The sequence below is a fragment of the Centroberyx affinis genome, unplaced genomic scaffold, assembly GCF_046629955.1.
Source record: "Centroberyx affinis isolate AG114_WGS23_722 - 3 ecotype Tasmania unplaced genomic scaffold, CSIRO-AGI_Caff_v1 ptg001479l_1, whole genome shotgun sequence".
NCBI classification, from domain to species: Eukaryota; Metazoa; Chordata; class Actinopteri; order Beryciformes; family Berycidae; genus Centroberyx; species Centroberyx affinis.
In genome coordinates this window covers 285,189-356,154 of record NW_027279947.1, presented here as the reverse complement: position 1 = coordinate 356,154, position 70,966 = coordinate 285,189, and the positions used below count along the sequence as shown (strand labels likewise).

At 41.1% G+C, this 70,966-nt stretch overlaps 6 protein-coding genes and 1 pseudogene across 7 annotated transcripts in view; 3 read left to right on the top strand and 4 right to left on the bottom strand.

Moving 5' to 3' along the window:
• Positions 1-28,770: 28,770 nt before the first annotated feature.
• and2 (actinodin2) lies at positions 28,771-31,275 on the bottom strand. The gene is made up of 3 exons (XM_071526921.1): positions 31,147-31,275; positions 29,441-30,343; positions 28,771-29,190 (listed from the first exon to the last, which is right to left on the bottom strand). Exons 1-3 carry the CDS (start codon positions 31,273-31,275, stop codon positions 28,771-28,773), a joined length of 1,452 nt encoding a protein of 483 aa, XP_071383022.1.
• Positions 31,276-37,808: 6,533 nt separating this feature from the next.
• Positions 37,809-42,002, bottom strand: LOC139650315 (COP9 signalosome complex subunit 9). The gene is made up of 3 exons (XM_071526938.1): positions 41,803-42,002; positions 40,877-40,949; positions 37,809-38,458 (listed from the first exon to the last, which is right to left on the bottom strand). Exons 1-3 carry the CDS (start codon positions 41,896-41,898, stop codon positions 38,421-38,423), a joined length of 207 nt encoding a protein of 68 aa, XP_071383039.1. The 5' UTR covers positions 41,899-42,002; the 3' UTR covers positions 37,809-38,420.
• A 1,136-nt stretch (positions 42,003-43,138) lies between these two features.
• Positions 43,139-45,584, bottom strand: apoda.1 (apolipoprotein Da, duplicate 1). Its single transcript, XM_071526936.1, has 4 exons — positions 45,452-45,584; positions 44,423-44,544; positions 44,227-44,312; positions 43,139-43,877 (listed from the first exon to the last, which is right to left on the bottom strand). Exons 1-4 carry the CDS (start codon positions 45,566-45,568, stop codon positions 43,642-43,644), a joined length of 561 nt encoding a protein of 186 aa, XP_071383037.1. The 5' UTR covers positions 45,569-45,584; the 3' UTR covers positions 43,139-43,641.
• A 7,427-nt stretch (positions 45,585-53,011) lies between these two features.
• LOC139650316 (apolipoprotein D-like) lies at positions 53,012-54,436 on the top strand. Its single transcript, XM_071526939.1, has 4 exons — positions 53,012-53,134; positions 53,336-53,454; positions 53,891-53,979; positions 54,195-54,436. Exons 1-4 carry the CDS (start codon positions 53,015-53,017, stop codon positions 54,434-54,436), a joined length of 570 nt encoding a protein of 189 aa, XP_071383040.1. The 5' UTR covers positions 53,012-53,014.
• A 2,022-nt stretch (positions 54,437-56,458) lies between these two features.
• Positions 56,459-63,295, bottom strand: LOC139650302 (apolipoprotein D-like; annotated as a pseudogene).
• Positions 63,296-65,875: 2,580 nt separating this feature from the next.
• On the top strand, positions 65,876-69,942 carry samd7 (sterile alpha motif domain containing 7). The gene is made up of 8 exons (XM_071526942.1): positions 65,876-65,978; positions 66,402-66,525; positions 66,885-67,009; positions 67,110-67,188; positions 67,402-68,078; positions 68,218-68,333; positions 68,448-68,558; positions 69,706-69,942. The coding sequence occupies exons 1-8, from the start codon at positions 65,876-65,878 to the stop codon at positions 69,940-69,942; spliced, it is 1,572 nt and encodes a 523-aa protein (XP_071383043.1).
• An 817-nt stretch (positions 69,943-70,759) lies between these two features.
• The window catches only part of sec62 (SEC62 homolog, preprotein translocation factor), an 11,722-nt gene continuing 11,515 nt past the window's right edge, over positions 70,760-70,966 (top strand). For both annotated transcript variants that reach the window (XM_071526931.1, XM_071526930.1), the window contains exon 1: positions 70,760-70,797. In XM_071526931.1, the coding sequence (XP_071383032.1) occupies positions 70,762-70,797 (36 nt within the window). In that variant the 5' untranslated portion in view covers positions 70,760-70,761. The remainder of the gene's footprint in view (positions 70,798-70,966) is intronic.

Sequence of the window (70,966 nt, the reverse complement as noted above, 5' to 3'; positions counted from 1 at the left end):
CACATAAATACACTCATGTGCCAACTCACAAGTATAGCCTACATTAATAAATACTGATTAATACAGTTAACCTGAAAACTACCATTTCATGAGCCATTTTATCGTGAAATGAAACTCTAGTCTACTTGCTGTATATCCCCATTCAGTAAGTTATCTCATTATCTTCACCTATACTATATACTCTCACCCCCAAGAGCCTAATCTTAACTGAGGTCCAATCAGAGAGAGAGAGAGAGAGAGAGAGAGAGAGAGAGAGAGAGAGAGAGAGAGAGAGAGAGAGATGTTATTACAGATCCTGAGACGGAGCCCTGTCTGCAGGAGGCGAGAGGAACTCTGACAGGGCAGCAGGGATTCAGATGTGTGAATCTGACAAATCTCACCATATATGAGAGCAGTGTTCCCACGCCTGAAAATAGCATGTCACACCGAAATCCCAGGGAGTTTCGCTCACACATTCTCCTCCTCTGATTTGCTGTAATAATTGAATCCGCTTCATGTGCAATGTCATTTTGGTCAAGCAGCTTCCAGGTATTGGTTCTGGGCTTTCACGGTACCTTTCTAAATTGTACAGCTTCATTACTTTGAAATAGAAAAGCGCGGCCACAGAAAGTAGAGGCTTCAGTCGGCCACTTCAAATATATTTGCCTGCAGGCATAAGGCTGACAAATCATCTGAAATGAGCCCTGTAGCGATCCCTCTCTAAACATCACCAGTCCTTCATGTGCTCTCACCCTCCCCCTGCAGCCTCCTCTGTTTGTTCCCGTAATGCTACAGTATACTCTGTGGGGATCAGGAAGTGTCACCATAGCGATCCACAGTGTGGAACGTGGCGCGTCCAGTCGAAGCTGAGATGAAGGAGGTTCTTCGCAGGTTTGCTGCTTCCTGGAATTCCCTGTCTGTGATGTGGTTTTAGCCAGGCAGCATGCGCTTTAATAATGAGGCTTTTTAACCCAGACCCCACAAATTATAGGCACATTATTGTCTCAGGAGAAGCTCTTATGAGGCTGTAATAGCTGATAACTGTAATAACACCTATCTTTTTTCCCATCTATCTTTTTTTTACTGTGGAGATGGGGGGGAGGGCGGCAGTGCAGCAGCATGGTGGGGAATCTGAAGGTGATAGTTTGACACACTTCAACTCAGTGGGAACTGCACACACATGCACGCGGGCACACACACACACACACACACACACACACACACACTAACACACATACACCTACACTCTCCAGTCGATCTGACACACTCCTCTCACAATTTTCCCCCCATCCTACCCCATCTCTACTTCCATCTTTCGATTCTACCCACACATAATCCATTGTAACTCTCCTGCACTGTTCCTCCACAACAACAATAGAAAAAGCTCCTGTTGCAGACCACAGAATTGGAACAAGGGGTATTTTTTTTGACAGCATTGCGAGTCCCATAATACTGTATGACGACGCCATCATTGGTTTTTGAAGTTGATGAACTCAATCATGAACTGAGCAGCAGACTAAAAGCCCACCAGTCAGTCCAATTAAATCCCATTCACTAGTCTCTACCTTTGAATGCAGAACATCCTCACCACCCCTCCGCCAACCCCTCCACACTAAGTGACTGATAGATGTGAAGTGCGGTGAATGGCCTCTCTAAGGCAAGCGTACAGAGTTGAGGCCATTAGGTGGTTAATTAAGCAAGCTGGGGCACATTTTAAGTGGGTTTAATAGGAGGAAATGAGCGCTCCCTCACCTCAACCCATGCTGAACTGAGATATAGTGTCAAATGAAAGCACCCTGCCTCCGCTCATTAAACAGCGGCTGAAGTGTTTGAATGAAAGGCCTTGTGGTTAGAAAGAGCAAGGTAGTCGGGGACTTGGGAAAGTGAGCAAAAGAAAAGAGTTAGGAGTGAACGGCTTATGTATATTCATACTCAGTTTCGTAGTTGAGTCCCTTCTGTTACTGCTCTGACAGTAGCTCCACTTGTTCCTTACCTCTGTTTCTTTGAGTGACTGTTCAGGTGTAGTCAGCAGGTTATTAATCAGCTTCATGTTGGTCCCTCAGTGTTAAAGATAAAAAAAACAAAACCCCTCTTTCAGGATTTAAAGAACCTTTTTAAAAGCCTAAGGGTGCTGTATCATAAAGTCGAAAGCAACAGCAGTGAAACAGTTCAATGAAGCAGCTATGGACCAAAAATGAAGAGTAAACTCCTTCTAAAGGGTGTTTGGAGCCTGATGTGAAGTTGCTTATGGACACAAGACATTAGCTCATCTAATGTCTTCCGGTTTTCTACAAACTCTGTAAGATGAGTCAGAAAATATCAGCAGGTGACAGCATCAAATGGTCGCTGAACAACCGCTGCACTGAAAGAACAAATGCACAAGCTGTTGCATGTGACAGAAAAATAACTTCAGGCGCTCTATGGCCTGATAGATGGAGGCCATTCATAAGCTTTCAATTGCTCTTTCTTCGCATACAGCAGCTCAGACTATTACCGCAGTTGCTCAGCGTTATTTCCCAATTACTCTCAATTACTGGGGGTTTTTTTCATGAAAAAGATCACAGGAAAAAGTGTATTACGTTATTGCTCCAGCTCAGTGGGACGGTATTCAAATAGAAAAAAAACAGAGGCTTCAAAGGGGATTCTTTTACAATATTCATGAGCCTCTAAGATCCCCAAAGCCTTTTAAAAGGCGTGCGGCATAACTACTGGCAAATTCTGGTGGAAATGTCCCAGGCCAGAAAACGCACACGCTGAATCCAAAGCAGCCCGGTAGGCAAAAGAGGAGGACTGATGGGTGCTTATGCATGCTTATGCTCCAGAAATTAATGCTAAATAACATCTTCATGCATCAGTGAAGCTGTAAACGCTACCCAACTCATCGCTGGTATTTTTCTTACGTGCAACTACTTTGTTTGTCTCAGAAATATTAAAAAGTTCTCACTGACAGATTCTTTCTCATGATAGCGAGACGAATACTTGACAGTTATGTTTTTCTTCGGGGCTTCTACAGCGTTTTACTATGTAGCAGAGGTTCCAAGTGTAAGTATTTCATGGATCCTCTTTGGTCCTTTCACATCGACTGTCAGGGGCTTCAGAGTCTGAATTCTCCAGAGATAAAGAAGCGAGGAACTGGAGAAAGTAATCATTTTAGCACTTCCTCTCCCTGATCTCCTCACTGACTCACGCTCCTGTCTGGGAAAAAGATGAAAACTCTTCATCCGATATGACAAATACATATGGGATGTGAAGGATGCATTCAGGCCACACTCACTCTCCTCTGCCTCAGTATGTTGCATTGCAGCATTTTATCTTTAGCAAGTTGACAGTTTACAACTGAAAGCGTCTAACCTCAACCGTCGTGATCACAGGAAATAAGGCTGGGTTTGATTTGTCGCCGTCTTCATAGCCTGTCTGCAGTGAGACATCGACACATGTCACCTTCCATCTTATCAGGCTGGAGAGACAGAAATTTCTGGAACTAAGTTTCAACTTTTAGTGCCTCCCTGGCGAAAATGTCTGCATAGGAGAATGAAATATGGGTCTATAATAAGCCAGTTTGGTTTTTTGCCTCATTCTGTTGAATGGCAGCCAAAAGCATTAAAATGGAATAAATGTGAACTGAAATCTAATTACATTTTTATACAGTCTAAATTTTCAAAACTACCCTGCAATGCAGGTATTGGTAATTTCTCTCTTTATTCTTTGGCCCACACATCTGAGAACACATACATAAAATGAGAGCATTTCTCATAAAATGCTGCTTAAAAGCTTGAATCTCACTTAAAAATAAATCAATGAAGGAGGTCAGACCAACTTTTAATATTGGGAATATTTCTCAGCAAGGATAATGACAGTAGATCTTCTAATTGCTAGGAATGACATGGACTATACTAGATTACATACTATCAGATTGCATAATTGGTGGATCAAGACCCAGTGGCTCCATTGAGATTAAAATATCTTTCTCAAGATAGACCTGGCCAAGAAAGCAGCATCATTACAATTTACAAAACTCACAGAAAAACAACATAAAGTAATGTACTTAATCAAAAATATCAAATTAAAATCACATGAAACTGAGTGGAGAGTCAAATCCCATTATGACATAATGAACTTTAATCAGAACTTAATCAGTCACTCTCAGAGAAATACAGAAAATCAGCTATGAAACATCAACTATAAACTTTAAACTTTTCTCATAATTTGGAGAGTAAACTTAAGATGTGTTGTGTAATAAGGCTTTGTGGGGAACAGTGTCCTTTTTTTTAATAACGCTTTCTCTCCCTCACCATTTTTTTTCCCCCTCTGCTCCCTTGCAGCCATAAATTACTCAGCTAATGCCCCAACAGCAGCAGCTATTGCTGAATCATTCAAAGACCTCAATTAGCAATTAAGGCTTAATGAATAGAGGTCCTTGCTGGGCCATTCTGCTCCCAGTCCAGTGGAACCCAATGGAATCTAATCTCTCCTGCAGGACTTGTACAGTAAATACTGCCTAACGGTGCAGAGGAGATAGAGAATAGCCTGTTACTGCCCACATATAATGAGCAGCTGCCCTTGCAATTTTAGCCCTGTTTACCATGTACCTGGAATTTCTTTGAAACATGCTCAGTTTTGCTCCATATATTAACAAGGAAGGATGACAGTCAAGCATTATTCTTATTTTTTCCTCCATTCCTACACCCCATTACCTTCCGCATAATACCTGTCTCGAGTTTGAATTGAAGAAGGAGAGGGGAAAATAGCAACAAAAGGAGAAAGAAAGAGATATAGAAGCAGAGAGGGAGAGAGCAGGAGGGAAATGAGACAGGGAGAGATGGAAGGAGGGAATGAGAGAACTTCAAAAAAGAGGGGAAAAAGGCCTTTGCAATGCCAATCATCTTCAAGGAGCTTAGAACTGGGCCTAGGACCGGAATATCAAAGACAGAAAATGCAGGCATACACCATGCGGTAGGTAGGTAGTGCTAGCTTATAAATTATTACTGTGACTCTATCCTTTTATATTACTGTTCTATCACCCTTTTATCATTTACATATTTTTCATACCTTTAATGAACTGACTTTTTGAACTGTAAGGCTGTACGCTATGCCTCACTGTATGAAAGCCTACAGCACTATGGGTACAGAGCCCCTGTAAAAAAAATACATTCCAATTTCCAGCAGCCTTATCTCTCTCCTTTCCCCTATGCGAATTTATGGGGGCTCTCTGAAGCATGGCGACTGAGGGCAGATGCTCACAGGCCTAAAATGAGTTGTACCATAATCTGATTTGAGCAACCTATAGCCCCGACCAGCGATGACAGCAGAGAGATAAAAATACAATGTGACCTATACCGAGAGAGAATGAAGCTGTATCTCTATAAGACGTTTTATCTTGAATCTTACAATAATGGCCGGGCTGATTATCCCCCCCCGAAATCAAGGTGTTTTGCTGGGGTGCACTTTTATTAAACTGTAGAGGTCTGATCTATGAGGTCAGCGTGTATCATGAGGACATCACCACTTCAAACTCCTCACATTTTGCGGCACTTGCCTTCGTAAACACTTTAGGAAGTGATACACAAGAGCAACTTTTGAGGTGACTTTTACGGGCAACGGCACCCGAGACATTGCCTCAGCATTGCTGCTTTGATCACATATGAACATCTCGTTGTCAGGAAACATTTGAATCGATTTTTTTGACCCTGTTTATGTCATTTCCTTCTACATCTACATCTACATTGCTGCAAAAATCTATTTTGTCACCACCCTTGACTATTGCCTTCTGCGAGTGTGTTCGTGAACGCTGTGCTTCGAAGTCGATTTATAAGTTGTGTTTACCTTTCAAAATATGGAGAACTCCCTATTCTCATGCTGTGGAAAACACTTGATACGAAGGATTACTCCTCACTCTACATCACTAAGAATTTTTGAAGGAAACAGGGGGAAAAAACACTCCACCTGCTCTTGTGGCAGGGGAGTCCACAGCTCCGCTCCAGGGCATAGAACATATGCCATGCTTTCACATATCTCTTGGCACGGACATATTTCTCCATTTCCTTAATTCCCCTCTTGTGTGACTGCCAAATATAGCTTCCGTTCCACTAGGCTAAAGTAACTGGGTCACTAGAGCTATGAGTAATTAGCTGATAACAAAATATGTTTCTGCTTTATGGCACCAGAGGGCTGCAGATTGAGGCGCAGTGTCACTTTGGGTGGCGATTTGGGGCAGGAATTATGGGTGAAAGTTCATGAAATTGGGCAAAAGGCCATAAAGGTGTGGAGGAGTGTTCATGCAATCTACCGGTTTGATCAAACAAATTATGCACGAGGTTGGACTGGAAATGTATGACATGGAGCTTCTACCCTGTAAATAATAAAAAATAACATGACAAGGAAGTGATTAAAAGTTCATTTCAGGGACAATTTGCAATTTAAATGGCATATGGGAGAGAGTCTACTATTAAATACGACAAGCTGGCATGCTTAATATTCTGCACTTATAGTGAATGGGAAACTGACTGTCAACAAAGTGACAGTATTTCGGGGGGAATTTACACTACTTCAAACCTTGTAACACTAAATAATGCTCATTTGGATATAACCTTCAAACAAACATTCACTGAGTTAAGACTACAAAGGCTCCAAAAAAAAAAGAAAAACTGTCTTGATGAATTCACAGATCCATTGGCTCTGTAGTTTCTGCCTTTGAGAGAGTTGCTCATATTCAGTATTTGGTGAACTAAGACTAGACAAATAACACATTCACACACATTAAGACATTTCCAAAATGCTATATATCCATTTTGGTTTAAAATAAAAGATGACATGTAGATTTTTTTGATTTTTTTACTAAAATATACGTGATCCAGTCTGTAAAAGTGTTATCATTTTGATTCAGATCTAGAGTGAATTTTCATCTTTTTTTTTATCCTTTTTAATGGGGAGACGGAGCTGGAAATAGCCCTGAGTAAAATGTGTGTGTTGGGGAGGGCAGGGGTTAGTGAGTAAAAACACTACAGACTTCCAGGCAAGAATCAGCTCACTCCAGCTGCCAGAGTAATAAAGTGTTGGCTGCTGTCCATGGTGCTGAAATCAACTGCTATCTCTTTGAATGGAGAATAAAAGGAGCTGGCCCTGGTGCTGAGGTACTGATGCTGCCAGGCTAATGGCATGTCTCACAACAGCATCGAGCATCAGGTGCATGCATATACAGTGACCGCTGTTTATCCAAACTACAGTTTTCCCCCATAGCTGGAATGAAGGATCCTGCATTTAGAGGGACTGTGCTGGAAAAAATGTGTTGAATGTGACTAATGCAAGAGTGGAACATAGTGTACAGAACCTAGATCCAAGAATATGAGATCTAATAGGGAGCAATGGGTATTGCCACATGCATAATGTAACACAGCACTGTTCTATGTGCAATGGATATCTTACGCGTGTGTGTTCGTCAATTGGGACACACAGACATAGGCGCTTTCATGCATACATACCATCATCTATCCTCTCTTTGTTTGTCTGACTCTCTCCCTCACTCCTTTTCTCTCCAGTTATCTCTCACATGCAGGGATATAAAAAAGAGACAGAGAGAAGCAGCTACTCTCCCCTCCACACCTGTTCTCTGACCTATAGTGTGGAAGCTGGAATAGCTCTAAAATGTTTTTGGGTTTTTTTTCATCTCAGAAAGATGGACTCTGCGGTGCATGTCTTTCACACGGCCCACGTCACGCACCTGCTAAGGGTCAGGGATCGCTCTGGCCTGCAGACCAGAGCAGTGAGATTCCTGGCTGCTCTAGAAACGCCTGGCTAAACTTTATTCCTCCTCTCTGGCTCATAGTGATTCAGTGCATGCGTATATAGGCGGGCTACTCCAGAGCCAGCCTCCCACACCATCCCTGGCGAGAGATAAGTATTGTTTGCGTAGCAGCACATTTCATGCTCGACTTCCCCCACCTGTTCCCTGACCTGCAAAAGTCTGAAGGCTGGAATGGCTCACAAATGCTTTCACCCATATCTTTCTAGTATGATTGAAAAGGGGGGGGGGGGTTTGTCTAGAGCCGGGGGAAGCTGTTGAGCTCAAATCTAAAGAGTATCTTTTAATCAGAAAAGAACTGAAATGGATTTGTGAGCTGATCGTTTGAAAGAATAACATCACATCTTTGTCTGTTATTGTGAGTTTTTGTGTGTTGTTGGATTGTAGCCCGCAGGTTTCGAGGTGCTGGCTGCATGTCAAGGTCAAACTATTAATCAAATCTATCATTAACAGACCTTTGGCTCAGCCCAATTTGCATAATGAATTACTGCAGACTTTGCCTGGGCTTTAAAGACCCCCTCCAGTGACACCTTCACCCAGTTCCCAAGCTCCTCTGTAAAAAAAAAAAAAAAAGAAAAAAAGAAAAAAGTGATGTCTGATGATTATCTCCACCAGTCATCAATCCCAAACACAATGAGATTCATGCGTGCAGCAGGAGAAACAGGGTGGGGATGCACAGCTGTGTCTGGTTCAACTGGCAGGAATCTGGTGTTACTCCTCTTTTGTTTTGAACACCAATGATTTGCATTGAGAGACTTGGCTGAAATTGTCCAGATAGTGGCAGTCACTGGAAGGGAACTTTGAAGGACAAAACATGTACAAAGCTTGTTTATCACTTTTCATTAGTCCCCTAATTTAAAAAATATTGAATAATCGATTTAAGATGAAAGTGTTGTCATTGTGGAATGCTATATGATACAGTATGTTTCTCCTGAGTTGTAAAGATAGGCCTATAGTGAAAAATGTAAAAAATCTAAAACTATTTGATTGAATATTCAATAACAAATCCAGCTCTGTCCAAGGTATTTGAATCGGTAAAAACAGAAAAAAAAAGTTCCAATATGGTCGTTAACGCTGAATGAAGAAGCACAAGGAAAAATGACGAGACAAACTCCAGCAAAGTTCAATTCTCACCTATTAGAAAAGCAAAATCCTCAAAGATGAAAATCAAAACTGTTATTTTTGCGCCCTCAGAGACACACAGCCTCCAACACCAGAGAAACACTGCAAGATCATAGAAAAGCACCAAAACCAAAACCACACCAAAATAAGCCATGATAAAGAAAAAGGCAGAAAATAAGCAAGAGGGGGAAATAACAAGTGAGCTCGCAAAAGAAGCTGCTTCGGGGGAGAGAGAGGAAAAAAAAATATCAAGAGCGTCCGCAAGCACGTAGGGCTATTTCTCAGTGGATGTCGCCGGAGCACCAACACTCAGCATCCAAGATTCAAATCATTGCATGCAGAAAATGAGAAAACATTTCCCATGTCGGAACACCAAGACAAGGAAGGAAGAAAAAGAGGATAAAAATAGGCTTAGGAAAATGGCATTGGAAAAGGTACTCACCGAGCGGGAGTAAAAGGTTTCAATTAAAAAGAAATTGGGCGTATAGCGGTGGTGGATTGGTGGTGTGCAGGCTTGTATACCGAGGCTCTGCGTCCCTTTTGCGCTCTCTATCGCTGCCGGTGGTTGTGTCATGTGACTCGGGATTGGCCCGAGTTTTTGAATCCGTCCAAGCTTTCTCTAGCACATGCGAAGGTGTTCAGTACTATAATGGATGGGAGCTTTTCTGGTAGCGGTATTGATTTTCTCCCGCAGAGCTCCAATGGTTCTCAAAGTGGGGTCCGGGGATTGTCCGGGGGTCATTGACGGGGATCCCAGGGGGTCCACAGCAAAGTGGGGAATTTTACTATTATTGCCAGTTAACTGAGTTAGAGAATGTATAGTCTGATTATGACTATTTTGATCATAAGTTTCACTCTTCACATTGCAGTTTTCCCCACCTACAGTATAGACTCATATACCTATGTACCAAGCCATATCTAACATCAATCTCATCTCCTCCACCTGGTCCAGTTGATGAATGAGCTCTGTGTTAAGAAACAATGGCAAATAAGCTGTCAATTAGCTTAGAAATCCCTAATGTAGTGTAATGGCTACACAGATGTCTAGATATATACATTAGAACATTAGTGCTGGTTTTAAATACACTGGCTGTTTCCCTGTTGCTTATTGTTTCAAGCCACAACACCACAAGGACAACATCAATGGGAATTTCTTGCTGCAATAATGGCCAACAGCATTTTTCATTACGTTGTTCCTTGTATTACATTATTTACATGGATTTGGTCTCCTTTGCCAATCATCATGGTTGCTGAAGGCAATATTGTCTGTTAAATGGTTCAAAAAGTTGTCCATGTATCATCACTTTAACAATTACAACCTTGTGCTGTCTCATTAAAAACTACTTAAACGATTAAACAACTGGGTTGCTATTGAGCTTATGAGAGTATTGATCTCAAATCAGGATGTCAACATTCTCCGCAGCTCTGAGTTTAAGATTCTGTTATTGATGAGCAATGAGTTTAGCCTACAGCCCAACAGTGATAAGTAATATTGACCAAGCATCTCCAAAACATTAGGGCAACTCCAGGCCATAAAAAGGTATACAGTATTTTGGTCTGGAAAGCCTGCAGAAACCTCCAAAAACCAGCCGCAGCCTGGCTTGTCATCGTGTTTCATTTGATCTCGCACTGTAAGGATGAGAGCTCCGGGGTTCCTGACCAGTCTAGTGGAAGACTTCAGAGACGGAAACACGAGTGGTCGTGCTGTCAGGGAGGAACAACAGTCTTTGTTGTTGCTGCAGCGTCTGTCGGGCATATGAGCAAAGGGTCTGTATGGATCAATGGCTTCTCAAGGGGCTGATAGACAGAGACAGACAGACGCAAGGTTAGTGCACTTCCTACCAAGGCCTCTTTGTTCTCTTTCAGAAGAATGAATTGCTTGATATATTTTGGCAAACATCATGGGAGAAGCATTTATCAGATGTGTTTTTCAGGGTTCTGGTGGGTTTGTGAGGTGAGATTTGAGATGATATTTAAAATCACGTGATCTTCTTAAAAAAAAAAAAAAAAATGGTGTTTATTGGTGTTGCAGCCAGATAACAATTTGCTGCTTGAATCACCAGCAGTTTCAAAACTGAGCCAGAAAAAAAATGATGCTGAGGCTGATTTCAGCATTGTATGGCGTGGTGTCTTCGGCGCTGCTGTGGAATGAGAAGTCGACGGCTATTCGTACAATAAGACATCAGACTAGGCAGGGATGCCAGGTAAGAGATAAACAGAAAAAAATCTAGTCAGTCTTCTCTGCTCGCTGTCACACACAGATACACACAGTCACTCACGCGCACACACACACACACAAGAGCAGCTGCCATTCCAGAACAATATGACCAAGGATTGCTTTATCCATTCATCTCCATCCACTTTCCTTCACCCAATACACATGGTAATTCTTTGGCCGGGATCCTAAGCACCGTGCGGACGGTCCAACAGTGTCTGGATGCGTGTTCGTCTTAGCCGACACTCTGGCTGACACCCCCATGTCTGCAGACTGGGAGGGGACCGCAGGGAGAGGGGTGTGTGTGTGTGTGTGTGGGTTGGGGGCCGAGTCACTTCCTCCTAACACCCGATAGGCCGGTTTTATTCTGAGCCTCGGGCCGAGTCATGAGTCTGCACACTGGCAGAGCAAGAGCTGTAATTATAGCAGGGAACAGGACATGTAATGCAACGTTAATGGCAAAGGGACTGATGCCTCGCCCACAATGTCCCCTTTTCAAACACGACTAGTGCATTAGCAGCGGGGACACACTATCCCCACACTGATTGGAGCTATTATATACAATTTAGGATATGTAGAAAGGGAAGTGAAAGCGGGTGGCTGAGTGGTATATGTGTAGACCAACTAAGCTTTGTCCTGGTATAATGCTGCCAGTATTATGCAAGGTCCTTTGGAAAAAAAAAGACTACATTTTAATGGTATCTAAATTATAGCTCTGAGGAAATTTTGAGTGCTTGTCCTCTCCTGCCTTCTTTCTCTCGCTCTTTTTTTGGTTCTGTTTTTCTCGTACTCCATTTTTCAGGCTTTTTTTGCATACGCTGCCATTTCTCACAGAAATAACTACGCAAAGAAAAGTAATTTGGGTGTCTGGGAGATTCATGAAAACACCATTTGTGCTGCTTACTCAAAAATAATGATTAGACAAAAGGTCATTTACGGTTGCTGTGTGTGTTTGTGTGTGTATGCATATTTTTTTTTTTGCCTGTGTGGATGTGTGTAAGAGAGTGAGAGAGCGCGTGTGCGCCTTTGCATGAGCGGCCATGTGTTTGTCTATGCGTGCGCACCTGCCAGTGTGCATGTGATTGATGAAGCGTAACCTTTTAATGCGTTTACACACTGACATTTCCCAGGATCTGTTGTGTTCCTCTGTGAAACTAAAACCCTTGACATTCTTTAGGCTCACATTTCCCTGCCCTGCCTGTGCTGCTGGGCCTGTCATCTCTCATATCACACAAAGCCAACATCAACAACATAATTACATCAGCCGCACCACCTCATCCGCTCTCTGTCAAATACAAATTCAGGTTAATGTATTGCTTCAAAATAAAGAGTATTCCACCCACTGTCACTGTGTGATGTAATAGTAAAGTTGGGTGGCATCTCGTTATCTTGCTTTGTTCATGTGGGCGGAAAAGTTTATATCCTGGTCTTCCTCTCTGCTTTGGATGACTCTATAAAGTACTTTACATGGTCCTGTATTCGCACCACCCAAAGGCTTTTAATGTCAGGACTTTGTAAACAAACCTGATGTTTAATGTTGGTAAATCTCTCTTGAAAAGTCAAACTTCCACTGTGGTTACACCTCACTGACCACATCTCACTGAAATAAAAAAAATAAAAAAAATAAGCAGCACTGACCCTTTAAAACCAGACCTCCAGTCTAGGATAGTAATTCTGCTCAGATATGAGCCGTGACACCTAACGACCACGTGGGGTTTTGTCCATCTGTTCATTTGGCTTCTCAATATGGCTGCCCATATGTTGTGAGTCTCACTATCATACTGTTAACCTGGCAAACTCAGCGGTTTACCTCATGGTATTCTTATCCTGTGTGAGCATAAGGCCAAAAGTGAAGCTTAAACTGTTAATGGAATGAATGCTATTCAAACATTGAAATACGCAGCAAATCCTTCTTCTCTACACTAATATATCATTTTGTAGATTTTTAGCATTTGTTTTTTTTAATTCCTTTATAATAAATGCAAGCCTAAAAAAACCCATCTTCACACATTGTCATCTATTTTTGCAAACTCAGACCGATAAATTACGCTTTAAAAATATCAAGCTACCTGTCACCACAAACCTTTGTGCTAATTGTTCAACCTTGACACCTGCAACCTATTTTATAATATGGAAAATGTTATTTTTAAACATTTTGTAATTTATGAGATTATGTGGCACAAAATGACAAATATTGATATTGCTGTACCATTGGCCCAATGGTCAAACGGTTGCATTTAATGAAAACTTATGCTTGTGAAACATCAACAATCAAACTTGTGCGCCCTGGTATTGTTGTATCTCCCTATTATGGCCAACCTTATCAGTATCTAGATAAACTAATCCTTAAATCACCCTCACATTATAAAGATAGACTTTTCAAAATGACCTCTGCCTCCAAAGGAATGAGACACAAAAAGTAGCCAAGTAAGCCTTCTTGCGCAGCATACAAAGCAAAACCTCAGTGTTTAACTTCACAGCTGTCTATTCGTGGACGAGCGTGTGTCCCCTGTGTGTTCAATTTGGTAAACATGCTTACTTTCATTTGGATCCCAACGCTGTTGTCAATGTAAATCAGGGAAGGAGTAGTCAGGCAATCGATACAGACGTGAGAAAGGATTCACTGCTCGCGCCCGGGGACTCATCAATGACAGTAGTGTATTACCCCAGAGAGTGAGCGGGGGTGGCATGCGCGCGTGTGTGTGTGTGTGTGTGTGTGTGTGTGTGTGTGTGTGTGTGTGTGTGCGTGTGTTGGGGGAGGGGGGAAGTGCTGCTATGCAATTCAAATGTCATACTATTAGCTCGCCTGGTATGCATAGTCCATGATGTATGATAGCACCCTTGGAAATAACTGTCAGTCATCCGTTTTAGAGTGACTCCCTATTGTACGAAGCAGGGTCTCACTGCACTATGAGCACTCATTCCCTCAAAATGCCCATTCACTAAGAATAGACTCAAATTACTGCATCTGCTGTAAAAAGGAAAGCCATGAACCACAGGCTCTGAGTGGTTAGTTGTGACTCTCATTGCAGTGAAAATCCAATCGGTGTTTCAGGTCTGATTCACCTTTAACCCCGTCAGGAGCCGGTCTCTTTGTATCTCACTTACATTTTAGCGGGAACTCTCACACCGCCAAGTAAAGAGTAATGGTTTGAGAGTGTTACTCCTCTCTCCTCTCACTCCTGTCCCAAGTGTTTAAAGTTCAATTAGGGACACGCTGTGCTCCAACTTGGAGCCATTAGACATGATGCTAGTCTCTCCGCTCTGAAGAGTACTTCCAGCCTCCTGATTAATTCAACTGATGGAGAAGTTCGATGCTCTCTCTCTCTCTCATTTGCCTCCTCTCTTAGCTTAAGCGCAAGGGGAGATTAGTGAGCGTCCTTTGGGGATTTAAAATGTTCTGAAGTTGTCAAAACCTTTCAGCACGTCCTTGTTCCACTGTTGTAATAACCATGATGTAAGAGTTTCGACTGCACTGTATTTGGAGAATTCCTTCACAGATGACTTATGGGTGCTTAAATATCTTGCAGTGACGCTTTATCTTCGAATATAACCGCAATATTTACATTACAGTACCACAGTGCAGGTATACCAGCATCATCACCTCACATTTCTCCTGTCCACGCTCTCCAATCCCTCCGCTTTTAATTTATCTCTCTCTGCTCATGTCAGGTCATTTAGGTTCATTACCCATCTGCAGCTGATGATGAGTTATGAGCACCTGGCTGAGGTTTAGTGCGGTGTGCTTTCTCTTTGTGTGTGACGTGTGGGTCCCGGCCCTCCGGTCCAACGCTTGAATTATTGAGCAGGTTCTGTTGGACTGACCTGATGGTGACCCGGAGCGAAAGGTGGATGGAGTGCGACTGAATCATTCTCCCTATGGGCTTTATGTAGGAGGGTGTGATATGTGATTTGAGGATACAACCGTATTAGTGAGAATGCATTAATAAATCAGCAGCTACATCTAGTACCAGAGGAGGGATGGTTGAGGACAGGAGTTGAGACAGTGATCTGCAGGCAGGTGTAGTTATTGCATACATTCTGCACTCAAGAGGCACACATTTCTGTGGCTGCTTCATTTCCCATTCTGATTGTTGCTGCAACTGATTATCAAATACTGAAAGAGCAAAGCAAGTTGTCTTGTACTGCAAGCATCAGCTGGGTAATTTCGCACCATCATGCGCCCTGCGACAGCCTTGTCAATTTTCAGAAAGATTGTTTATGTTTACGCGAATGGCATTGTCAAGCAACACAACAAGCAAAGAAGTAAAAAAAATAAGAAAGTCGACTGATGCAAAGGCGTCTGCCTGAGGTGGAAACGCAAACAGAAATGTAAGGCTTCAGGCTCCAAATTAGCTATAAAGACTAGTTTATGCATGTGAAGGTAGTTGGACTATAAAGTCCTTGTGCTAATGGGACGGCCGCTCTGCTGAGAAGTTGTTACTGTCAAAGATGAAAAAGTAGCTGGAACCTCCCCTCTGTCTCTGTGGTGCCATAAATCTGAAACCTTCACTCACTGCACCTTTCCAAAGAGATAGTTTACACAAAATACTCAAAATCTGTTCTTTCTATATGATTATAGATTGCTAAATCCCCTGACATTGTGCTTCTCTCCTTTTTTAATAGGGTTAGGGTTAATTACGATCACAATTTTACGCACTAATATCAATAATGTATGCAAATAGGTTTTATGTGTCTCCAAATTTTGGAAAAAAAACAGAATATAGAGTACTACTTCCCTGATATAAGCCTATATGGTTTTCTGAGAAGGTTCAGACACAAAATCTGCCTTCCTTTGCATCTTTTTCTTCTTTCCTTGTTCCTGCCTCTCTCCCACATGTTGCCCATAAAATGACGAGTGCCGGTCTTTTATAAGTTTCAAAAGGCAGCAGGGCTCCATCTTAAGTTGAATCTTGAATTATCATCTTCCTGGCAGCTGCCTTCAATCTAAGCCTGAGAGCAGAGAGTGCCGTCTCAATTCAGGGCAGGTCTATTCTTGCTCTGTGTACTTTGTCACCGTTCCCCCCGAGACCTGACTCTCAGTGTGTGTTTTTTTTTTTTTTTTTTTTCTTGTCCGACCTCAAACCTCATGAAAAATGGAGAACTTTGTCTTCCTGCAAACAGATACACAGGGAAGTTCAGACCTCACGTCACGTGCCTTTTTAGGTGTATTCTCCCAGGTATGTACACACACAATATGCTCATAGTTTCTGCACTCGTACACAGATACAAATACATGAACACATACACAGACACACATGTGCACCCTTCCCCACACACACCCCTATACACACACCTAATAGCCAGCAGTTCCATAGGCTACAGCTGTAAGGCATGTTCGAAACAGCCTGTTAAATAGAAAGTGAATTCCTCCAAGCTTGTTTTAAACCTTAACATCTGCCAAGCATCTGCTACAGTACGTCTGCTTCTGAGCTCTGGACTGGTCAACTGTGATCTATTATAAAGGACAGACTAATCTTAAAGCACATAAACATAAAGAAAACAATCACAAAGTATCCCAAACAGAAAGCCTACCACAGTGATAATGATCAGCGTGGCAATTTTCCAATAGATTTTTCACATTGCTGTATTACACCCGAACTGACGGCGTACTCCATTGATTTTTTAAAGTTAATAATAAGCAACTCAGAAAGAGATGAAAAGCACCAAAAATAAAAGACACATAGAGTACACTCAGAAACCTCTCAGGGTGTTTCTCTATTGTCTCTCGTCTCCGAGAGGGAAGAGAGTGATGGAGAGGGAGGAACAGAGGGTTTTCATGTCAGGCAGTGTGTTGCTGTTGCCGGTCCTGCTGTGGGAGCAGCCGGTCCCAGTGGAACCACTTACTCACGGCCCTGACTCAGCCCGGCACTCTACTGAGGAACAGTAACGGACTCACCATCAGGTGGAACACCGACTAGTTTCGTCTACACCTTCTTACATCAGAAATTCACAAATAGACTTATCCTCTGGTGCACTTTCATATTCAAATCCATTCTTGGCTTGCTTCCTTAATTCTTACCTATGTGCTGATGTTTCTCCCAGTCTTTTTGAAGGTTCAGATCACAGGATTTGTTCCAACTGTTTGCTCTGAATGTCCGCACTTGGTAAAAGCTTGTTAAAAAAGGAATTCATGTATTCTGCTCCATGGAAGTCATTGGGATGAATTAAAGGTCTAGTGCAGTTTGGAAAAGTTTGATGTTTATTTCTAACACAATGAGCATCATGTTTTTCAGTTTTGCAGCTTTGATGGTACAAGTCTTGTAGGACTGAGTGAGAGCCGAACCATCTGTCTTTGAGGAACAAATATCCAGTGTTGAAATTTCAGCACCCATCAAACAAACTATGGGACTATGGGACACCTCATTAACGATGCAACCTTTCAACCAATGAGAGCATTCATTAGAACCTGGGTGTAGCTGATGTAATTTACACCAGGAAGTAGACTGGAATTTTAATGGTGTTGTCACACTTGGATTCATTTCAGCCTCTCAAGTGGATTCAGTCCAATGACGCAGCAATTTTTTGTGCATATGTGAACACGCCAAATGACCTTCTAAAAGGAAACCGAACCCAGACCACCGTGGTCTGAGTGGTTGGTTCGTTTGTGGTCTGATTGATTCCCATTGAAAAGAGAGCTGAGTCCTCTTGTAAGTCCACTTACATTGGGAACACAAAGAGGACTGAGTTCATATATATATATTGTAGTATAATGCACATATTTTACATATTTTACATATTTCTTACTTTCGTATTTCTATTTTTCTTATAATTTCTTATAATTTCTCTACGCTTGTATATATTCACTTCTGCAATGTGAGCAGCTGCAATGTAACCCAATTTCCCCTCGGGTATCAGTAAACTATTTCTGATTCTGATTCTGATTCTGATTCTGATTCTGATATGCAGCTGGTTCACTTTTTGGTTCACTTAAAAAGGGGGGAATTTGGTTCCTTTAAAAATAAGTATATGAGAAACCACCTTAAATCTGTGTGATTCTGTTGAGAACCAGAGGAGAGTTTGTCAAAGGGAATTTGTCAAATCAAATTTCCACAATGCTGACAGTTATATTAATTTGGGTAACTTTAAATTAACAGCAACTTTACATTATACCATAAAACTGAGAAAATGCAATTCTCATTGCACTGGACCTTTAAAACTGCTGAATCTGATCTCTATGGGAGAATTTAAAATGCTTATGAAGGGCTTCAAGATAGACTTTACTCGAAATTGTCTTTGTTCTGTTTATTTATGATCCTTATAATATTTTGATGCATCTACCACTACCACTTGATTATCTATACTATGTATTTACATAATTTTTAGGTTGTTTGTCTATAACTTTTATGTGTGTTTTTGATGCTGCTTTCTTGGCCATGTCTGTCTTCGAAGCCAGATTCCTGATCTCAGTGAGAGTCATCTGATAAAAAATAAAAAATACAATATATTTTAAATGTTGCGTGTGTGAAAAGGAAGCAAATCTCACATTTGTACACAGCATGAATTATTGAGGAATGTATTGCGATGATATTGTGAAACATTTCATTGACGAAGCACAAGGCGAGATGCGTGATGTGTGTGAACCTCATGGGCATTGAATAAGTCATCCAGTTTTGTATCCAGCAGGAAAAAAAAAAAAAAACAGAAACATTTGGAGTCTATTCTTCGGAGGTTTCTGCTAAAGAAAGAAGACAGCAAAACAAGGTGGCTCTGCAGGTTCTCCTTGTCTTACGAGGGAGATGGTGCGTTGCTCTCACAGACAAAGGATATGTCATCTTCCCTCTGCTCTCCTTTCTCTTCCACTCCGCTGCAGCCAACTATTGACCTTGAGTAATTGTGTTTTGAACTTCAAAAGCCTGGAGAGAAGGACATGGAGCTACTCTCTGTCCATATCCTGCAGTTGAAACACGTTTTTCCCCCTCCTGTCTCTCTTCTATGACTTTTTCATTACCTGCCAAGGATAAGCTGTTTTACAATAGCAATACCCAAGGCAAATGCCATTTCATTTTGTTTTTTTGTCCCTTCATATAGATCCAGCTAGGCCTCAGATTGTAGAGATACTGTATGTTCTTTCAAGTTGAATCAAGCAAAGCACTCAAAGCCCCCGAAGATGTTTCCACTACTCAAGACTCCATTCAGCATAAATGTGTGTAGTGTGTTTGACAGCAATCTGAGTCTATTTGGGTCAGAGCGATGTATGCAGAGGCTGACCTATGAAGTCTGCTTCCATCCAGCATCAAGGACGAGAGTCAAAGATGCAGCGAGTACGAGAAATTCAGACTGAGTGAAATATTCTTGGCTGCAGATGCTTCAAAGGAAATGCTTTCAGTAGTATATACATATAGTGTGTGTGTGTGTGTGTGTGTGTGTGCGTGTGTGTGTGTGTGTGTGTGTGTGTGTGTGTGTGTGTACTTCCACCCACAGCAGTCTGGTCAGTATCATTGAACTCCATGGGGCTCCAAGTCTGCCAGGATCGTCACATGCTTTTTTTTTTTGGTAACTGCAGGCCCATGAAATACCATATTTTCTCTGCCAGTCTAGAAACAAGCTGTAAAAAGTAGAAAAAAAGTAGAAAACTCCCCACTTCTTCCCCCTAAAGAAAGCTGTAACGTTGTCATAAAAATTTTAGATTATTGCCTCCGATACATTTCCATTTTGTTTTGGATTGAAAATCAATAACGCTAAGATCATATGACTCCCTTCCTTTGCAATTTAGAGAGTAGCGTCAAAACGCTTCTGGAGAAACCCAGTCCCATTCTTTTGTAAAAGTAGGAAATTTTTAAATTATAAATAAACCCTGAGGCAGAGAAGCACTTTGACAGCATCACTGCCTTTGAACTAAAAAAAAAAAATTGTATCCAAAGCAAGAAAAAAAAAACACACTTGAAAGAAGTTTTCCTTATTATCAGTAAAAGCTTTAAAGCATGTTATCTAATAATTCTATTTATTTGACTTTATTTAAATTCTTAATGGACTGGCTTAATGTCTGTGTGTGTGTGTGTGTGTGTGTGGGGGGGGGGGGGGGTGAAGGAGGAGGGTTGAGGGAATCTTGCCTAAAGGGCCGCCTAGAAAATTTTAACTGAAGCCCTCTAGAGGCCAGAAACATTTCTGACTATGTTCCTTTAGTTTAGCTCAACTAGTTCCTTGGGTAACACTTTATAATAACCATCATTAATAAATGGTAAATTGATAGTTAATTAAACTTTAGTGAATAGTTATTTTACTGTTAACAAACAATGAAATGATCATTAATAATGTTTACTAATTATTAGTAATGCTATAATTTATGTTATTTTATCATTCGTTTGTGTAATATAAAATCATTTGTTTATAAATGATATATTGTATCATAGCTTTTTACCCTTTTTACCGTCTCTTATCAACTATGATACAATATATCATTTATAAACAAATGATTTTATATTACACAAACTAATGATAAAATAACATAAATTATAGCATTACTAATAATTAGTAAACATTATTAATGATCATTTCATTGTTTGTTAACAGTAAAATAACTATTAACTAAAGTTTAATTAACTATCAATTTACCATTTATTAATGATGGTTATTATAAAGTGTTACCGTTCCTTGTTGTGTTTAAAGCAATATTCCACTTAGTTCTAACAAGGGAGTTATTCTGCACTTGACCGCCATGAAAACCAGAATATAAACTACTCACCAAGATCGGATGTAGCTGGACGAGTTTGTAGCCTTCAGATATTTATTTCCCATTTATTTGATTGAGGCCGCGAAAATAGCCTGAAAAGTGACATTTAATAAGTTTGTGAACAGATTCAACAACAGATCCCGCTTTTTAAGACAACAAAGCAGTCCTGGGTCCGTCCTCATTTTGCATTTATATTCTTGGTTTACCTACACTAAAATTAGCATTTAGAAATACAAGTAGATCCGGTCTCCCAAACAGGAACAATCTCTCCTAAATGGTATCCCTCCGCTATGTTCTTGTCTATCAATAAAAATGCTATTTGGAGAAATTATGTTCTAAAACGTTGGACCCACAGTCAATTGAAAAAAACAGTCAACACAGATCTGTTGTTGAATCTGTTCACCAACGTGTTAAATGTCAGTTTTCAGTCTATTTTCATTGCCTCATTCAAACGAATGGGAAGTAAAAATCCGAACGCTACAAACTCGTCCAGCTGCATCCGATCTTGGTGAGAAGTTTATATTCTGGTTTTCAGGGTGGCCAAGTGCCGAATAACCCTCATGTTAAAACTAAGTGGAATATTGCTTTAACTTTGTAACTTGGTGACATTATATGCATGCAGTCACAGCAATTATGTGAATTTACAACATGTGACTGTGATCTCCAGTACATCTACTTCCCCAATACAGCCTCTGCTAGCAAGCGAGACTTCTGCTGTTGACTCAACAAGCGGCACATCCAGTGCAACAGTAACACACTGTGAAAACTGTGTTTATTGTCTGCGGTGACTCATCTCAATTAATATTTATTTATCCCGATAAATGTTATCTATCGGGATCCAGGCAGTGTGTAATGTAGCCACGTCTTGCGGTTTTATACAGTGTGAGAACATTTGAAAAATTAACTTTGCAACAGCAGTACTCTAGACTGTAGCTTTTCATTTACGCTCTAAACTTTTGATGAACAGACTGCAGGCTCCCTCCGTGCGCCGAATGCAAAATGTGCATCGCGCTGCACCTCTCAGACATTCGCTCAGACAGTGTGGTGGTGCGGGGCGGTGTAATGAATGTATAAAGGAGCTAATTTCAGTTAGCTTATTCACCGGTTCTGTTTTTCCTCATTGCCATTCATAGGCTGCCTGTTTGATTGGGGGTAATGATATTCCCCTGGTCTCCGGAGGTGCGGGGTGCTGAGGCCTCGCCGAGCCGCAGTCAGCACAAACCTCTCCTGTGCTGACTCAAGCAGCGGAGCAAACTCCCCCGACGCCTGGGTCTCCCTCGCAGCCTCCGAGGCCAAGACTCGGCGAGGAGTTGTGTGTTTCTAGCGAGTCAGCTAAAAAGCGCTGTCCACAAGACCCGGAGGAATGCCAGCTGAATAACAATAACGCAGTTCAGTTTGTGATCATTCCGTCCTCCGGCACCTCGGGGCCGCCTCTGACTCTTTCACCCTCACTCTCTCAGTTTGTTTGTCTGTGTGTCTGTCGATTTCCCTCCTCATTTTCTCTTTCGCTCCCTCTGTAAGTCTCCATCTGTCCGTATGCTTGTCTATTTCTGTTTGTCATCCCTCTCTCTCTCTCTCTCTCTCTCTCTCTCTCTCTCTCTCTCTCTCTCTCTCAGCCCCACTGTATCTTCGTACAAACACGCAACACAAACCACAGCTCTCCCTCCCGTCTCCCTTGCTGTCTTCCTCTTTCCTTCTTGGTGTGTGAGTCAACATGGACAAATGGCAGGCGTCTCCAGGTTTACCCGCGGGTCTGATCTCTGCTGGCAGGGCTGCTGAGCTGGGACAGATCGATGACACAAAGCCTGTCAGGACGACTCAGTGTTATTCAAGGCTAGATTGCATCTGAAAGGCCATGTGCCACGCGGTTAATGAATTAAAGAAGTGGCCAGCCAGCATTGATCAGATCAGCTGACAAGCATCAATATCTGAGGAAAGAGTGAGGAAAGAGTGATTGTTGAGAGATGTAACCAGCGCCTGTTTCCTCTCTCTTTGGGTCTGGCTCACTGTTACCTACTTATTTAATGACAATTGGCTCCAAAGCCAAGAATCATGCAAAGAAGAGCTACATAGGCCGGGAAAACAGGAAACAGTTAAACACTTCATGAATGTCTGATTATATCCTCTGTCATTTTACCCAATAGACTTTTTATATTGTGTTGTTGTGTGTACCCTTTCGGATTTACCTTTTAGCATTCATTTTTTATTATTAACTGTGAATTGCGTCTAATGGTCCATGTGCCTTGGATTGAATCAAGGTTGTAACTTGTATGTGATGGTCATGGGGAGTGACATACATTCTATTCTATTCTATTCTATTCTATTCTATTCTATTCTATTCTATGCTAGTCTAGTCTAGGCCTGACTGGACTGTACAGGTATTTGATCTATCAATGTTCAGACATACAAAGTAGTCACACAAAAATCTGTCAAAATGTAGCAGCTGCTGACTGGGACCTGCCAAAGTCCTGTATAAAAAAAAATATATATATATATTTTTTGGGCATTTTCACCTTTATTAGACAGTTGAAAGTCGGGAAAGAGAGTAAAGACTGGGAGAGAGAGGGGGATGACATGCAGAAAAGGTCCTGGGCCTGATTCAAACCCATGACGACACGTTTACAGACCACCGAGCCACCAAGACACCTTAGTCTTGTCTAAATCTTATCCTCACCAAACTAAGAACTCTTCTTCTGGTCCCTCAGCCTTGGAAGACATGTCCCAAAGCAGCAGCTGCATAAAGAGCAATAAAGTGTAATTCATCTGAAGAAACAACAGAATATCTTGAGCTATTTAATTTAACACACAGGCTAATACAACCTTGGCAGAAGAAGAAATAGCTTCCAAAATTTGCTGGTGCAATTACTCTCCTACAAAGCTGCAGGGGTTTTTCCTGGAAAAAATATATAGGGCCAGATTTATTAGTGTGAATGTTTATGTATGAAAATAGATTTTAAGGAACACAAGCAACAACAGTGGAGAATCTCTGTGGGGCTTCTCTCCCTGTTTGTGGTCCTGCTGTGACGCACTGTTGACTTGAAATATAATGAATCTTGATAGGACAACAAGTTGATGATGGAGGTGCAGCTATATTACTTCACCTCTGTTTGTTTATGAACACCACCGCAGCAAAAAACTACCATTACTGCCACAGAAAATGGGAAATCAATAACATTATTAACCATTTTTTACCTAAATGTATTTACCAAATTGGACCGTTCTTAAGAATTAGCACTTTTTTCATAATAAAACATCCACATACAAACAGACGTGTGGTACAATTCGCACTATGGTACCAAAACTGGAGCAAAAACAGGAATGGATGTGAAACCAAAACCCAAATTACTCCTAAACCACCATTGTTTTGTTTTTTTGTTTGTTTGTTTTTTTTCTCAATACATTGACTGGATACTATGTCACTTTTATCTGTTTTCTTTTGCCATCCTGTAAAGCACTTTGAGCTACTGTCCTTGTATGAAAGGTGCTCTATAAATACAATTCATCAAAATTCATTATCATTGTTATAAATCAATTATAGGGGGAAAACAGATCTATATACTGTATGTTTCTGAGATGATTTAATTCAACTTATACACTGCTGACCTTTAAAATGAGTCACTCTCTATCTCCCTATCACACTTCACACAACTTCCAGACAGTCTCCCACACTGCTAATCATTTGCATTTTCCGTCATCTCCCTGAAATAGCACAATAATGCAGCGCGCGGAGAACAGTCCACGAAACATAATTATTATCTGTAGCGCAAGTGCAAAGGTCCCTGCAGATTTCTAGATACAAACCACTGTCAATTTATGGCCATAGTGTACCTTTTCCCTTTATTGCCTCACTCATATAAAAAAGCAATACCCAGGACATGGCAGAGAAAATGAAATCCCATTCCTCATATTGCTACTTTAGACTCAATCAGCCCACTGGCAGGGAGTGAAGAGTTTTTAGTCGAATAAAGGCCATCATCTGTGGCCAGCTGACGGCACGGCAAACCCCCACTCACAGCCCAGCATGCGGATCCATTTCTAGCCCACTTCAGTTTGAGTCTGCTGCGGCTGAAAAGTGCATTTCCCAGTGAGTTATTAAGACTTGTTACGTCCATTAGTCTTGTTGGTCTGGCTCTGTAAAGGATGAAAACAGGATATAACGGATGGCCCGGGCGGCTGTGTGGCTCGGGGCAAAGTCCACGCTTGTTTACGACAATAAACCTCTGATATTTGACGCTTCATCAAACCCCTGTCCCCCCTGTGTACCAACAGCAGACCTTAGACTGTCCATGCATAATGTATACATGTTTTGCACATGGTTGTAAATGTTCTGATGTGAATAATTTAGGAGAAAATGTCAGTACAATATGGGTGGAGTTGGTTCCATCCAGATTGTGATATTTCTTTTGGGCAGAAAAACAATCTAGCAACTAAAGGGAATTCACACTAGATATTCAGCTGTCAGTTATCTATCTATCTATCTATCTATCTATCTATCTATCCATCGATCTATCTATCTATCTATCTATCGATCTATCTATCGATCTATCTATCGATCTATCAATCTATCTATCTATCTATCTATCTATCTATCGATCTATCTATCTATCTATCTGTCTGTCTTTTGACAACAAAACTCTTGTATGCCCACAGCCACAAAAACAGGTAGGAGCATTTCAGGAGAGGAGTTTCACGGCAGATAAATCCATCACTTATTTAGTAATTAACACAAAACAGGCAGCCGTGATAAACCAGTAGACTAAATGCGTTCCACTGTGACAAGCTGAAAGGCGCTTATCGCGATATCATAATGTTAAAATCCACAGCAATTATTCTTCACAGAGGCGTGAAATTGATTCCAAACATTTTCTCTTCTCCTCCTCACACTGTTTGATCTGTGCTCCCCCGAGACGACCTTTGATAAAATTCAATTTCCAACAACGACGTTTTACGCAGCTTTTTACACATCTCACCCGACAGGCATCAAGCTTTCATCTTCATAAACTGCTTTGTGTGTTTTGGTTTTTAAATGTTTTTTTAAACTTGTATTAGAAGGACGTAGTCTAATTGATCAGTTTTGGATAAATGAGTTAATTAAGAGAGACTTTTGTTGAGTGATTTTGACAGAAAACAGGAGAATGAACTGACTTTGAGTGGATTTGATGCTTTTAATACTTAAAGTTGTTTCTTGGAAATAACCCCCACCCCCCACCCCCCCACTTTCCACACACACACTCACACCTCCTACCCACTGTCTAGCCGAGCTTTGACGCATATTAAAGCAGCTATGACATTCAGCCTGTTACAGAGACAGAGAGGGATATTCATTTATTCAGACGGCTCTGACAGCAGGAATATCCACCATCCACACAGCAGACCTGCAGCATCTACAGCACTGACAGCTTCACAAGGGGCCGTTTGGTGCTTTGGGAGACAAGCGCCACCTGCTGGAAACAGCATGTCAACATTAGGCGATGAGGGAAGAACCTCACACTGCAAAAAACACAAAAAAAATCCATCTTAAAATTGTATGTTTCTTAAAGCAAGTGGAAAGTTCTGCCACTGGGATGAGGTAATTCCCTTTATTTCCAAAGCAGTTTTACTTGTTTCAGGAATTTTCAAGAAACAAATAGCAATATCTTGGAATGAGGCAGAATAAGGAAAATCACTTGTATCAAAAAGATGAGGCTTGGCTCAAAAAATGTCTTCGAACAAATTTATTTGCATTGAAAAAAAAGTAAAATTCTATCACTCAAATATCAGATTTATCCACTTGCTTTGTGATAGATACGATTCTAAGACTCAAAACTAGATTTAAATGACTTGTTAAGATGGATTTCTTTTTTACAGTGCAGGACTCAATAAATAATACAATAAAGTTTGCACTCCTAACAATGAAAAAAACCCTCCGGATTGGTCTGACTTTTTCAATTTCAGCGATACATGCCTTGTAGCTATAGCACCGATAAACTTCTCCACACTTCTGAACAGCAACACAAGTTGACAAGTCTGACTGGGCCTGAAGTGAACTTTAAAGTTTGCCCAGCAGTGTGACTTCTTCTTTTAGAGACAGTTTTATTCCGGCGCAGCAGGAGAACTCGGCAGACGTCAAACCTTTACAAGACAACAGCTGCAATTAGGAGCATACTTCCACAGGGCTTCCTTGAGAGCGGGTCGTGTTCAGGTAGTCATTACTGGGCCGGGTGGAGTGTTACCTGCCTTTAAAGCTGTCAGCACCAGCAGCAGTACTGGTTTCCTCCAGGCGACTGACTGCTGTGTGCTGCGGCCGGTGACAGTTGAAAAGCAGGCCTCGTAGCCCACGGCTGCTGCTCTCTCCTATTATCTTCTATAATTCAATATTTCTAAAATATGAATGCTCCAGACTGTAGAAGAGCCTTCATGTATCAAGACTTAAAGGAGAAATCCACCCCTAAAAAACATTAAGACTGTTAAAAAAAAAACAGCTATTGGTGAAGTTCCTTGCATTTCTGTTTCCATTTTGTTGTTTGGTGTAATGAGATACAGAAATGAGCTAGGGAAACTCTTGTTGTTGTTTTCTTGTTTGTTTTGTTTTGTTTTTTAGGAAATTGTTGCTGATGCAGTCTGATCTGCGTCAGCGATGTGCGCACTGTACATCACCAAATCACATTTCACTTTCAGCTATCTAATACATCAACAGTAAACATTAGGTTTTGGTGTCAGTTCCTCAGAATCAAAGAGCGAGGGCTTCTTTCTAGACTCACCAGATGTTCAACAGTCATTCAGGGAGAAATCCATCGTAGAAGAGGCATTCTGGGAAATAAAGGAAATCACTAACTGAAGTAGAAGTAGAAGGCAGTTTGAGGGAAAGTGGATAAAACAAAAAAGTTAATTATAACACTTCTTCACAAAATAACTCCTGGAATGCATTCAACATCATAGTTTGATGATATCTAACAGTGTAAGGTTAAGGTGGATCTTTTCCTTTAAGTTACCCATTACGCTTTACAGAGTAATTTTATGCTATAGCCAACATTTTGTCAATTTTTTCAAATCTTTTCTTGGAACAAAACTCTTCAACTGATACCAGTGAATCTCACCAGACTCACACTGACCTTAAATGCTCATTTAGATGAAGGGAAACATGGGAGCCATGGGGTTTAATGTCCTTTGAAGCAAAATACCTATTCTTGGTAATGATATGTGAAAATACAGCGTACACATGTAGCAGGAAGAATGTATTTTCCCTAATGGTGGAGGATCAGCTGGTGGAGGACCAATGTGCCACTTGGCACAATGACACTAAGTTATCTAGTAGCAGCAGCAGGTAAGTGATCCTTGCTGTGCATTTACAGAGTAAGCTCTAACATGGTTACAAAACATTTCATTTTATCTATATTTTTCCTCTACTGATGAAGCAGGGGTTTGCTCTTATGTTCATAATATATCACATTTTATCAGTATTTTTCTAACTGCCTGGCAGATGTATCTGTGACCTCAATATGAAGCTGGTTTATCTTCTGAAAAAACAAAACAAAATGAAGGACTGTTTCAAATCTTTTTATTTGGAACTTCATAAAAACTAAACAGAGGAAACGTTTTGAGGTTTAGAGTTACAGAAAACTGGAAAACAACATTAAATACACTTAGGATAAAATAATGGCAGAACTCAAATGGAAACAGAGAATGTACAACAGAGGGAAATACTTGCCCACTGACACAAATTCAAACTACCCCTACTCTATCACACATCTATACATACGACTCTTTTCTACAAACATACATGTAGTATTTAATGAACACGTTTCACATAGTTTTCCATGAGACGTATCGGAAGTCCTGCTCAGTTGTTCAGCAAGCAGACACTAAATGGCAAGCCTTCAGATCATCAGATTCACCATTTGGATTTTGGAAGTCCATGAAGAGAGGGATTATTGAGTGAGCTCCCTTTCCTCCAGTTATTTGGTTATGTAGCAGATGCTGTTGACTTTGGAGTGATGTGATTGCTTACTTCTTCTTGTACTGGCTCATGTAGCCTCTGAGGAAGTCTTCAAAGCGCGGGACAGCGGCCTGCGGGGCGGCGGCCTCCTGGACCGGCTCGTCGGCGGCCTTCTCCTCAGCGGCGGCGGGCTCGTCAGCGGCGGCGGGCTCGGCGCGACGCAGGCGGCAGTTGTAGTCGTACTCGGGGTCGCAGTCGGGGTCAGGCAGGACTATGCCGTCCTTGCCGGGCTTTGGGGCCTCAACGTTGGAGGGTGAAGCAAACTTGCCGCAGTTGGGGTCGAAGGGATGGCAGAGGGGTTTGGCCGGAGCCTTGATGTCAGCCTTGGCCTCGGGGCCGGCCTCCACAGGAGTGCAGTCTTTATCATAGTGCACATAGCAGTCGTGGCCCTCCTTGGTCTTGCCGTGGACGCCGAGCCTGTAGCGGACCTGGTTGATTGATTGATTGATTTGTGTTTTTGGTTTAAAACAGACTCAAACATCATCTGATGCAAAAGAAGATCACCCAGAAGATAGCATATGAAAGCATTATGCAACACCCATTTCATTTCACTACATCATTTAATACACCGAATGAAAAGCAATAGACAATTAATACAAATGTTCAACAAACAAGATTACACTAGACTAGTTAAAACAATTAACTATTGATCTTAGTAGCCAGACTTCAGATTCAGACCTGGTGCTCGGGCAGTGGTGGAGGGGGCTTGCGCAGGGCAGCGGCGGCTGCCAGTATGCAGTATGGGTCGTAGCGCGGGTCGCAGCTCAGAGGAGCGGCGGGAGGCGCCGGCTCGTCCTTGGCGGGATACTCCAGCACGGGCTTGGTGAGGCCGGACAGCTTGGTGGCGGTCAGGGGGTTGCAGCCCTCGTCGAAAAGGGGGTTGCACTGCTGTTCTTTAGGGGCCTCCTCGGCGGCCAGGGGCGCGGGGGCGGCGACGGTGCCCACACACAGAGGATCCACCGCCGGGTCGCAGTTGGGGTAGAGCAGGTGGTAGTAGCCGGTGGGGGCCTTCTGGACCAGGAGGGGCTTGCAGTAGGGGTCCTTGGGGTTACAGTGGAGGGCAGAGTAGGACGGGGCCGGGCCGGGGGCGGGGCGGTAGCCGTAGGCGGCCCTCAGGTGGTACTGCAGACACTCCACATCTGCAGGGTCGCAGATCCTCAGCAGCTCGGTCTTCTGCTCAGCGCTCAGGAAAGGCTCCAGGACGGGGGCGTAGTAGTAGAAGCCAGTGGGGCTCTTCAGCGGGACGGGCAGCAGAGGGGTGAGGATCGGAGCCGGCACCTTGGCTGGAGCAGGCTCAGGCTCTGGGGCAGAGGGGCCAGCATTGGGGAGGAGGGGGAAGAGGCAGTAGGGGTCGAGGTAAGGGTTGCACACCCTCACAGTGGCGGTCTTGATGGGGGCGGGCATCACGATGGCAGCCTTTGGCTTGCTGGTGGACTCGGCGATGCACTCGGGATCGTCTGAATTGGCGCAGCTCTTGTAGATTTCGCTAAGGTGGGTGAGGTAGTGGTTGAAGGTGGGGCCCTCCTCCGACCTGTGCTTGTTCTGCAGGTAGGCCAGGTACAGGCGGTCCAGATCCTCAACCTGAAGTAGGGAGAGAGATGGACAAATGAAAAAAAATGAGTTTCATTCCAAAATTATTTAAACACCACTTACACTGTAAGAAAACAAGGTACAGATCACTGATCACTGGGAAAAAAGGTACAACTCTGTGTCTTGTTCTCTCACAGTGTGCAAAATGACTTATAGCACAGAACTGGATCAAAGTACTTGGTTGACAAATACTTTCACAGACTGGATCCACTACATTTTAGATCCATAGAACAATGAATTTCAAGTAATGCTATATTTTGTTCTTCCAAAAATGGATTAAGAATATTTTGGAAAAGAGCTCTTCAAACAGAGGCAGTTAAAATTCAGCTAAGTAGCAGAAATCCCCTGTAGAGGAATGCTTGTTGCTCAGATGATGGGGCATGGCACTTACACCACCGAGCGCTCACTGGTGCTAAGAATGCACGCTGTGACATGAATTGCATTGAAAAGAGTGTCTTGGCATATTAAGAGCGTAATGGCATATTAATACTTTTATATAATCATGCCCTGCGCGATAAAGAATTCATAGTTGTACTCTGAATTGCAAAAATAATGAAGTTGTTAAAACTACATTAAAAAGCTGTTTAAATCAGCCTATTACTTCTCGACTTTTTTACAACATAAAATGTTGAGTGCATATATGGTCAAAAACATTAAACAAATGGCTTTCCTTAAAATGCAAATTGTCGATGCAAATTGATGCCTCAATTTTAAAAGGAAAAAAAACAGCATTTCTGTTTTATCACGCTGACTGGGAGAAATTGAATAATTAATGAGAAGCGGATTCTACTCACTCCCTCCTGGTTGTGGCTGTCCATGAAGTGCCTGTACCATCCCCAGAAGTGGGGGAGGCGTTTGAACTGTGGCAGAGTGAGGACAGGGAGGTTCCTTCTGTTACGAACCAGCTTCTTCAGGTTCGCCATGGCCTCGGTTTGCACATCACTAGACACTGCTGAGACTGGGGGAGAAGAGAAGAGAGGGAAAACATTTATTTAATTCTGCGCGCATGAATGTGTAAAACTGAACTGTAGAAAAGTATAGGACTAGGTATTGTATGTTTGTATGTATGTATGCATGTAATAAATGTAGTATTGGATGGATGGATAGATGGATGGATGGATGGATGGATGGATGGATGGATAGATGGATGGATGGATGGATGGATGGATGGATAGATGGATGGATGGATGGATGGATGGATGACTTATATTCTCACTGTATCTCTTTGTAAACATGGCTTTGTTTTAAGACCGGCAGTAACTACCCTAATGACTTTTCCATCCCCCCAAGTCATGTTTGACCTGAGTGACTGAAAAAGCCAAACGTGTCCCACATGCCACGTCCCAAGTCCTCACCTTCCTCCTCCTTCTGCTGCCCCACTGGAACGGCCCCCAGAAACTCTGTAAAACACAAGCAGCAGCAGCAGCAGGGACATTAGCTGAGCAGGACCAGATGTTGAGCTTTCCCCCCGTATTAGGGAAAACGCTGACCCACTAATAAGCCCCTAGGAGAACGCGGCAGGCGCTGGGGCTCTGGCGCCCCGGCTCAGGCAGCATCCTGCAGATTAAAACCCCCCTCCAAACCCCACCCCACCCCCCACCCTCTGTCAGGCTTTGAACCCCATCGTTGGAGTCTGCTTGTTTATGCGACTACTGGGGGCCTACTTGAAGTTAACCTGTAAAACTACAAAGAGCGTGGGCAACGTCTACAAAATACCCCCCTTCCCTTTCCACTCCACACACAGACACACACACACACACACACACACACACACGCACCAATTACCGATGCATTGTAAAAGTGTATGGAGGGGGGAGGTGGACATGTTCTCTGTACATCCCTATTTCCATATGTAGAGCATCTTCTGCTCCACCAGGGGTTTCCTTCAGAAGTTTACGACTATGAAAACACAGCCAAGTCAGCTGATTATGGCAAAGACTTCCGGTACCCCACTTTTAATTAATGTGGAAAAAACACTGCTCCCAAGGATAAATGGCTTATTATGGGTTTGAAAAGGTTTTGATGTACTTAAGGGCTGCTTTGCACCTTGACTTGACATGCCATCTTAGTATTAAAAGAGATAAGAGTATATACTGTATGTCCCAATTCCATACATAACTGTTAAGAGTAACATTTCCAGCTGTCTTCCAAATTAATGAACGTGACAAAGATCAGATAAAATCAAAGCAAATTTACTTCACTTTCCTTCAAGTCAATAAATCAAATCACAGAAGTCTCACCTGGTAATAAAACAATAGCTAGCAGGAATCCAGTGTGGACCAGGGAAAACGATAGTCTTCCGGCACGAGCCATTTCCTTTTTTGTGTGCTTCCTGGGGGAAAAGACAATATGACAATATTCAATAATAATTCAGTAACAACGTTGTATTTGGTGATGCTTTGTGGTTAGTATAAACCTCTGGTACTGTGATGCTACTGTTTTCTCAGCAACTAGAGCTGCACTGATCCCTGTGTCTCACTGCTTTTGCTGAGAGTGAGTTTTTCAGTAAACTCTTGGATATGCAAATACATGAGAAGACAATGTATTCGGAACAAGGAGAAAGCATTTATTTAACTGGCTGATGCCAAGATGCTGGAGAGGATTGGGGACATACTGTAATAGAGCTTTTCAGGGATTACTGAGAAAAAAAGACTTCTGAATACTTCTGAATATCAGAATATCAAACAGCAAGCAAAGAGAACAACCAAACAGCCAAAAGCTTGAAATGTTCATCTCCATTACTGCAAGGATGCCTATCGAATTATGGCTGCTGTGCTATTCGAAAAGACAGATTGTCTTGTGCAATTTCACTCTGACTTTGAAATCAGGAGGACTTTCCCACTTCATCCAAACATAATCAAGTTGCAGTGTCAGGAAGTCACTGTGGCTTACTGAACAGAAAACAAAGTGCATTGATTAAAAAATCGAACCTCCAGCGTTCAATTCACCTCTTACCTGTGAAGGTGCTGAAGTTTCTGACCTCCTGGGATCAAGAGCGCGGAGACGCGGAGCCTCTGGGAGCCGGTGGCTCTCTGGATGAAGCTTCTGGAGGGGGGGGGGCTGTCGCTGTCTGAGCTGTGTAAACCCTAAACCTCTCTGCTCCCCTGTATGGGACAGGGAAACATTTTTAAGGAGCTCCTTGATCATTAAAAACAAAAAGGCATGTCATACGGCTTTGGCATGCTGTTTGGCGCTCCGGGATTGGCTCCTCCGCTGCCATCCAACCAGCCAATAGGGGTCCTGTAATTAGGAGAGGTGAGCAGCAGGACTGTTCTTGGTGGAGGAACATTAGCAGGGTGCCATTTAGGCAAACATCGATTTCTTTCCCCACGGGTTTGGAATTTAAGGTCATGATGCGAGGTGACAATATCTAAGACATCGGTTGATTTTAATTTAAATTTTAAATTTGCATGCACTGCTCAGTGGGAGTGAACTTAAAACTGTAAGCTGTTAAATCCACACAGCTTGAGGCCTCTGTTGTAGGAATACAGATTTGCAAAGAAGTGCCTGTGGCTATTGCAAAGGTGACTCCAATAAAACATTCAGTGCAAGCAGCAGACTAAGAGCTAGTATTGCTATTCGTAGATCTTTATTGATCCCACAATGGAAAATTCACACAAAGAAAAATTAATACGCAGAGAAATAGGCACAGTCAGGGTATTGCTCATATAGATAGAAGAGCATCTGTTGGTAAATAATGCATAAACAGTAGTAAATAACTATGAGCTCCTCTACTGCTGGGAAGATCCAGTAAAGAAATGGGTCAGGTAAACTTCTGTTGTTTTCATATGCTTCATCTCACTAAGAGCTACTGAGCCTCTCTGTGGACACTCTGGGAAAAAAAGGTAAAACTATTGCTGAGATAACTCCTGTGTTGCATCAGTATATTGACAAATGGGTGCGCAATATTGTCCAGGATGACAGAAACTTCAGGCATGACTCTTGTAAATTTCTGTTCACTGATGCAATATCACATCCAATAGTTGCACCAGCCTTTTTGATAATCTTTCCCAACTTGTTGTCGGGCCGATGCTGTCAGAAGTCTGCAGCCATATTGTTCCTCTGAGTACTGCAGCTCAGGTATTTTATGCAGCAGTTTATAGCGGCTGTTGCAGAAAAACATTTCATTTGCAAGTGTTTACATGATCATTTATGAGTTGACTGAGTTTTTAATCTCAAAAAAGCTGCTCAAAAGATAATTCTTCAGTTTTAAAAATAGGTGTCAGTGAGAAAACAAACATTCTTTTCCTCATTCCTAAAAAGCTTACTGTTTTATTTTTTGGGCAGATGCTTTTTTCAGAGGTTTTCATCCAACAACATGGAGGCAGCAGGAGTCATTAGGGAAGCAGGGCCACTAATGAAGCGAACTGCTGTATAAGGTAGAGCCATTAGGACCAGCCTGCCAGCCCCAGTGTTCAGTGCCGGGTCCTGACGCCTGGATGTGCCACGTCGCCTGCACAGCCTACAGCCTGCGTCAGTGGAATATGTATTGGAAACTATGGAAACTAGCAAGCATTAGCTAAAAATAATGTCAGACAACACAACAGGCAACTGCTGGTAATGAGTTTTGGTGGTTATACCTGCCCTGGTAAAACAGGGATAGAATAACAGTAAAGACATCAAAACTATGAAATAACACAAATGGAATTATGCAGTGACCAAGTGTTAAACAAATCAAATCAATTATCTTATATTTTAGATTATTTAAAGTAGCCGCCCTTTGCCTTGATGGAAAGGCAAAGGCTTTGGAAAGAAATTCATACATAGGCATCAACTTCACTATTTATATTTGTCTAAGAAACAAATTTCAAGCATTTAAGCATAGGCCTTTAGATCAAAATGGCTTTAAGATACTGAAAAACATAGTGCATTCAATCAGGTGTGTCCAAATTTTTGACTGGTAGTGTACACATAATACATAATCTACATAATCGCTGTAGACTGGTATATATACTTTTCTCGGCAAAGTAGCTTCATCTATAGATATCAATAAGTTGTAATTCCCACTGACTGAATCAAAAGAAATCAGAGACAATCAAAGTGAAATGGAATCAATCAAATCAAAGGCAATTATTTTGCTATAAAAATAGTCTGCAAATCAGATCCTACATGCTGCTATTCTGTACATTTTGTCCTGGAGGAACGCGTCCCACCGGCATGACTGATGACGACTCGGCCTGGGCCACGATCCCTGCAATTTACACATTTCAGAATAACTGGTGCTGTCAAAAAAGAAGACAAATGGGTGTCTTCCTCGTCTTGAAGAGGTACAACTACCAGGAGAGCTGCCTGTCTCTTCTCTATGCATGGAAAATTCATGGCAAGTGAAATTTGTGCTAAGAACCCATAAAGCGTCTCATGCTACTTGTGAAAGAAAAGCTCCTCATTAAAAAAACAGACCCTCGTAAAAAATGATGATGCCCGACAACCGCTTTCATGTAAGCACTTTCTTAGTTGTGGTCTCTTGTTTTTGTGTTCAAGTTGTACTTCGCACACAAATGCATCAAGAGCAGATCGCTGTGCAGTTATTAATAATTTAAAGTAGAATTATCAAGTTAGAGGAGAACATCGAAAAGGAAGATTGAATTGAGTATGTAACCAAAACAATAGAAAACGGAGTTGTGTAGGGAATAGGAAGGGAGTATTCAACCTAAAACATAATTCATGTTATTTCTGTGATATTGGACAGCTTTGTCTAGATTTGAGAACAAGTTTTCCCAAGGCAAGGAACCAGCCAAAACTCTGTTTATATCTGTAATATAATCAAAAACAAAGCATGGAGCTCCTTTGATATTGAATGAGTCTGAGTTTGTGGGTATTTTGACAGTAGCCCAAATATCTTTTTTCCAGGGATTCAAGCATATTTTCTGGTTCAAACCCATCAGTACTGACATGAAACAAAGCTCATTTGGGTGCAGAATCTCCAAGTCAGTCTCCCATTCGTTCTCAATGGACCAGTGTTTGGATGCCATTACAGATTAGAGACCTGGATCTGTGGTTTCTAGCTTTGAGTGAAATGTTCATGTTCACAGATATTGATTGAATTGTCCGAGAAAAGAATAACATATGATATTTCGGTTTTAGGGTGGATTTCTGCTGTAACATAAGCTATCACTCAGTCTTGCCTAATCTCTAAATTGAGCAAAAAAATTGGGGGATTCTTAGTAAATAATCATCTTAAGGCCTTCCTTGCTAAGCACTTAGAACCATCTCTGTTACTTCACAGGTTGTAAATGATATTGTGTCTGGTTTGGACAATAATTAACATAGTTCTTTTTGTAGACCTTTCTAAAGCTTTTCAGAAAGTTTATCATCCCCTGCTGTTACAGAGACTTTTATTCATAGGCCCTGATCCTAAAGCCTGTGGTTTCTTTCAAAACTACCAATCCGATAGATGTCAGTGTGCAGTGTTGGACATAATTTTTGAAGTTTCGAACATAATTAAAAGAGCTCCCTAAGGTTCAATAATAGGTCCGGTCTTGTTCACTATATACATTAATGACACTGTCTTGTACATAAAAGCTGGTCATTTCTATGCTGACAGCACAGTTCTCCCTGATTCTTTACAACTGGCCATCAAAACCTGCAGTTCGGCTTCAGTGCTCTACAAAAGGCTCTCATCAGTCTCAAACTTGTGCTGAATACTGATAAAACTTAATACATGTTGTACCCCAAAACCAGAAATATGAATTACAGTGACTTGCAGATCTTAATGGAGTCTCTCAATATAAGTATTTAGGTATATGGATTGATGCTAAAGATCCAAGTGGACCTTTACTCTTAAAGATCCACTTGGATACCTTGACCAACAAAGTGAGAATTAAACGTATCTCTCTGTAGAGATACATTTCTCTAGAAACTAGAAACAAGGCTTGTTTCCCCATGTTCTGCAGACAGAAGATTTTTAAAGTGTTTTAGTCTGCGGTGATGTAATCTCTGGACATACAGCCGTCTCCACTCTTCCGCCCCTACATGCTGTCTACCGGCTCTTTGATTTATAACTGAAGATGTCTATGACGTCTACTCATCACTGTATTTTATCCCAAAAACTGGGCTGGCTCTCTCTTTATGTGAGAACACATCAGCGTTGCTTTCTTTGTATTTATAAAACTCTTTTCCAAAAATGACCATCATGTCTTATGTTGCTTATTGACTGGAGATTCTGAGTCAGCACTGACCTGGGAAAGACTGCTTTCAGATTTTGCACTCCACATAATAATAATCTGATAAAGAACCTGATTATCTGTAAACTCGGCAATGTTTTCCAATTATTAAATACAGCTTAAATGAAAAATATGAGATGATACAATCTTAGCAATATTTACTGTGGCTGTTTCTGTCTTCAAAATCTTAAAAAATGTGAATGAAGAGCATTGCATAGTATCTGCATCTTCCCAGAATTACACTGGATATAATATAATATCACACACTTACTGCAATCATTTACAAAGCACTATTTATTTAATTCTGATCGGCTTCACTTATAGAATTCATCCACAAAAATACAAGGACAAGTGTGTAACTATACATATGTACAACGTCATGAACAACCAAGACAGATGGCAGGTATCAAACCAAACATATATATTACACACATATATATTTGACTATTATATGTTGTATTACAAATAATTTAAGCCATTCTGGTAGACCACCATTCATCATATGCCATCTGCAGTATGTTTAACGGCGACAGCATAGGAGCTTCTGCCATCATATCTATAATTACACTCAAAATGTTCCCCTAACAGATGTTCTCCAGCACACGGAAACCTACAATCCAGTTTGGAAGCAGTCGAAGACATGAGCGCGATACAAGCTCATAATTTTAAACGCGCCGTATATGGAGGAATCCTTGGGATCTGAAGAATTTACCAACATCTGGAGCTAGTGGCAACTTTTTGAGAATGTTTTAAAAGCCTAAAACTAGGACACCTATGAAAGGAAATTGTATGTCATTAGACTGTAAATGGCTAGTTTGCCTTCCCCCCCAAAAAAAGATGGAGAAAGATGGAGTTGTGTGAAGATCATCCATCATTACAAAACGTTGAAGACAAACAAATCTCTCTCACTGGATGTCATCGTCGTCAAACAGGTCTTCAAAATCTGTGGGAAGAAGAAGAAGAAAGCGGATTTGTTATCATAAGTTACATAACAGAGCTTGACAACGATGGTCGTATTTCAAATATTCCTGCAAGCCAGGCATTTTCCCATAAAGCAGCCTAATAGGTTGGTGGGTCAGAGGGGTGCAGGGTGATAAAAGTAAAAGGGGAATCTGGGAATGCACTTGCTGAGGTGTCTGTGTGCCCTTCCTGTGGGCCCGTCAGTTTGTGAGGTCAGAGGTGAGGAGGAGAACTGTACCGACATGCAGAGGCTGACGATGTGGCATTTATTCCCATGCAAGTAGCCCACCTTAATTTCCTCACCAAGAACCATCATAATGGAAAAGGCACTTCCATTTTCAGTGTTCCACATATCGTTCAATGGGTTTCTGTACCTCCTATATAGCCATGTCATACCATATATATTCCATACAAGGAGCTATTTTCTATTTTTCCCTTCATATTTTCCTTTACGTTTGTCATTGATGTTGTTTTCTTAGTGAGGACTCTCTTGAAAAATAGATTTTTAATCTTAGTGGGTCTCCCTGGTTAAATAAAAATTCTAAAAAGCTGCCTATTGCACAGGCTTAATAGAGCAAAATACAATATATTTCAGTAATGATATGCAGACTGAACGCAAGTATTTTTCCTGAATTTGTGTTATCTGCAAGTCCTATTTTGCTCAAGCCGGCCTTTTAAAAAGGTGTCATCAGACACACAAAACATTCAAATCCTAGACACAACATGACAGAAAAACAATATTTTGAGCCAAATTAAAGCCTTGAACAAACACAACACATTACCTACAATGAAAGACAGGCACTTACAGGTGACAGAATTGCCCATGTCATGTTGTGCATTTTTATTGCAGGCTGACTGCAGGGACAATGTTTTTCTTTTAAGAGCCACATTTCAAGACAGTTGTTAAATGTCCAGTTTGGGGTGTCTCCTCTGGATGCCATTAAGAATGTGGACACTAAAACACTGTGCTCCAGTATGAACTATCAAGCCAAACTGTGTACTTTAACAAAATGTGGAACATGTCACTCTAAATTGATCTTATTCTTATGCAATATGAATCAACGGCACAGACTTTGTCTGAACTGCCTGGTTAACTGAACAGACCTGATGAATGAACATATGCAGCAATGCAAAAGTACTTTCTAGCAATTGTGCACAATTAAGTTTTTTTGCTGATGAATCACATTTAAGGCATTTTAACTGCAAATTAAACCATGCAGGAAATAACAGTTATGTTTAAGAATACTATGTGTGCATGTAGTGGCCATACTGTATTTTGAATACACTTGGACCTGGTAGTTCAATGTACTCCACAAACACTTCATGGTTAAAATGACCTCCATTCCCAAGGGATTTAAATTGGGTTTTACTGTACTAATAATCATCTCACTGCTATTGCAGTTTCATGCTAACCTAACAAGTAAATGCTTTGTAAAAGGCCTTTTACAAAGCAAACAGTGAAATGCCTTTTTTTACCTCTGAATTTCTGTAGCCTGAATATTTCTCAACAATGTGGAATTGCACAAATTATTAGCACAAACTGAAACATTAGTTTTACTTTTACTACTATTACAAGAAATTAGCAAGCATGTGACTTGACTGTTAAATGAATGAACATTTAAAAATCACAATCTGAATGTAGGCCAGGGGATTGGGAGCCAGTTTACATAAGCCAAGATACAGTAAAGTTGTACACATCTCTATCAAGAGGGAATAAAGCCTGTCTACCTAAATGAGCCTCATAGAAAGCATACTAAGTGTTCCTGCAGAGGAAGTCTGCATAGAATCTGTGTTGCATATGGTGAGAAGTCATGGCCGTTTGATGTAGCTGCGCCTCGGGACAGAGATCACACTACATTATAAAACACAGTTTGTAAAAGGGGGGCAGGAGCAGAAGGAATGTTTTGGGGCCAGTAAAGACATTTCCTGCTGCTGAACCGACAGCGCTCTGACGCCCAGGGGTGAAGAGAAGGCAGGCGCTAATAGATTCAGTCTGCCCTGAGTGACAACTTCCCATTTAAAGATGACAGACTGTTCCTCAATTCACTTCAAATGACCTGACGTGCAAAGATATTGTACAAGGATACTTGCATTTGTAATATCTTTAAAGTGCATCATTCTATCCAAAGATAGTGTAAGGCTCTGAAGCCAAACTGACATTTCCTGTCAAAAAGAGGTATATTTTACTTTTAATTAGATAACTGTATAGGCAAGGTCAGTAATTAGTATACAGTGTATGCAGAGACCATGGACCTAACTCAGGGCTTAATGTTTTGATCTGGGATTCACACAGATTCAGATTCACTGCTGAGAATCTCAGATGCAAAGATAATGCATAGCAAGTTGTAGATAATATACAGTATGTCCATGGTTGCAGCTACAGCCAGGGGAACATCTTTACCATTGAAGAAGTCTGCGTGTACTGCCTTTTCATTGGCAGCCAGGTCCATCAGTAGTCCTGTGCTTCCCCCAGCCTGCAGAGCACAAACATGCAACTCAGACACACAGGTACAGCCAAGACAGCCAGCCAGAGGATAAACAACCCGTAAACAGTGATTTTAAGGAGGTTAAACGTGATCCTGCGGTAAAACGGTACAGCCAGTATTTCTTTAAACTGTACGTGGCAATTTTATCTGATGGTCTGCAATCTACAACATCAAAAAATTACAGTATTTTTCGCTGCCGCACCTTCCTGTTATTATCCCAACCGGTAGACAACAGCTTTTTGTTGAACTAGTACTCTAACTCGCTAAATGAGTTAGCGAATAGTTTATCAAGCCAATTATCTATTACAACACGCTCCTGGTTAATGCTTACACTGCCGCTACTAAACGATGTCCAATTAAAAAGCATCATTTTTTTGACCCGGGGGCGGGGCGGAGTGGCACCCTGAGGTGAACTCAGACTGACTGACAGCGGGCCATTAACCTGAATGAGAAACATCACGGTAGTAAAGCCTCACTGCTGGATGGTTTTTGACAACTGTAGTAAAACCCAAACAGCTTGGCTACATGTGTCATGATAAAAATCAACCGTGCCACTTCCTAAGTCGATCAATGCGATATATACTTCATTAGCTACCCTCCACTATCAATTTCAAGTCAGTACTTTCTAAGCGTAGTCAAAGTTTAAATCTTGAGTGTAAATACGCCGAAAAAAGAAACAACGAGCTACGTATTTATTAACCGTTGCTTCAAACGTCCAACAGCCACTGAGCTATGTATGGGGGTTACAGGGATTGTAAAATACAGTGGAAAAGAAAGCTAGAAAGCTGTACTAGCCTGAATTATTTGTATACTTAGCCAGCTAGCTAGTTAGCTAACCAACCTCATCTAGATCCACGTAAGGCCCAGCGCCTTCAGGAAACATTTCATCCACTGCTGGTTTCATGGCAGTTGAGTTGGACTGATCCTTTAGTGGCATAGATGAATCAAATGACGACGTATTCTCGTCAATTTAACACAAGAATCTGATTTAAAAAAAAAAAAAAAAAAAGTGCTTAAGGCAGCTACACGGCCAAACGAAAATTTAAAGTGGCGCCAGATGAAAATAATTCCGAGGTGAAAATCAAGTCAAGCTACAAAGGTTCCGCACAGTGGCACTTTTGCACAATGGCACTTTGGTGGTTTGGAGGACATATCTAACTTATATAAACCTGAGATTTGTCATGATGTATGCGTAATACATATAAATAGGCCAATTAATATTTATGGCAATTGGTACTTTCCACTGACACGACTGGTTCATTCATAAGAAACAATTAATTACTTTCATCTTTAAAAGTTTTCTAAAGATATATGTCAGTTAGGTCTATTTGAACAGTTGGAAAACACTTTGAGCCTAAATATCAAGCTGTAAGCATGTAACGATGAAACTCTTTATCATACAGAGCCAGTGGGAAAAAGCTGACACCGCCTTCAATGAGCTCAACTCACCTAAGAGAATAAATGTACAGTGTGCTGTAATGTAGGGGCAAAGAAAAACATCAAATATGAAAGACAGCATTGACATTTTATAACAAACAGCAGACAACTAGCCAGATTACTCCCCTCCTTCCCATTTTAGAATATGACTTCTCATGATGATGGCTATTATGCACCTCAAAAAGCAAAAACATTAGACAATTATTCATTATTTTCTCTAAATGCATATACTTTTCCTCTTGAAACCATGACCGTTTTCTGTTAATGGACTGAATGTGTGCTGACTCATAACTCTTATGATATATTTTTATTCGGCCAAATACTTTCCACTGATATGACTGTTAAAAGATGATATGTCACTTTATTTGAACTGTTGGAAAAAAAATGTTACAAATACCAAGCTGTAACCATGCAATCCTTCTGTAGTTTGAATTTTAAAAAATGACTTTATATTCTGGACTGTTATATTCTGACTCTATTTGTGTCTTGCACCCCAGGTTCTGTAGGATCTTGGTGAAGAACAGCACACACTGATATTTCTACAGTATATTCATAATGAATGGTGTTTGAGCAGTAGGGTAAGGCAGAGAAAGAAGCAGCTTCAAAATCAATCAAGTTCACATGATATAACTTTCGCTGACTTTTATTAACTCTAATTAGAAACTTTGAGTTTCCAGTTTGTGGCATAAACATCTGATTCAGGCAATATCAATCAATCCCAATAAGAGTCCACTGCTTTATACTGCAAATGAAGTAGCAACCATTGATATTATGACAAGAAGAACATTTTAAATGGCTAAGACAAGACTGTATAATATATTCCTCACAACCTGTAATATCACAATCAGTGTTAAATAAAAAGGTGGGTAAGCTATGACCTCCAGTTGGTGATCATGAGGCAAACAAAAAAACATTTATAATAAACAAAATCAATTATATTTTCAGAAAAGTAGCAGTTTATGTTCTTATCCTTAAAAGTCCTTATATAACTTACATCATACTACTTACTGTGATGTATAGGCCTACAATGAATTGTGCAATTAAGATTATATTGGCTTAAAAAGGCGGGTAAACTGAGTTTTGGTGGGTTTATGCTCCACCACATCCCTGGTCATAATCATCTGAGTATTAGTCAAAGATTAGTCAAGAACAGATGAATGGAATCATCTTCCCCAATGTTCCCTGTCAACAACAGCGCCATCTTGTGTCGCGCCCCCAGTGCTGCTCACCGCTCAGACGAGAGTCAGAGGGTTTTGTCACAGCCTTGCTGCCTGCTGGCCACCATCCTGCTCACGTCGATGTTATTGTTGGTGAAGGTTTCCTTGGCTTTGTCGATGGTGGAGGCCGGCAAGGTTCGTTTCCGGCTCAGGACCCAGGCGAAGTCGACGTGGAACAGCCTCAGGATGTCGGTGCAGGAGTACACAAGGGCCGAGTTCACATAGTCGGTGGACAGGATCCAGTAGGGAGAGTAGGGCAGGACTATTTGATGGACAAGGGTACAGGACACACATGTGGTGAACACACAGATAGGGATACAGGAAGACAACACACACACACACACACACAAACACACACACACAGAAGGGCATCAAAAATAATCAAAAACTGATCACATGAAACTCCTCCTGACCTCCTTCATGACTTGTTGAAGCCAGAGAAAATGTAATTATCTGTCTAATGTGAAGTCAATAAGTAAAGTGGTAGTGAAGAGGCCTACTGCAGCCAATAGCGTGCATGATAACACTCTCTAACTGCCTACACACACACACACACACACACACACAACCGGTAGTCATTACTAGAAATGTATTGAATATAGTTCCCTCACCATAGGAGTAAGTGATTCCCAGCTTGGCAGGATTCTTCGGATCCTCTGTGACTCCAGTCCCTTCAATTTTCCTCAGCTCTCCCTTTCTGTTATATTCCAGACAGTCAAATTTCATGTCATGTTAACAGCAATATACACCGTACAAATACTACCTGACTATATATTGTATGCACTATGCAATTGTGTTACAACTCACAGTACTTCGGAGCTGACCACTCGGATGGAGCTGTCAGGCTTCATAGTGAAGTTGGTCTCGATGCACCTTCCCTTCTCAAATTGAGCCGGCAGTTTGGCAATTTCAAACCATCTCCCCATGAACTGTATGGGCAAATACAGAGACATTTAGCATAATGTGAGAAGAGAATGTGAATAAATCTACATGTTTTGTTGAAGTTAGTTAGTTTATTGTCCTCAGAGAGGAAATTCTTTTTGCAGTTGGTGCACACACGAAAACAGTTCAAAGACATGATACAAAGTAACAGAGAAAAAGAAGGAAAAACACAATCAATAACAGAAACCCAAAACACATTGACATTGTACAGTGGTACAGAGACAAAAAGTAGGGAGTGGGAAGACCAATTAGTTTGGTGGCTGAATGGGTGATTTTTAGGAGTCTGTTCTTATTAGCAACTGTCAGCATGTTGAAAAAGCAGATGGCACCATACAGAAGAACTGGCTCAATGATACTGTGATACAGGAGGAGGAGGAGACGGGGTTGGACGGACAGATGTGTTGAAGTAAGCAAAATGTGTGATAGCCATCCTACCAAACTATTCCTAAATCATTATGATAATCAAGAAGTTAGACAGTGAGAAGCAACAAATCATCTCATAATGGGTTTTTTTTATGTATTACCAATTTTAATTATTGATGGCATACTGCTTGCCATTGATTTACTGATCAAAAAACTTATACGGTAAGTTTTTGAGACCTCAATGATCTGGAGAAAAAAAATTTCCTTAAATCTGGTCAGTTTATTGGGTAACAATCCATCATTTGAGACTTAGCAGCGGTTTGCACTAAAAAAACACAGTCTGGAGACTAGATTGCTGCTGGATTACTTCTTTTCTTAGACTAAATTACTTTTATTGAAGACGGTGCAGGGACAAAGGAGCACAAAGGACACAGACACAGGCCCATCAGTGTGTCGTTGCAATCCATCACTGGCCGGCACTTGCCCTACCAATTTATATATATCTTGTGTAAACTGGCCTTCTGGTGTTACCTGTTTAAGGTTGAAGGCAGCTTGGACGGCCGGTTCTGGACACGGACCCCAGTGTGGCACCTGGGCCCCGATGAGGGGGAGGAGGAACGGAAGAACCAGACTGAACGATGGATTCATCCTGAACGTGGCCTTCGTCACCTGAGAAGGATTAACGTAACCCACAGGATTCAAATGAGTCACTAAATGGCAGGCTGAAGAGAAAGAACAATGTACAGCAGGTATGTGTAGCCTTTGTAATAAATCAAAGAAATGTAAAGGAAAAAATCCCAAGAAATAAGCAGAGGTAAGTGCTGAACAGCCGGAAGATGATCTGACAACTTTATAAAGAGCAAAAAAGCAGGATAATAGGAAATCATTTAAAAGTTGTGTGAAACATTATTATATTGAACATTTTTTAAACATAATTCTCAAAATTTGGCTGCCTCATAAGCACAACAAAGCAAACACACCATCAGTTCTGGCAAATGTAAAGTATTTTTCGTTATAAAAAAATTTGTATGCAACTAATGAACTATTTTACCATTTTATCATTGATTTACATCATTGAAAGTCTTATCTTACCTCTGTGGCCTGGTGGTACAGATATGCAGTCTATCCCTTGGAGAAACACTTGTACATCTATTAGAGACGTTGCTGTCTGCGAGGTTTTTGCGACACTGGAGCCCTGTCTCATCAATGGGCGTCTTTGTATTGACCCAGCCTTATTTCTGACATGAAGTAGACCATTAGCAAATTCAAGTCATGGGGGACATTCCAGTAGAAATGTTATAAAACAATCTGGACGTTTCCCCGTCTTAGATGGACAGGCCTTTCCATCCTTGTTGTGTTTCCTTAGAATATCAGATTTTTTTTTTTCAAGCGACACACAATGCAGTTTAATAAATGGAAGACATTTTTAAGTTGCTGTAAAAAGCAGACCTTTACTGAAAGTTTATTTTACAGTTTATTTATGTAACACATGCTTTGGTCACCCCTTGTTACACAAATTAGTTAAATAAAATGTATTAGTTTGATCCCACGATCCCAATGCCCATAGGCCTCATTCATGAGTGACACTGTATTGCAGAGTGCTGTGAGCAGAGTCACTGGTCTCTCTCTGTGTGTTCACGGTGCTTCAGTCTGGCCTGTGATGCTCAGCTTGTCAGTGCCGATGACTTTCAAGATGATGATACTGTGAAACTGCTCTGTGATGCGATCAGGAAGGCTGCACTTCCTGCCCAGGACCCGGGAAAAGTCCACGTGCAACAGGCTTCCAAAATATAGTAGAAGAGGAGCATACAAGGGTGTAACTGCCATACAGTGACAGTGTTGATTGAGTGACAATTATTTGAAATTGATTGGACTGTTGTTTGTTCACTCATAGAGCTGATATGGCTCTTGGGCGGCTGTTCAAAACTATCTAAAAGTGTTGAATTAACTCTGATGGCGTGGACTCACATAAACTCTGGCATAGTATTGGCTTTTATGCTCTCATTTCACAATCACACACACACGTACACTAATATTCACATCATCATGTCTTTTTTCTTGAACTGAATGTTTTCATACTCCTTTATAGTTAAAGTAAGTTGTATGATGCTGAGCCCATGAAACCTAACCAAAATCCTTTGTTGTTTTTTTTCTTAAAATTTTCAAAAATGCAATCAATCTGATATCAATCTGATTATATATATCTTATATATCAATAGATTTATGAAAAGCTGAAGACACACAGTATTTATCCAAATGCAGCAAAATACACACACAGTTTCAAAATCCCGACTAAAGTTTCAAAACTGCAGTCTTAAACTGAATAAAAATGATCAAATTTAAAGCTGAATTCTGCTTCAAAACAAATAAATCAATATCAGCAGTCAAAAACCCATATGGGTCGATCCCTAATGTCCTGATGCAGTAAACCACGCCTGCTTCGTACTCAAAGCAGGTTAAACCAAACACTGAGAATTAATTACAAATACTATTTGATCCTGTCTGGTTCCAGACAAAGCCCCCCGGGCTATAAACAAGGTTGAACTGAAAAAGCAAAAAAGATCAAAAGTTCTCCAGCTCCGTTTTCAGCTAAATATTACACTTCAGAGAGGAAAGGTTTGTGTGCCATACGCTGGCTACATCAAAGCCTCGCTGAACAGGAGGCACAGGTTTTAGGGTTTCCCCGGACGGAGGCTCTGGGCTTGATGGGTCAGAACAGAGAGGAGGAAGAACCAACAGCACCAAGATGGAGAAAATATGTATTGGATATCAAAGAGATGGAGAATATTAAAGTAGCTAAGAGGAATGCACAGACAGATAGATGGGGCATTTAAGAAAAAATATATGTCTTTATCACAATTAATTCATAGTTTTTCATCGTTTCCATATTTTATCACAATTTGCACTTCCCAGAGATCACCTGTCAATCAAACAGTGTGTCTCCAGCTCCAGTTTTGGTTATGCTCATGTTTTTTACATGGAATTGAAAGATTACATGGTTCAGAAAATGTTATGAACCTTGGCTTCATGAAACTGATTCAAAACCTAGTGCAGAATTTCTAAAATGCATGGTCATCTGTCAAAAAAAAAAAAAGTATGTTTTCAACATAACATGAAAAGTTGACAGTTTGGAGATTTGAGGTTTTCCTTCCACTGATGCAATGGTAAAGTTCATGCAGTTGTGATTGACAGGCAACGTTACATGACAACACATTACAATAAAGGCTCACATGCCCCAACACATGGGGTCACATCAAGGCTCCTGACACCTGTGTACACACACTGAGCTGGTCAAACATGTGGTAGTGAATACACTTTCATATGTGCTCCAACACACACACACACACACACACACACACAGTGCTTGAGAATATTCCCTGCTGCTGAAGGGACAGCAGAGGTCAGAGCATCTTCTGTGACTTTTCATCTAAATTAAACTGACAGCTAACAACGCTGCAGAATTGAATAGAATTAGAGTTGCACTAAGGGAGTGTTGTTTGAGAAGGGGCCATATTAAACAAGTTAAAAGGATTACTTTGTTTCTAAAAACTGAAATGCAATATTCAGTGGTATGAGAGCAGGGCCGAAGTCAAATAAGGGGAAAATTTGACCAGTCAAAAAGCAGCCAACAGTTTAGTTATAATGGATGTTCATCAAATATTAAGTTTGTTTGCCGCTCCTACATTTGAACTGCACTTCTGATTGTAATTGGATATTGCTGCTCAAAAACCTTAGGTAACCAAATGGCTTTTTCCCTTTTCTCTATATTGTTTTTTTCTTATTTCTTATTTTGTTTTACTTATTTTCTTGTTATTTCTCTATATAGGTGTCAAAAGTCTGTCTACCTGTGCAAGGTAGATAGAGGGGCTGGCGATACAGGGGCTGCAGACATATGTAATAGATATGTTATATATATATATATATATACATGTATATAACAGCATATATATATATATATATAATATATATATGCTGTTTTGACATGTATATAATAAATATATATATCAGCAGCAAATCTTCCTTTATTTGGAGTTGCCTTGAGTCTGCACACTGTACCCAAAATGCTCCCAAAATTTCAATTTAAAAATAAAATAATAATTAAAAATACATCACAAAAACATCGATGTTTCGACCCCACTGGTCTTCATCAGGATGCCTTATCTCTCTTTCTCATTTTATCTCTGCTCAGCACCTGTGGTTAACAGTTTTGAATATTAATGTTTTACTGAAGTTAATTATTTGGAGTTGACAATGTTTCTCTTTGTCTTATTTGTTGTATTATCTCTTGTTCTAATTTGTTTTCTTATCTCATTGTCCATTTCATGGTTTTGTCCCAATACCTATTACTATTGGCGCCACTTATTGATGAAGGTGTATAGAAATAAACTTGAATTGACTTAATAAGTGCTGATTGTTGTTTGTTCACTCATATAGCTGATGTGGCTCTGGGGCAGCTGTTCAAAACGATCTCTCAGTTATATTAACATTGATAATTTTGCTGTGCATTATGTGAAATTACTGCAGAATTAATATTGTCAACAGTCATTTATATGAACAGGGGGCCAAAAACAAATCTTTCCCTCAGCCAGTTGGGCCTGTGTTGCTTGTCATTAATGTATTATGGAGTTTAACAGCATGATTTAGCTAATTAATACGTTTTATAAACAAAGTGGTTTGTGAGCAATAATAAGCCATAATTAATGACACCATAATTACATAAATGAGGGTGTTGCAATCCAAAGAGTAACCAAATGTTGATGTCTGCAGTGAACATCAAACTATGGGACTATGAGTGTGGGAAATCTGAAAAAACAATAAAAAGATCTTCTATCTAGAGCTAATACAAGCATGACTATTTTTTGTATTCTTTATAAAATAATGAAAAGAACATGATGACAAATGTTACAGTCACTGAAATCTTTAGTCGGGCAACACTGGAACAGTCTTTTTGTCTGTTTTAGGTTTTAGGGAAGAAATGTGAATGTTTTTAATGTCGAAAATGTGAAAACGATGTGAAGAAGCATCCTTGAGGTTTATTGTTGTCTGTCTGTGTTTCATTCCTTTATGTGATGAGAATTGAAATGAGTTCAAAGCATTAGCATGTGATATTTATGTGTCTTTCTTGTTTACTAAAACTTCATAGGGAAGCTTTAAGGATATCATGCTGCAAATAAAACAGACTTACGATCAGGACATTTTTATAATTACAGAGAATGAATTCCACCTACTTAGCAAGATGAACGAGGCCCACTCCATACTTAAACTTATATAACCTTTTGCATTCATGTAACACACGATAAGTGATATTCATTGTCCACAAGTATTATCACCAAGTCAAGTGAGGTGAAGGTTTGGTTAAGTTGAGTATTTCTGTCAGATACTGTATGTGGTTATCCTTTAACAAAGATAAGCATCCTGTGGTCTTTATATTTTATATTTCGAGGGTCAAACAAACATGCCTGAGAATGTGTCACATTGGCAGGTCAAAGGTCAGATCTCAAGTGAAATTCCAGCGTTTCAGGACAAGAAACTGCATGTTTTCACTCCCACCGCAAAAATATGATGCAACAAGGAGAGATCGATATGAACACTGAATGACCGTTTTGACTTTGGAAAACTCCATTCATCTAAAACAATACAATCCAATTACAGGTTAAATTTTAACCTAGCTATATGGAATTGCTTTTTTAGAGACAATGAATCAAGTCTTGCTTAAAATCAAATTAATAAATGGATCTGTGGAATAGAAATGATGCTGCACATTTAATACATTTTTTATACGAGTGGAAATAAACGAGAAACCCTTTGCTTGAATAGAAAATGGCATGCCTTAATCTTTGATGTTCTCATCTGTGGACAACTCAAACATTTTCTTTGAATCAAAGGACATACCTGCTTCAAAATGTTTTGGAATGGGTTTTGGGAAACGATTTCACTTTCAGATCCACAGGCAGCGCTCCTGTTGGGGCTAGCAGCAGTAGGAGGCAAGTAAACATGTTTTTTGTTGTGAAACCATTGTATGAACCAAGACTTGGGGTGTCATGAGGCAACAATTTCACTCTATAAACACTTTACCAGACCAAGCACTACAATACCAAGCAGTATCAGGATGATACATTGAGCAAAACTGAAAACTGAGTCATATTCAGGGGTTAAAGCAACTGTTGTTTACCACAGAATACCGCAGTCCTGACCATGAGTTTAAATCCTTGCAATATGTTCAGTCCTACAAAACAGAATCTTTGGTTTCAGAGGCATCACGAAGATTTTTATTCAGCTATTCTTCGGCTTTGAGGATATCTATCAAGCAGTTGTCTGCAAAATGTAACTCTCCCGGATTACCTTATTGTGTTCGCAAGGTTGAATTGTTTTAATGAGCACTTTGTATCCTCTGGCACTCACACTGATGAACTGCCAAGGACTGCTCAGCTCTCCTTCAGCTTCGGTCCATTTCCAGTGCAGGAGATTCTCAAGGCCCGTACAGCTTTCAGTGCAGGCAGGGCAGGGATCAAACTCGGGTCAAGAGGCAGAGAGAGCGCTCCGTCAGGATAACAAGGTGCATCCGCGCCCAATTAACCTCTCTTTATATCTGAGTGTGTTTTAGCAGTTGCTGAGAGAGGAACCTGTGGACTAAAGCAGGAAGGTAGCTGTCTGTGCGCTGGAGTCTGCAAATTGATATCGGCAGCAGCAGCGAAATTTGTCTTGTTTTGTTTAATCCCTTTTGGTGCAAAAGAAATACAAACAGATGAGAACCAGAACACTCTCTCTCAGTGTCCTTCCTGGGAAAACACTGTACAATTGTCTCTGGTCCAAAACACGTCAACACTGTTTTTCTGAAAATGGCAGCTAGTGCCACAGCTGATCATTTTATCTTTTCAATCTGGCCCTTGAATCTTACAAAATCCCTAAGAATACTGTCAAAAGGGAGGGGGGTCCCCACGCTCCTTAATAATTAAAGTCCTATTTCTAAACATTGTGTACTGGCCAAGGTGCTGTTTAGTGAGCAACTCCAGGGATTGTTGTACTCAAACGTTTTTCTATCACCTTAACAAGAAGCAGAGTGATGGCAGCAGTGAAGGTCAGAAATGTTAGGGTGCAGCAGGCAAAAACACCCCGTCACAGAAGATGCTTGTTTTTTTTTAGGATATGATTGCAAAATATTCCATTTTAAATCATTCATTTTACCCTGTCATTTTTACATGCAATTCCAGCACAAATACGTGATGTAAATTGCTGATAAATTGGCATTATTTACTGTGCATGACTAGGATTTGGGGAAAATTCTTAAAATATTTAGACTATGCAAATAAGCAATTACTACTTTTAAAATCATCCACACCACTCAAATGGGGCATGTTGCCCCTTTAACTAAAAAAAAAAAAGAGATATACTCACAGAATATTTACCAATATTCTGCTCTTTAGCTCAGCTATAGTTTAAATACTAAACTCAAATTAAATCTAGATAGATAGATAGATAGATAGATAGATAGATAGATAGATAGATAGATAGATAGTGTAATTAGTCAGTATGTGAGTAAGTATGAGAATTTGGTAGTTATATCATATTACATATATCCTTCATGACTTTATGTATACCAGAATAGCCCAATGACCCTGTACTTCGAGTACTACGAAAGTGGGATAACTCCACTAACCTGTCAGTCATCTCTGAATTTGCCGAGGGGCCTGTTTGAACAACATCTCCATTTGAACAGGTGCCAACTCTCACACACGCCCACCCACTCCATCACAATACCCTTAAATGTAAACACAGAGGAGGGGTCGAGGGATGTGGTCAGTAAAACAGGTCCTCAGGTCTATAAAAACGGCCCCGAAACTCTGAACTTCACTGCAACCAGGTAGTACTCCTCACTGCATTACAGGTAAGTAGCCATGATTCTTCCTCTTCATGTATATTTCTCTTTCCGTCACTCTCGCTGTCTCTCTTTCTTTTGAAAAACCTTATGAATGATGCCCTCTAGTATTCACTGTGTCAAGAGCAATCTTGTGATGTAAAGTTGAGTGACCCAATAGGATGAAGCCCTCTCTGATCACTCTGTCTGTTTTATTCTCGACAGTTCGTGGTGAAAAGATGAAGGCCGTCCAGGTGATTTCCTTGACTCTGCTGTCTGTTCTGGCAGCCAGCGCTCAGATCTTTAGCCCCGGCAAATGCCCCAAGCCCGCTGTTCAGGAGAACTTTGATATTACCAGGGTGAATACCAAACTCCTTTTTTTTACTTTCCCTCTCTCGGTTTTTGCTGCTAATTTATGTTACGTACAGAACGGGGCACATGAAATTTCAGAAAATGACAAACCTAACATGATTACATGCATATATACATCATCTTCCACAAACATGTATTCACTAGGTTTTCAGTCTGAGTATGTGATATCCTGTGTGCTTCCTCTGCAGTATATTGGTAAGTGGTATGAGATCCAGAAGCTGCCAAACACGTTCCAGTGGGGCGAGTGCGGCACCGCCACCTACAGCCTGAAAAACGCTGGAGTCGGCGTCCTCAACAGGGAGCTGCTGTAAGTACATACAGTTAGTACAGCACAGTATGTCTTCAGAGATACTGTCTAAATGTCTGCATTTTAGGTTTGTGGGGGTATATTGAGTATATTCACATATGTTTTTGAAAAGTGTGACTGAGCAATAACTCAATATACAACTTTTACAAACTCAAAATACATACAAAACTCATGTCTATCAAAATTAAAATCCTCAGACAACAGAGCGGTGGGATGCAGGTGTTTCCACAAACTGCAACAATGATTTGTGCCTTTAAAGCTGCGATATGCAATCATGTAGTACATCCTGTTTATTCATTGCTATTTTAAAGTGCAAAAAGATGTATAGCCTATACTTTAAAAGCTGGAATTTAAAGGAGACAAAATGACTAAATAACGAGATTATTCATGTTGTTTTCTAAATCTCTTTCATCTTTTTACTGTTTATCTCTTATAGTGCCGATGGGACCATTAATGCCATCACTGGCTCTGCCAAGGTCAAGGATCCCTCTGAGCCTGCCAAGCTGGAGGTCTCCTTCTACGAGAGTAAACACATCTAATACATCACAACCATATTCTTTAACACTGTTCAAGCTTAATTTACAAATCCCAAGGTCTAGCTTGCTGTGTAGACTTCATCTTTACAGATAGATATGCAAAATATGCAAAGGTAGAAATAATTTATCAGCATCTACTTCTGCACTGATCTTAATAGGAATATTCCATAAACCTTGACTATCATGCGCCCTCCTCTCCTGCAGGCACTCCCCCCGGCCCCTACTGGGTGCTGTCCACCGACTACGAAGGTCACTCTCTGGTTTACGGCTGCACCGACTTCGGCCTGTTCCGCATGGAGTTCGCCTGGATCCTGAGCAGGCAGCCCACCCTTCCCGAGGAGACCATCGAGGAGCTGCACAGCATCCTGACCTCTGCCGGAGTCAACGTGAGCAAGTTGGCCGTCACCGACCAGGACGAGGCCCTCTGCCGCCCCATGGACCAGTAAACACAGAGAGAGAGAGACTCCTGATTCAGCCTGCAGGCCCGTGACACACAGAGCGACTTGGATACATGACACGGCGCACTATGCGGTGTGGGTGCATGCTTTATGATTGTGCTTGCCCTGTCGATGTTATGCAAAGTCAATGCAATAAACCTGTAGAAAAAAAGTGGCACGTTGTCGTCTCTTTTGTGACTGGGCTTGGTGGCGTTAGCTGTTCTGAGCTGCAAAGGCAAACAATGTTTTAAAGTCACAATGAAATGTTTTAAACTCACTTGTTAGCTAGTTTTCCATAATATACACATATTTAACAATAAATGCCAAAAAAAATCACAACTTTTTTCTTTTCTTGTATTTTTATATTAAAATCCCATTACATTTACTTCCTGGAAAACAGTCTATCTTTAATGGTGACCTCATTCTCTACTAGTTGGCAGGGTGAATATAAATTCCAGCCAATAAAAACCATCACAGATCTTTGAACAACACCCTCCCATCAAATAACTGCCTTTCTCTCCCAAACACACACATTATTATTACATTAAGGAAGCAAGATGCTCTCAAATGTAAGGGTCAAATGTCAGGACTAGGGGTTATATTCATATCAACTAAAATTATATCCATAAATGCTACTGAATGATATATAGTCTACTTCTGTACCAACAATACTTTTAGTTTCATTTGTCACACACTTGCTGCTCTTTAGCTTTGTAGGCTGTGTTACTTTCTAATTTTTTAGATAATTTACATTTACCTTCTCATCACATTTCCTGACAGTTCAATATCACATACAGAATTACTGTATGAGGTAAGCTGTCAGTAATAATAGTTTAGTTAGTCGTATTCAAACTGCCACATGAACAGGCTAAGATCTGGTGCGTCTGAGAAAGAGAGGAAAGAAAGAGAGGAATGCTTTCATGAAACTTCAGAGAGTAAAATTTGTACATAGCATGATGCCAGGCTGGTCCCAGATGCACAGTTGTTACAGTAACCATGAGTTACAAGCTGTGATGAAGTTTGTGTTTATAGGGAGCTAATGCATGTGCCGTTTGTAAAAATGTGAATCATGTAATTCTAATAAAACCTTATTTTTTGGCTAAACAGCTGAGATGTTGCTACTATTACTATACAAAAAATCAACTACCAAACACAGAGACTCACACATACCACTTTCTATTTGTTTACAGCTGTAAAATGCCTCATAAGTAATGGTAAATGACCCAGTAATGAGTAATGATTCACAAATGATCATTGACGAAGGGGAGAACGGAAGAGCCACTCCTGTACGTTTAACAGCATGTGCTTATACATGCAGTTTACTTATACCAGTCATTGATGAATGCACTGATGCAGATTAACAACAAGGTTGTATATTCATATTCTTTTATATAATGAAAAGTAAATACTTTGGAAATAGTCATTACCTTTTTCTGAAGCATTTACTGCTGTAAACAAAGTGTTATTTGTGAGTCTATGTGTGTGTGTGTTTGGCAGTTAATTTTATATATAGCAAAAAAAAAATGGGATTATATATTACGGTGCTTTTTAAAGCATTATGAGTCATGGAAGCATACCTCATTTTCACAGATTTTAGGACCATCTAGTGCTGCTGGGATGATGATTTTAAAGAAGAACACACAGTGTCATAGATGCAAAACATCCCACACAGTTCAGCAGTATTGTAGAACAAACTGATTCTCAACATCCTGCGTGTCATGCCTCCTAATGGCCACTAGGGGCAGATAGGATAAGGGCTAACTGTGAGTGAATGAATGAATGAATGAATGATTGATGTATTTTAAAGTATTACACCAGAACATCACAAAGTCCTGGACCCCTTCAGAAAAGAGACAACAACACCTGCTCTTCTTTTTTGTTTATTGCATTGACCTTGCATGAGATGTACAGTACAGGGCAGGCACAGTCACAAGGTGGCCTGGAGGCCTGCAGGCTGAATCAGGACACTCTCTCTCTCTCTCTCTCTCTCTCTCTCTCTCTCTCTCTCTCTCTCTCTCTCTCTCTGTGTGTTTACTGGTCCATGGCGCGGCAGAAGGTCCTGTCCTGGTTGGTGATGAGCAGCTTGTCCACGCTGACTCCGGCAGAGGCCAGGATGCTGTGCAGGTAATCGATGGTCTGCCCGGGCAGGGTGGGCTGCCTGCTCATGATCCAGGCAAAGTCCACATGGAACAGGCCGTAGTCGGTGCAGCTGTAGACGAGGGCGTAGCCGTCGTAGTTGGTGGACAGCACCCAGTAGGGGGCAGGGGGGGAGTCTGGTGGGGCGGAGGACACGGGACAGTCAAGATCTCTAACATATTCTGACTGAGAGACGTAAAGCAGCTGCTGCGTTACATTACATGTTTTCAACAAGTAGGAAAAAGTGGTCGTATACGGCTGGCTGTATTATCTACAGCATCTTCGCCAACCAGTTGGTGTTCCCCAACATGAATATTTATTATATGAATATGCAAATGTTATGAGACACTCCCCCTACAATTGGCTGCACCTGCTGCCAAACGTATACACAGTATATCTTTGTTTTGCCCGTAATTTCCCTGATGAAGACTAGTGTTGTCAAAACATTGGCTTTAATAAGTATACAATGCATTGAGGCATTATTGACCTGTAGTCAGCACCTCTCTAATACTGGTGTGTGTCCCTGCCCATATAGTTTTCAATATTTCTGCATTTGATACATCATCTATCTTTAAAGACGATGCTCAACAGCAGATTAGACCTTGGGACTGGTAATCTTTACAACGTCCCAGAGTGTAATGAATTAAAGATCCTTACTCTCAAAGAAGGAGACCTCCAGCTTGGCCGGCTCAGAGGGATCTTTGGCCTTGGCAGAGCCAGTGATGGCATTAATGGTCCCATCGGCACTGAAAGAAAAAGACAGTAAAAAGAAAAAAGATAAGTAGAAACATACCAAGTGTTTTATCTATCTGACTTCTCTAAATTTCAGCTTTTAAAGGCCCAAACTGTAATTGTAGTACAGTGTTTTCTGGGCAGGAACATTTTTTTCTTGAAAGTTTGAGTTTTTGATGTAATGACTGTCAGTATAAATTTAAACTAAACTTTAATTTTACAGGCTGCAAAAGGTATATTACATTCATAATGGTTTTAAACAATGCAGTAAAAATAGACCTGTGTTTTTAGTTATGTTTATAATTTTATAAATCATATTCGTAAAGAGCATGTATGAATATACTCAAACCTTTGATGGCCAAATTAATCCTAAACCTTTTTATTTTTACAGTCTGTTTGAAGTCATACTTTACTGTAATAACTGAAGATGCAGTATCTTCTTACAGCAGCTCCCTGTTGAGGACACCAACCACTCCAGGACTCCTCAGGCTGTAGGTGGCAGTGCTGCACTCGCCTTTCTGGAAGACGTCCGGCAGCTTCTGGATCCCATACCACCCCCAAGATACTGCAGAGAGAGACACAGTAGCACATGGGACATAAGGCTGTGAAGCTCACTGGTTGGTACAGCATGAGGTATTAAATGGTCAATGTTCACTTAGTAGGAGTCAATCATCCTGGAATGCCTCGTTTGTTTTATTCTGCACAAAGAAAGAAAGCTGCCGTTGTCCCATACTGCATATATAATATTAACGATTTGCACAAAAAAAAGGAGTTTGAGGAGTTTATTCACCCTGGCGGCATCAAAGTTCTCCTGAACAGCGGGCCTGGGGCATTTTCCAGGCAGGATGACCTGAGCGCTGGCTGCCAGGACAGACCTGGACAGTCTTCATCTCACCACGACCTGCAGAGGACAAAACAGAACACGATCACAGAGGACGTCATCCTTATTTTTGAGTCATTCAGATTTAAAATATGAAAATCGTGTCAGCAACATTCATAGGGTTTTGGGAGAGAGTCTGCTCACCTCACCTGTATGTAATCAGGAGTACTACCTGGTAGCAGTGACATTCAGAGTTTTATAGAAAGGACCTGCAGCTACATCAGTGACCGTGTTCTTCTGCCCCTCCTCCCTATTTACATGTGAGGTGATCTTTGAAGAGTAGTGGGGACTGGAGTGTGTGAGAATTGGCACCTGTTCAAATGGGTATTTATGTTATTTAAACAGGCCTGTGACCTAAAGAAGTGAGGACTGATGGGTTAGTGGCATAGTCAGGTTATTGTAGAACTCTGAAGCACATACAATATCATACCTATGGGCTATTCTAGTATACACAGATTTATGAGATGCATGGATATTGAATATGATATAATCTTTTTGCAAAAAAGTCCCAGTTCAAATTTGAAGGTCTAGGTTCGGGTTGCGCCGTACCTCAATATCGCCAAATTATCATGATGCTTATCCCTTACAATACTGCCAATGATTTTGAAGTCTGGTCGCGCTGAAAGTATAGGTTTTGTAGAGAAGTTAATTATGGCACCAACAACAGCTTCAACTGTTCAGTGTTAATCTATTTATTAGTTTATTTGATGGGCCATATTGATAAACATTTATGTAAATGTGCCAAAGTTAGCCAAAAAAGCTAGTTTTCATCTGTAGCGCCTGTCCCACTGTCATTAATGTATGTATTAATGTATGTTTTGTAATATATTAAGTACACATTTTGTCTGCAGTATAGAATCGTCTGTTTTATCTCAAGCTTGGTTCAGAAGAGCACTTTTGTTTGTTACTGTGCTATCTTTCTGTTTTAGATAAATCTGTGTTTACTGTTTGGTTTGATGCTGAGTAGTTTCACTGAAACTAGTAGATAGTTTTAAATTTCAAAGTCTTTGGCTAGGGAAAGGCCAGTTGGTGTTCAAGTAGTTGGCAACACTTGAGCAGATAACACATAAGGATAAAGGCCTGCTCAAGCATTTATCTGGGGCATTTTTGCCTTTATTAGATAGATATTAGTGATGAGAGACAGGAAAGGTTGGGAGAGAGAAGGGGATGAGCACTCAGCGACCAGGACGTCCCACACAGGACAACATATACTAAACACACAAGCTACCAGCAACAAGCAATTTTCAGTATTCTTTTGTGTGTTGTTGCAGCGCTGATTAGTATTATATTATATTCTTGGTCAGGTATAGTCATGTAGGGTAAAATTGTGATATCATGGCAGCCTTGGTCTGGGTTGCTACAAAGGTTATGAACAATAAACCTACTGAGAAAACTGTTATTGTGGGTCAAAACTCCACCAAGTAAAATTTGTATTTATATTTATCTTATATTCTCTCTCTGATTGCTGTCAGTTATTGTTCCAAAAACTCTGCCAATCGTTTGAGAAAAAAAGTGTCTTTTTTAAAATCCATTTAAAAATGTTTTGTGGCATTTTGTGGATTCCCTTTGATTCAAATCAGGTGTTTGATCAGCCCCCTTCAGACTGAGAGCATCAGATATTTCACTAAAAATGTTTGTACTCCCTTTAGAGAAGAACTTACTTCTGACATAGTAGATTTATTTTATGGTTACCTGCTTAAAATCAAAGGCAAAATGTTATCTTTTTTATTGGTATTTGTGATAGAATTACTGTTTATTTTTATTTTTTGAGCAGGTCACTATAAAACACATTCATTATGCCAATCGGTAGTTGTTTCTCTGAAAGTAATACAATCAGGATCTAAGGATTTTCAGTTATTTCAGGGATTCTTGATCCTGAAGAATCCTACTACCTGGATCTTACTGTGATCAAGAGCTAAACAAGATTGCCACCAGGGATAGTGCGAAATGCGTAATGCTGCACCTTAGAGGGATTAAGCGTTAGTACAGTTGTCACTCAGTGGGAAAGAAAACAGACAATGCAGGTCATCCGGACACCAGATTGTTATGGATTTTAGAAGACGGTCCGGGACCGAGTCCGCACCGACCGGTGGAATTTATAGCCCGGCCTGTTTCTTAAGGTTAAACCTGCTCTGATCCCTTCGCCTTACTGTGACTCTATAATGCTGGGTGCAAGCAAGCCGGACAGAAATCCCCTTTAAAAAGCTTACACCTAGCAGATTCTTAAATTAGCGGTTTACAGGTCCTAATACTCTGTTCACTTAATTCCTTAGTCCTATATTAGTGGTTTCTTCCTTTTTTCAGTAAAAATGACAATATGTTGTCTGGACAGCCAGACACACAGGTAAAACAGATACATGTTCTTCCCCTGTCTCTGTCTAATAATTATAACAAAACTGAGATACTGATCGAATACCAACATAATACTACTGTTGCTAATAGTCCTACTCAACTAAATACTATTAATATACTATTTATATTACCACTACACTATAACGCTACTGCTTGTACAACTACTACTACTACTACTATAATAATAATCATAATAATAATCATAATAATAATAATAATTATTATTATTATTAGTAGTAGTAGTAGTAGTATTCATATTATTATTATTATTATTATTATTATTATTATTATTATTATTATTATTATTATTATAGAGCAACAAAAAATCCTTATGTGTTAAAAGTTGAAAGCAATAAAGCATGTATTAAGTTTAAGGTTTATAGTGTGTGCTGTGTGTGTGTGTGTGTGCATGAATGCATATGTTCCAGTGTACGCTTTTGTAGATATACAGTAGTACAGTAGTAGTGTTTCTGTGTGTGCGTGTGTGTGTGTGTGTGCGTATGTGTGTGTGTGTGCCTGTGTGTGTATGTGTGTATGGTCAAGCACATGCATGCTTCTGTACCACCATAGTGTGGTCAACTTGAGGGTCAGCGGAGGTGTGTTTGTGTGTGTGTGTGTGTGTGTGTGGTAAGCAACACAGCAGTGTACTGACCCCTGCTTAGCCTCCCACGAGCTCCATGCTGGGAGAGAGAGAGATAGAAACACCAAACTGCCCCCCTCCTTCATGTCTGCTGTTTAGCAGAATCACCAATTGTGCATACCTAGCTGTTAACTAATACCCTTTATCCTCCCTAAGCATTAAAAAAACATAATTCAAGGAAGTGCAGGCCCATGCTATAAGCGGTTGGTGAGCACAAACTGTCAGATTAAGAGGTCTGAGAGGATGATCTGGCCAACACATTTAGGCGGATTTCTAGCAAATTACCACCAAGCATGTGTGGGTCAACCCCTCGGCACCCTAGGGAGCGCAATATCTCCGACTCAAACTAGACATGTGAAGGAAAACAAAAACAAGACTGATCGTTGTCTGCGACCAGGACCGTGCAGCTTCTCTGCATGTGGCCACGCAGCAGTTAGGGGGCGGCCATTTTGCCATTGGAAACGGAAGCTAAGCATTTAGGTGTCTTAACCACAGCCTAAAGTGCTAACAAGGGATTAGTGAGGTAAACGTTGAAAGAGGTTTAGCGCTCCATGCTTAGGGCCAGTGCTGCACCAGTAATTACACATCAGTTGCAAGGTGCGGAAGCAGTTGGATGGGAGATCACAGTGATGTCAGGACAGGGAGGGCTTACCACGGGAGATAAGGCCAGCTAATGGAGATGAAATGAATCGGTATTTAAAAGGTCTTTTTTAGTTAAGGCAGTTAGCTGGCACCAGACTGAGGTTGGACCAGTTGGCTGATCAGTGGGAGGCCGTTCAGTTGTGAGTGAAGCAGGTGGAGAGCCAGGTCTTGTGAGCAGCTTGAGTGTTGTGTTTACTTTTTTTAACTTACACTTCACTTATTTTTCACCTGAATTGGGGAAAATCCAGTTCCAGACTCTGCTCACTGGTGGGAACTTGAAGGTGAGTCAACTAAAACTTCCTCTGTTGATATTTCCCGCTCTCTTCTTCTCTATCCCTCCCTCTTCCTCGTGTTCCTCTTTGCGACTTGTTGATTTGTTCAGGGGTTTTTGTCTTTTTTCTTAAAAGTCACATTCACTCTCTGTTGGTATTCTTGTAAAAGCACAAAATCAAAATAGTATGTTTTAGAGCGTAATCTGTAGCAATAAATGGTATAAATATCTGATGATCCCTTAGCATGTGATTAACCTGCAGACTTAGCAGAACCACCTTGAAATCTGTGCAAATAATTAAATAAATTAATCAAAATTTTATCGCCATGCAAAAAATTTTAATCATAAATTTCAGTGTGTAAACTGCAAGCAGTAAATGGTATAAATGGCTACTGATCGCTCAGCATGTGAGTAATCTAAAGACTTATGCGATTACACTACAACCTTGAAATCTGTATAATAATTAGCCTAGATTTTGAAAATAGCACCGATTGAAATGTAATGTAATGTAAAAATAGCCAGCTGGAAACAATAATGTCACAGCAATGATAAAATATATGCTGCATCGGCCTTTGGCTCTTTTCAGCTGTATCTCTATTATGTTTTATTTATATATAACGATTATCTTATATCTATATAAATAATCACCATGTTTTTTCAACAGTTTGTCATTATGAGCTTATGACACTGCAAACAAATCTTAAATCAATACTCGCTGCAGCTTGCCACTCATTTCAGGCTTAAACAGCCCATGAAATCTAATCTTCCTCATGCAACCCATGAAAGAATATGCATGGTTTTAGCATGTGTGTGTCGTGCAGGGGATTAGGCGGGCTAGACAATGCTTCTGTCTTGTCTGATATGACCTCCTCAGGGCTCCATCTAAGTCGTCAGCAATTTTTCCCTTTAATTCATTCTTGTAATGAGATTAACCAGGCAACCAGCAAATCCCAGCAGTCCAATCCCTGGGTTTGGTCACTGCGGCGCGGCCTCTACTTGTCTAGGAAACATGACGAGACGGTTTCAACACTGCGTTTGTCAGCTTTCGCAAAATGCTAATGCTAGGGGTCTTTCACTTAAAATTTTCACTTTAAATTCTGTAAATACTAGAGAAGAAGGTTGAGCGGCGTCATAGTTTTCAACATTTGAAAAGAGGCATCCAATAAACGTCCAAGAATTGTAATGCGTCACTAAGTATACTCTCACATGGTTCATAGTCCGATTTGACTTTATGTAAGGAGAGACTTAATACAAAATGGCATCAGAGCTGTGTTTGCACGCTCTGGAGATCTTCGTGAATGAAAGATGTGGCTTTGGTAAAAGGTTTGTGTTGACTTGTAGAAGTTTCCTTCTCACAGCTCAAGTTCAAACAAGCTCCTCTGTTCCTGAGGCGGTAATATTTTGGCTGAACACTGCCTGAGCGCCGGTCTACTTCAAGGACTGTGATGCTCTGTTTCTGCAGCGGTTTACAGATCAAACATGTTTGTTCTTGGTTTAAGTGTGTAGCCCTGTTTGTTTTATCTTGAAGATTTACTCAGGATAAAACTGCTCAACAAATCTGTGAGTTGCTGTTCATACAGACAAACAACAATATTAAAAAAAGCCAAATAATCTTGCAATATTTACAGTTGTTTACAGTATCATGCATGGAAGTCTGAGTCAGTAATTCCCAGTGGATTGTACGTCACGGCATTAATACATTACAGCATAAAGCTCAAAGCTTAGAGCCCACTTGGGAATTACAAGGACATAAACATTAAAACACATTTCTGCCCGTTTGCTGATGTGAGCTGTTATGACATTGGGCGAAAAGGAGAGAGAGAAGCAGGGTGCATGTGTGTGCGCCACATAGCTCCACATAAACCGATTGCATCCCCAGATTTATCCCCAAGGTGTTTTTAGGACATCCTGGGGGCTAATGGAGGCTAATAGGCTTAGCACTTAGGGTGTATTGTCCGGGATGCTTACAGGCAAGGTTTGCTGAGGGTAAAACTCTAAACGTGAGGATTACCTCCAACACATCCCTTTAAAGTGCTGTATAGCCAGGACTTAGCTAATAGGATCCTGGGGGGGAGCAGGGGCCTGGGAAGGTGGGGATGGGGGGAGGGCCATGCCAGCAGGCCGGTCCGCAGGCCGGTCAGCAGATGTAGCTAGCAGACTGCTGCTGGACTAACAGGCGGATTACAGCCCTCAGATTAGACAGGCTTGTGAGGGAACCTGAGGGACTGTGGATAACGCACAGGGCAAATCTTATGACTGGGGGGAGGGGGACAGCAGAGATAATGCGGCCAAGTGCATGTACACAGTCTCATCATTTTATACACAAGCATATGAACACTACTAAACACATGTATATGAATCAGATAAAAGATTTTAAGCAGTATAAACTAATATCATTAAGACTCATTTTGGCTCATTTTTGCCCAGCTCAGATTTAGGTTCTTCTATTCAAAAAGCACGACACACCCTGGCCCTGGATTAGCAGAACTGGATTACTGCGCTGTCGTTTACAGTATCATATTTGGTAATGGGATTTCTGCAGTGTAGAAGGCTAATTGGAGGTGTCTAAGTCGATTGTGCCTGTGTACACAAGCTGCTGGCTCAGCCAAGAACAATGTGGCCACTTGGGGTTTTGTGCGTGTGTGTGTGTGTGTGTGTGTGTGTGTGTGTGTGTGTGTGTGTGCTTGTATTTCTACACTTACACTACACTTACAAGGACTAAATGGACAGAAATCCTCCAAAATTATGACTTTTTGCAGTTCCCCACTTCTTACTTTTGTTAGTTTGGGGTTAGGACTTGGGTTTGAGGTTATAAAGATACAATGAGGATTAGGTTTAGAAGGTGATGGTAAAGGTTAAGGTTAAAGTTGGTTTAGGATTAGGACTTGGGTTCAGGGTTAAGGTGAGAAGTAGGGTGAGGTTAGCTAGAGTAAGAGTTAAGGTTAGGGTTAGGAGTTGGGGAATGAACGTAGTCAATGAAGGTCTCCACAAGTACAGTAATACAAACACGTGTGTGTCTCTGTGTGTGCGTGTGCCCAGATGCCATATTGCCCATCTTACTCCTTTTTGTCATGCTAATGAACCCTCAGCTTTATGGAGGCATCTAAGTGATACGACTGGTACAGTGTGCCAGTCTGCTCTAACCACTGGGAAGACATTTCAAGTTCACTAATCAGGCACAACAAATACATCTGTAACAAAAAAGAATCTTCTATGCTGTAAAAATGTAATTTACTTGGGAAAATAAGAAAAATATTGAATGTTTTACTCATGCTTTGCTTCTCTGTGGGATGATGGGTTCCAGCGTGTGATGATTACATGTTCTTCTTCTAAGGGAAAAATAATGCTTCTGAAGTTACATTTTGGCACAATGCTAAGTGAGCAGCAATAGCTCCATAATGTATAGATCAGTGCTGCACCCTAGTGGTACCAAATGGAAATTACAAAGTCTCTACACTGCTGCTTACACTGGTAGAATTAACATTTGCCATAAGCTGATTTATATTCTAAAGTGTGCTGATGTAGCAGTGTAGCTCAGCCTGAAGTCTGGTTATACATCATGACATATCAGTACAATAGAGAACAATAGATCATACCCACCCAAAATGTTACTGTTTTGTCGGCACAAATTTTAAGTCAGCGAAAAACTTCAGTAATATTCCATAGTCAACAATTTTGTCAGAGTAGGCATTTTTCAAATGCTGTATATCTCATGTTGTCAGTGCAACTCTTCATTTCATATTCTTTTAACTTTTTGACTTCCACAGCATTCACGTGGAGGTCAAAGGTCGTGTCATGACTCCACGGGAACAGCTGAGGAAGATGACGGCGCTGGGGGAGCAGGGGGCTTTGGATGAGAAGCACTGGTACCGTCTGGTCAACGGCATATCGGCTGGAGGTGAGAGAGGGGATAGTGCAGAGGAGTCTGAGCATCACAAAAAACATTCATATTAAATAGTGTTGTCTTGGGGTCTATTAGTGCACCAGACCTGGGTCAAATGCTATTTCCATTGCTTTGCTTTGTTCTAGAGCAATTAGGTTACAAATTGGCAGGATTTGCCACATAGTACGATACAATGAATGTTTGAGAGTTTAGACTACCACAAGAAAGTATATAGAAGTACATTTTGTATACTTTTCTGTGATTGACAACTTTCCTGACACTATTTGAATTCCGAATGTGGTACACCCCACCCATTTGGAGCTCCAACCAAAGTTAAAACATATATTTGAAGCAGGTCTGACATGCATTGATTTAGCTGAATGGTAGTGAAGCTATACTGGCTTCTCAGAGATCTTATGGTGTTTTATTCTCATCCAGAGCTGAGGCAGAGGCAGGAGCTGATGATGAGGAACCAGATGGCCATGGCTCCACAGATCCTGGCCCAGGGGCAGCAGAGGCTACAGGGCGTCCCTGCACAGTTTGAACCTCGCTTCATGGAGAGGTTTGTTCCTTTTTTCCATTTTTTAAACAGTACTTCCTTGGTTACAGAGGAGAAGATTTGGCTGCTTACAACAAATGCGAGGAAACTCCAGCAAACTCTACCGTGCAATTAAAACTTTTTATTGAAAAAAAGCATTCAGTGTTTTCAGCCTTGTTACCTACCTCAGCGATAATGTCATTCCTAAACCAAAATATACCATAGCCATCAACTCTATTGCAGCCATTAAAGATGCAAACAGCTGATTTTATGTCTGTAGATGCCTTTGAAAGTTGTAGTTTTTGGATTTCGATGACATATCTACATGAGACCATTACCCCCTTCTCTCCTCTGACTGACCTTCGATGCATTTCTCCACTTAGGGAGATGGTCCAGCCCACTGAGATGGTATCATCGGAGGCCAGACAGATGCACATGGGAGCTCACCTGGGTCCTCCTCTACCCCCACATGCCAATGTCCTGCCTGGGAGAGCCTACCCTGGAGCAGGTGAGCATGGGTCTGAGAAAATTCCCAAACTGTCTCTAGTTTCAGGGAGTGAGAATATTGTTAACACCCCCTCTCTATTGCTCTTTCTCCTTCTCTGCAGGCTATGGCTTCTTGCCCTCAGAGCCCATGGAAACAGTTGCCCGGCGACAGGAGCTCATTCACAAGCAGAATATAGCCAGGTACTGTGTGCGGAATATCATCAGCATATCACACACATTCCACCTCCACTTAGGTCACTGCTTGACACTCCACTGAATAAAGCTGAATATCTCAGAAACATTTCATACATGCTCAGACTTTATTCAGTTCCCTCTGATTCCACCAAGGCTGGTATTATGGTTCGATCATCATTGTTGTGCAAATATGTCTAAGAAATGTTTGATCCCATACAGAATGGAGATGAATGCCATCCTGCATCAGAAGGAGCTGGAGAATGCACATCAAAAGGGACTGATGGGAATAGACAATCCCATGGCGTACCCGTCCAACCCCATGGGGTTCAGAGGCCGCCAGCGCATGCCCGACGGCCACGACGTCTTCGTCCACCGCCCCACCCTGGATGAACTGCACTCCAACAGCATTCTCATGTCGGCAAGCCCCTACCCACCAATCAGCACGCTCCACAGAGAGAGGGGGCGCAGGGCCGGCAGAAGACCGACGACTCACAAGAGCGCAGAGAGCCATGTGGCCAGCCTGAAGGGCCAGACGGAAGATAAAAGTGTAGAACAGAGTCCAGGAGCCACTTCGGGGGAGGAGAAGGAGACGGAGGCGAAGGGGGACATGGGAGAGGAGGGCGCCACCGGCAAGACGCATCACCAAACCAAAATGGACTCCGAACTCGCCGCAGGAGGCAGGAAGAGCTACAAAGAAGGGGAGCAAGGCCTGCGCAAAGCCTGTGTCAACAGCCAAGATGGCTGCTCAGATGTGGCCAACAGTGGTGCCAGTGACAAAGACATGTCTAGCCAATGCTCTGCGTTCCAGGACAAGTTCATGTATCCCTCCTCTGGCGGACCTCTCGCTGGCATGCCTTACATGTTCCCCGTCCCTGGAAATGGCCTCCTTCCACCTGGTGCGTTTGAAAAAATCTAGAGATACATTGCAATGTTTAAAAATGTGGAACCATTCTTTGATCAATTATTTAACTAGTACACTTCAGCACCAAAAATTGTTTTAAATCATTTATTTTAAATATTTTTTTTTTTGTTCAGGCCCACCCAATCTCTTTCTCAATGGTGAAGATGTGTCCGAGGACATAAGGAAGTGGACAGTGGATGATGTTTACAACTTCATCAACAGTATACCCACCTGCTCAGAATACGCTCAGGTTGGTACCTGCAATTTGAGTTGGAGTGTTTCTACTGTATTCTTTTGGCTGTGGCTGTTCTGTCTTGGTTGGTTGGCAGTAGTTGTTCTAATGTGAGGTGATTTCACTCTGCAGACATTTAAGGACCACATGATTGACGGGGAGACGCTGCCTCTCCTCTCAGAAGAACATCTACTGGACACACTGGGGCTCAAGCTGGGACCTGCGCTCAAGATCCGCTCACAGGTACGGAAAAACAGACGGACTCGGACTCAAACCTGAACATTTGCCTTTCCCGACATAAAAGAAAGAAACATCAAGATCAAACCTCTGTTCACTTAAAGCTGCACTAGATGACTTTCCATGTTGCCATGGCAGTGAGAGGTAACTGTTTTTAAAATTCTAACTTCAACACCCAGAAATGATGGCAAACTGTCTAATATTGGTGAGTCCAGCTTTCTCTGGACAGTGCTCACTCGCTGCTGTTTAGGAGACAGTTTTGTATTTTGATTTGTCACTACCTGTGCACAGAGAAGTGTCCATACCCGACACCAGAGTTTAATTTGGGTGAATCTACAGGGTCTCAATTTGTGGGGATGGGACACTCTTCTCTGTTGCAGCTCCACTTTTTGATTTAGGCTGATAAGACAGGTGTATTTTTACATAAAAATCTTGCCTAGTGTAGCTAGACCTGAAACCAGCATACAACATAAACATAGCACTCCTAATCCTCTCCCAATCCCTTACACACATACACACACACAAGCAACAGAAGCAATCCAAACAATAAGGAAACTCTGTGGCTTTAATTTTTCTATTCATCTTGCGTTGAGTCAGTTACTTACTTTTGCTCTTATCTGCTGGTTCAGTTATCTAAATGAGACAGAAAATACCTTGATGAGAGGAATCGTGAAGTTGTACTCTAAAATCACAGGCAGTGAACTTAACGATCTTAGTCATATCTATGAGAAGAGAGTTACTAAGAAAGCTCAGGATATTCTTCAGGACCCCCTGCACCCTCTCTCCTCTGAGGTTTCCCTTCTTCCCTCTGGGTGTAGGTACAGGCTCCTGAAAGGCAGCAGTAGCAGATTTCTGTGCTCTTTTTTTCCCAGAGGCAATCTGCAGATTAAATATGTAACCGTAGTTAGGCACAAGGTTTGGAACAAGGGTCGTTTCCTGCTTACGCATATAGGCCTACAGCTTTTTGTTATATATAAATGATATTGTGTGATACTGTGTGTTTTTGTAATTTGTGGTTATGTTCCCTTGATGTTTTTGTGTATTCTAACTGCTTGCTGTGAAACGAATTGCCCCATTTGGAGATAATTAAGATTTCTCTACTCTAATAATCTGTGGTGTCTAATATATGTCTATTCTCTTCACTCCTCCACAGGTGTCCCGGCGCCTGGGCAGCATGTTCTACATGATGAACCTGCCGCTCTCCACTGCCACCCTGCAGGCCGCTCCTGAGAAGCCCGGGGACCGCTCGTCAGAGATCGGCTCCCCTGTCAACTGTAACAGCGAGGAGATGGTGGCGAGTCCAAGAGACCCCGACGTCCTCAAATCCACGGAGCACCTCCACGAGGCAGAAAACAATTCCCCTCCCTCTGCCAGCAGTGAGACGGCCTGATCAGCGCTGATATGAGCTGCATCATGTGGATGGATGCTAACCCAACCAGGCCCAATCTGTAATTGCAGCATGGCGCTCACTGTTGAAATGCTGTTGCCCCACTAGTGGTTTTGTTTACATAATGATTTATTGGATTGAAAATGCTTTTTTCACTATTTATTGCCTGGGCTTTTGATACAAGGGTTCACCCTAGGCCTAGGTGTCAGCTAAACATGAGTTTTACATGTATTTTTCATGTGTTTTGTAGTGTATTTGTAATGCTTGAGAACAATGGAGTGAAACTGATATGGATTTTGAATTATGATGGGCTAAGAAGGTGCTAAAAAATTGTTCTCTATTTACAGGCTGAAGTCTCAGAGAACATATGTGAATATACTCAGAATTTAAATGTCTACTAAATTCCAGATTGTAGCTTTAAGCCCAGTTTGGGTGAAGTATCCCTTTCAGCTGCTCTCAGTTCTCCAGTAGAATACATATGCACAAAGTTTCATCAGCAAATAAAATATTTTTGTAAGTGTTATGTTTGGGATTTGGGTGTTTGATACCTTTTCACCATTTGAAGATGAACAAGTTCTAACGAACTGGTTATGTACGTTACGTGTGTTGAATGATGTGGAATGTGGATTGTAAATAAAGTCTTTTTCTATGTAGGAACCTGTAGTGCTGTCTTCCTGCCACGTTGAGTGTCAAATTATTAGAGCAACGTATGATTGCTGAATGAACTTATTGTCATTTTTTTCACACGTTAATTGGTTACTATCGCGATACTACACGCTCTATGCGCAGCCGCGCGCACGTCGGAAGAACTGTTGTAGGATCATGGCGGAGCGCAGGAGGCATAAGAAACGGATCCAGGTAACGTAATTTTACAAAACAGATCTTGCCGTTGCAACTAGGAGGAGAATAAATAAAACCACGCTCTGGCTTGAACTGTTGCATGGCATTTCCTCGCCACAGCAGCTCCGAGGAGAGCTGTTCACAGGCGAATAGATGAAGGCAGATGATAGCTAGCATTAGCTAGCAT

Coding starts and splice junctions, on each gene's coding strand:
- LOC139650315 (XM_071526938.1), bottom strand. CDS start 41,898: ATGCCACTAAAGGATCAGTCCAACTCAACTGCCATGAAACCAGCAGTG. Junction 40,950..41,802: donor CTTACGTGGATCTAGATGAG/GTTGGTTAGCTA, acceptor TGTGCTCTGCAG/GCTGGGGGAAGCACAGGACT. Junction 38,459..40,876: donor ACACGCAGACTTCTTCAATG/GTAAAGATGTTC, acceptor TTCTTCCCACAG/ATTTTGAAGACCTGTTTGAC.
- apoda.1 (XM_071526936.1), bottom strand. CDS start 45,568: ATGAATCCATCGTTCAGTCTGGTTCTTCCGTTCCTCCTCCCCCTCATC. Junction 44,313..44,422: donor GTGGTCAGCTCCGAAGTACT/GTGAGTTGTAAC, acceptor GGAATATAACAG/AAAGGGAGAGCTGAGGAAAA. Junction 43,878..44,226: donor GGGAATCACTTACTCCTATG/GTGAGGGAACTA, acceptor TCCATCAAATAG/TCCTGCCCTACTCTCCCTAC.
- LOC139650316 (XM_071526939.1), top strand. CDS start 53,015: ATGAAGGCCGTCCAGGTGATTTCCTTGACTCTGCTGTCTGTTCTGGCA. Junction 53,135..53,335: donor AGAACTTTGATATTACCAGG/GTGAATACCAAA, acceptor CTTCCTCTGCAG/TATATTGGTAAGTGGTATGA. Junction 53,455..53,890: donor GTCCTCAACAGGGAGCTGCT/GTAAGTACATAC, acceptor TATCTCTTATAG/TGCCGATGGGACCATTAATG.
- and2 (XM_071526921.1), bottom strand. CDS start 31,275: ATGGCGAACCTGAAGAAGCTGGTTCGTAACAGAAGGAACCTCCCTGTC. Junction 30,344..31,146: donor ACAGCCACAACCAGGAGGGA/GTGAGTAGAATC, acceptor TCCCTACTTCAG/GTTGAGGATCTGGACCGCCT. Junction 29,191..29,440: donor CACCACTGCCCGAGCACCAG/GTCTGAATCTGA, acceptor TCAATCAACCAG/GTCCGCTACAGGCTCGGCGT.
- samd7 (XM_071526942.1), top strand. CDS start 65,876: ATGACTCCACGGGAACAGCTGAGGAAGATGACGGCGCTGGGGGAGCAG. Junction 67,010..67,109: donor GAGAGCCTACCCTGGAGCAG/GTGAGCATGGGT, acceptor CCTTCTCTGCAG/GCTATGGCTTCTTGCCCTCA. Junction 68,334..68,447: donor CCTGCTCAGAATACGCTCAG/GTTGGTACCTGC, acceptor TTCACTCTGCAG/ACATTTAAGGACCACATGAT.